We start from the raw sequence: 72,089 nt of genomic DNA on the forward strand, positions 1-72,089 counted from the left end.
ATTTTTGGGAAAACAAGTCGTGGAACACCTGTGGGGTATAAAGGTTCACATTACCCCTTGTTACGTTCCCCGAGGGGTCTAGTTTCCAAAATGGTGTGCCATGTTTTTTTTTTTTTTTTTTTGCTGTTCTGGCACCATAGGGGCTTCCTAAATGCTGCATGCCCCCGGACCAAAATTTGCTTTCAAAAAGCCAAATGTGACTCCTTCTCTTCTGAGACCTGTAGTGCGCCAGCAGAGCACTTATCACCCCCATATGGGGTGTTTTCTGAATCGGGAGAAATTGGGCTTTAAATTTTGGGGGTATTTTCTGCTATTACCCTTTTAAAAAATGTAAAAAATTTGGGAAACCAAGCATTTTAGGTGAAATTTATTTTTATTTTTTTACATATGCAAAAGTCGTGAATCACCTGTAGGGTATTAAGGTTCACATTACCCCTTGTTATGTTCCCCGAGGGGTCTAGTTTCCAAAATGGTATGCCATGTGTTTTTTTTTTTTTGCTGTTCTGGCACCATAGGGGCTTCCTAAATGCGGCAAGCCCCCAGAGCAAAATTTGCTTTCAAAAAGCCAAATGTGACTCCTTCTCTTCTGAGACCTGTAGTGCGCCAGCAGAGCACTTTTCACCCCCCATATGGGGTGTTTTCTGAATCGGAAGAAATTGGGCTTCAAATTTTGTGTGGTATTTTCTGCTATTACCCTTTTTAAAAATGTAAAAAATTTTGGAAACCAAGCATTTTAGGTGAAATTTATTTTAATTTTTTTTACATATGCAAAAGTCGTGAAACACCTGTAGTGTATTAAGGTTCACATTACCCCTTGTTATGTTCCCCGAGGGGTCTAGTTTCCAAAGTGGTATGTCATGTGTTTTTTTTTTTTTTTTGCTGTTCTAGCACCATAGGGGCTTCCTACATGCGGCATGCCCCCAGAGCAAAATTTGCTTTCAAAAAGCCAAATGTGACTCCTTCTCTTCTGAGACCTGTAGTGCGCCAGCAGAGCCCTTTTCACCCCCATATGAGGTGTGTTCTGAATCGGGAGAAATTGGGCTTCAAATTTTGGGGGGTATTTTCTGCTATTACCCTTTTTAAAAATGTAAAAATTTTGGGAAACCAAGAATTTTAGGTGAAAATAAAATTTTTTTTTTTACATATGCAAAAGTCGTGAATCACCTGTAGGGTATTAAGGTTCACATTACCCCTTGTTACGTTCCCCGAGGGGTCTAGTTTCCAAAATGGTATGCCATGTGTTTTTTTTTTTGCTGTTCTGGCACCATAGGGGCTTCCTAAATGCGGCATGCCCCCAGAGCAAAATTTGCTTTCAAAAAGCCAAATGTGACTCCTTCTATTCTGAGACCTGTAGTGCACCAGCAGAGCACTTTTCACTCCAATATGGGGTGTTTTCTGAATCGGGAGAAATTGGGCTTCAAATTTTGGGGGGTATTTTCTGCTATTACCCTTTTTAAAAATGTAAAATTTTTGGGAAACCAAGCATTTTTTTTACATATGCAAAAGTTGTGAATCACCTGTGGGGTATTAAGGTTCACTTTACCCCTTGTTACGTTCCCCGAGGGGTCTAGTTTCCAAAATGGTATGCCATGTGTTTTTTTTTGCTGTCCTGGCACCATAGGGGCTTCCTAAAGGTGACATGCCCCCCCAAAAACCATTTGTCGCTCCTTCCCTTCTGAGCCCTCTACTGCGCCCGCTGAACAATTTACATAGACATATGAGGTATGTGCATTCTCGAGAGAAATTGGGTTTCAAATACAAGTAAAAATGTTCTCCTTTTTACATCTTGCAAAAATTCAAAAATTGGGTCTACAAGAACATGCGAGTGTAAAAAATGAAGATTTTGAATTTTCTCCTTCACTTTGCTGCTATTCCTGTGAAACACCTAAAGGGTTAATACACTTACTGAATGTCATTTTGAATACTTTGGGGGGGGGGGGGGGGTATAGTTTTTATAATGGGGTCTTTTATGGGGTATTTCTAATATGAAGACCCTTCAAATCCACTTCAAAACTGAACTGGTCCCTGATAAATAGTGAGTTTGAAAATTTTGTGAAAAATTTCAAAATTGCTGCTGAACTTTGAAGCCCTCTGGTGTCTTCCAAAAGTAAAAACTCATCAATTTTATGATGCAAACATAAAGTAGACATATTGTATATGTGAACCCAAAAAAATTTATTTTGAATATCCATTTTGCTTACAAGCAGAGAGCTTCAAAGTTAGAAAAATGCTAAATTTTCATTTTTTTCATCAAATTTGGGGATTTTTCACCAAGAAAGGATGCAAGTTACCATAAAATTTTACCACTAAGTTAAAGTAGAATATGTTACGAAAAAACAATCTCGGAATCAGAATGATAAGTAAAAGCATTCCAGAGTTATTAATGTTTAAAGTGACAGTGGTCAGATTTGCAAAAAACGCTCTGGTCCTTAAAGGGTAGCTCCCACCATCCTATTTTTTTTTTTGCTAGCCCGTTCACCCCCCCCCCCCCCGCTACGGCACTTGCCCATTCTCTCATTACACTTGCAGTTACTGCAGAGTCCGGCAGCGGGCGTGCAGGGACAGCGGCGGCAACAAGGTGCGGGAGGAGTGGCCTTCCAGCCAGTGGCCGGGGAGCCAATGCACTCGCTCCCGCCTGTCTGATTGACAGGCAGGGAGCGAGTGCAGCCTAACTGAAAAAGGACTGATTGCCACTCCAAAATCAGTCCTTTTTCAGTGGCCGGTTTTTAAATGTAAGTACTACAACATATCAAAAAATAAAGTTGGTGACAGTGCTCATTTAAGGTGTAAAATGGCCTGGTCCTTAAGGGGTTAAAATAAAATAATTTTTCCAATGTGGTGTTTTTTTTTTGTTTTTTTACTGAATTTTCAGGCTTATTAGTGGAAGCCATCTTATTGATGGAATCTATTAGTAAGCCGGGGCTTAGTGTTAGCTCCAAAAACAGCTAGCATTAACCCTCAGTTTTTACCCCAGTACCCACCTTCACAGTGGTGATGGGAGGAGCCAGTACCAACAGGCCCGGAGCATCAAAAATGGCGCTCCTGGGCCTAGGCGGTAACAGGCTGGCATTATTTAGGCTGGGGAGGGCAAGTAACAATGGTCCTCGCCCACCCAGGTAACTTCAGGCTGTTGCTGCTTGGTTGGTATCTGGCTGAGAATAAAGATACAGGGAACCCTATGCATTTTTTATTTTTTTTTATAAATAATTAAAAAAAAAATGCATAGGGTTCCCTGTATTTTTATTCTCAGCCAGATACCACCCAAGCAGCAACAGCCTGACATTAACGGGGGGTGGGGGGGGGGTTTGGTGGGGCGAGGACCATTGTTATTGGCCCTCCCCAGCCTAAATAACGCCAGCCTGTTACCACCTAGGCCCAGAAGCACCATTTTACATGCTCCGGGCCTGTTAGTACCAGCTCTTCCCAGCACCCCTGTGGTGGTGGGTACTGGGGTAAAAATTGAGGGTTAATGCTAGCTGTTTTTGGAGCTAACACTAAGCCCCGGCTTAGTAATGGATTCCGTCTATTATACAGCTTCCACTACTAAGCCTGAAAATTAAATAAAAAAGAAAACACCACGCATTGGAAAAAAAATTATTTTAAAAAACACTCCCCCACAGCCCTCGTTAACCATTTTATTAAAAGGAAAAAAAATCCAGTTCATCCGCAGTAGTCCTCCGAATCCGCTGTAATCCTCTGCATACATGGATCTGAAACAAGAAGAAAAAATAAATATAAAAAATCAGTTAGGACATTTTTGGCACTCTCCGCTGGGGAGAGCACCCATAATGCAATGTCTTCCCAAACAGAGAGCGTTCAATTGTTGCAAAACTACACCTCCCAGCATGCCCCTTTGGCTGTCTGGGCATGCTGAAAGTTGTAGTTTAGCAACAGCTGGAGTCTCCCTGTCTGGGAGGTCACTGCCAGAAGGGTCTGTTCACATTATACAAAACGGACAATATGAACAGAGCCTCACACCCTTACCAGCCTGGCTCCCATCTGTAGCTCTGCCCCTATTTACGTCATCACTAGGGGGCAGAGCTACACAGCGGGGACAGGGAGGTAAGCAGACCTCATCTTCTGTATACCCTATATACAGCTGTCAATAGATAGCTGTATATTCTATTGTGGTATCCCGTTACCGTATTTTATACGTTACCTTTGTAGATGTCCCCATAGTCAGAGTCCCTAGGACGTCGGGGTCCCTCTTTTCTAGTCTTCCCCTTGTCACCTCTCACTTAGCCACTAAATGTATAGCAGTTCTATCTGATATTTATACAGTTATAAGTATAAAAAGTGTCCATAGTGAATTGTCTACCTGTTTGTAGCATAATAGGACCTGCGGGTCATGTGATCAGGTGGAAAATGCTATGGTTTTGCTTTAGGACCTTAGGAGGTTGGAGTGACGTGTTCACCCACCATGCCTTGTAACGGTGAGTGACAGCTGTCACGGACCAATCCAAAACGGCCCTGCCATATTAGGGAGCGGCGGCCATTAATCGCTCTCTTGTTCCTGGGCTACCAAGCAAGCAGCCTCTCTCTTTCCTCGTGGGCTGCTGATGGAGGAGGATCTGCGCAGCTGTCATCAGCAGTGACTAGGCCCAAGCCTTGCGGCAACGGCCATTCATACAAAACTGTGAGTTATCTCAATCCCTGTTAACTCCGCAAGATCACCGGACCTAAATAGACCCCTAAATCTGGACAGATCTCTGCACCAATCCTAATTCTATTAATCCTTGGATAAGTCAATGGTCCGCAGCATCTGTCAATCATTGCTGAGCTTTACAGAGACTGTATTACTAAGACTGTTGCTGTTAATTGGATGTACCGCAAGTACTTCAGTAAAGTTTATGCAAGTTATGCAAAAAACTGGCTGTTTCCACAAACCAGAAAAAACACCAGAAAAATTGCCAAAATGCAGGAAAAAGCTGAGGCAGTTATTCTGGCATTTTTGCCGGCATTTTTATGTGTAAAAAAAGAAACCTAGCCTAACTCAAAAAAAATTATTTTTTTTTCACTTAAATTAAGTTTTACCCCCAAATTTCACATTTTTACAAGATGTAATAGGAGAAAATGCTCCCCAAAATTTGAAACACCATTTCTTCTGAGTATGGAAATACCCCATGTGTGGGCGGAAAATGCTCTGCTGGCGCACTACAATGCTCAGAAGAGAAGGAGTCACATTTGGCTTTTGGAAAACATATTTTGCTGAAATGGTTTTTGGGGGGCATGTAGCATTTAGGAAGCCCCTATGGTCTTCCTAAAAAAACACACATGGCATACTATTTTGGAAACTACACCCCTCAAGGAACGTAGCAAGCAGTACAGTGAGCCTTAACACCCCACAGAAGTTTGACAAACATCTGCTAAAGTGGGATGTGAAAAGGTAAAAAATTTGATTTTTTTTACACTAAATTTCTGGGGTTACCCCACATTTTTCATTTTCCCAAGTGTTAATAGGAGAAAATGTCCCTATATATTTGTAAATAATTTTTTTGGAGTAAGAACATATCTCATATTTGGACATAAACTGCTTTGCGGGTGCACACCAGTTCTCAGAAGAGCAGGAGTGCCATTTGGCTTTTGGAGAATTTTGTCAGAGGCCTTGAGCGTTTACAGAGCTACCATGGAGCCAGAAAAGTGGGAAACCCCCTCAAGTGCCATCATTTTGGAAACTACACCCCTCATGGAACGTAACAAGGGGTACAGTGAGTATGTACACTTTACTGGTGTTTTGAACAGTGGGCCCTAATATGACAAAATAGGTTTTTTTTTTCCACAAAAATGCCAGTGTTACCCCAAAATTTTCATTTGCACAAGGGGTAATAGGAGAAATGCCCCCCAAATGTTGTAACCCCATTGCTTCCGAGTATGGAAATACCCCATATGTGCACTTAACATGCAGTGCGGGTAGATAACAGTGTTCTAACAGGGCTCTAGAGTCATAGAGCTATGTTTGTATTTGAGGCCTATGGCATATATGGGGAAATGAAAATTGCAAATTTATTACTGATATGCCAATTATGTTCCCAGAATGATCACCAAGAGCATAGCTAAAACAAAAAAAATGCCCACCCCAAACCCTATGCTCTGAATCATCATTCTGGGAATGTGATATGTGTTATGTGTGGCCGTTCCTATTCTGTTACCTCAAATGCGCAATGAGGCAACATAAAAAGTCCCGATGATAGTGACTCAGTGACCCATGACCCATTTTCGGAAAAAAATACCCCCATAGGTCTTATCAGGTTTTTTTTTTGATTAATTTTGATACATTGGGGTCAAATTATGGAAAATTAAAAGGAAAGGGGAAAAGGACTAAAAATGTAGTACTCCATGGAAGTGTGATACTCCAATCTCTTTTGCAGAGGCCCAGATGATCGGGGCAAGTGTCACATTGATAGGTGGTGTCCTTCCGTATTCTCCTCTTGTGACACTCTGCATTTTTTCTGGGATCGTTCCTTCTTTCCAGAGTGGGGGACCTTACATGGAAAGTGCTGGCCTGGTATGATCCTGGCACCTATATTTCCAGTTCCTTGGGAACTTTGAACAAAAAAATATTTTTTTAACTTTATTTATTTATTTTTTTACCTCCTACCTTTCCCTCACACACAAACTCACCCTGAACTAAAGGTGGCAGGAGGTCACTTTTTCTGCTCTGAGGGGCACATATGGTGGTGGTGCCTGGCTCCTTCTCTCAGCTCTGCCAGCTGACTGAGCTGGGTGAGCTGGCAGAGCCGAGAGAAGGGGACTTAAACCCTCCTCTGCCAGCAGCTATTGGTCGGACGACCAATAGCAGCTCATCTGGGGAGGTGACCTCATCGCCACCTCCCCCTAGCAACAGGAGGTGATTGGCAGTGTATAGTACACGCCGATCCCCTTCTAATTCTGGGTCATCGGATCACACGACCCATATGACCGGAATCGCCACAGATTGCCGGTGTGAATTCACTGGTGGTCTCCAACATGGGAGGGGGGGTTAGGCATTGTCACTTGATGCCTGCTGAATTTCAGCAGGCATTCTGGTCCGCTCCCTGCCTGGCGAGCGGCGGCATCCGGAATTCCCACGGGCGTTCAGGTACGCCGTGTCCTTAAGCAACAGGATGTCAGGGCGTACCTGTACGCCCTGTGTCCTGAAGGGGTTAAAACACTGTTAGGCTGGGTTCACACTTAGATTTGAACTACGGTTCCCGTATACGGCTGGGAGGAGGGTGGTCGACCACGTTTTTGCCTGCGGTCAGGAAACCGCATACGGCCTAAAACGCAGCCGACCGGAGGCTGCGGTTCACTCCGGTCGGCTCATAGACATACATTAAATGCTCATAGACATACATTAAATACGGTTCCCCTATACAGCTGAGTGCGGGCGCCGCGATTATGCCCCGCCCACCCCTCCTCCCAGCCGTATACGGGAACTGTAGTTCAAATCATAGTGTGAACCCAGCCTTATACAGGCTGTGCACTCACTACTTTACATAGTAGTAGGGTGTCATTTCTTCAGGGTTGTCACACAAAAAGATATAGGAGGAGATTTATCAAAACCTGTTCAGAGGAAAAGTTGCTGAGTTGCCCATAGCAACCAATCAGATCACTTCTTTCATTTTTCAGAGGCCTTTTCAAAAATGAAAGAAGCATTCTGATTGGTTGCTATGGGCAACTAAATCTCCCCATAGCATTTTTATAAAACATGTTAAGAGGAAGAGTGGTGCAGTTATAAATCTAGCCCGACTGTTAGTAAACCGCACTACTCTATGATGTCTCTAGTAAACCGCTTACTGCGCATGCGCTATGCCTGTCTTTAGCAAACCTGCCTAGTCACGTGGTCCCCCTGGTCCTGCCGACGAGCCCCGCCCCCTCCTCGGTCACCTGACAGGGAAGTGGTTCTGTGTTGACGTCACGGCGGAAGGTCAGGGGAAGCTTCGGAGAGGAAGTGAGAGTGCGAGGCCTCGTCCGCCATTGTGGAGAAGAGAGATAGAGGGAGCCCGGTCCAGAGCGAGAGTCAGAGCCCGGGGGGCGAGGAGCGCCAGAGAGAGGAGGCCGTCCCCACCGCTCCCCGCACACTGTGTGGGTGTCTGCTTCCTCTGCGGTATAGACTAGGCGGCGGGGGTCTGTGTAGCCGTATGTCCAGGGCGCAGCTGATGTGTACACGTCCGTGTGTGTCCCTGCTCAGCGCCGTCCTCGTGTAGCCGCCCGCCCCGGCCGTGTAGACGTCTAGAGAGGCATCACAGGGAGGGATCACCCGGCGGCCCCGACCATCTCCGCTCCACAGGAGAATGTCTGCGACCAGCGTGGATCAGGTAACACGAGGGGCCTGTGTCATCTGGGGCTCGTCCACACTGTGCGGCTGGCCTGGCTGTACCGCTTCTTCCCGCACAACATCAATAGTCCTGTACGGTTCTGTCTCTTACCTACTACTATCCCCATCATCAGAGTACATGTCACCCATATGATCATTGTGTGCTGGACACCTGTCCCTATAGGGCAATCGTTCCCTTTAACTCTACAGCAGTGGTCTCCAAACTGTGTCCCTCCAGATGTTGCAAAACTACAACACCCAGCATGCCCGGACAGCCAACGGCTGTCCGGGCATGCTGGGTGTTGTAGTTTTGCAATGTCTGGAAGGCCTGTTAGCAGTGATATCTGTTGTGAAACTACAACTCCCAGCATGCCTCTACAGCCTTCAGCTGACTGAACCATTTTGTCAGATTGCGAGTTCATGTTGTACAGCTCTGATCCCCAGCAAACTACAACTCCCAGCATGCCATTGTGCCTCTTTAGCTGCTGCAAAACTACAACTCCCAGGAGGCCTGAACAACCACATGACTGAACCATTTTGTCAGATTGCAAGCTCTTGTTGTAGAGTAGCAAACTTCGACTCCCGTTACGCCAATCTAGCTCTCCAGCTGTTGCAAAATTACAACATCCAGCGTGTTCAAACAGTATAAACCATCTGGACATGCTGGGAGTTGTAGTTTTGCAACAGCTGGAGAGCCTCAGCTTTGGCCGGACAGGGGCGGATCACTGCCCTACAACATGATCTCAAAGCTAAGTTTACATTGGGATTGTACCTGAGCTTCAATGGCTCAGACATAGTCAGCTGGTGAGTTTGGATAATATCTAATATAATATCTAAACTACCATAATTGAATTTGAGCGATCAAAACATTTTGGGGATCAGACTCGTGGGTTCATATGATCTGATGAAAAATAATTCTAACGATCTACGAGTATGAGCCAACCTAAGAGCTGCCCATAAGCAGGTGCCAAGGAATCAATACACCTAATAAATGACCCTGATGCCTTACCTTTTACCATTAATCTCTATGAATGTTAAGACATTTTAGGGAGGTTTAACCTTTAAAGGGAATCTTTCAGCAGCATCCCCCCCACTAACCTATTGGTACAGGTTTGTAGTGCTGATGATAATGGTACTTATTGTTTTCTGGTCGGTATTCTTCTTTTTCTAAGCCCCAGGTGCACGGTGACATCCAGCCAGCATCCTCATAGTTATACCTCCTCCCTGTGCTTGAGCCTCCTATGCTGCAGAATGGAGCTCCACTCTGGATCTAGACCCCTCTTCTCCACATGCTCAGCCACCACAGGCGACATGAAGTGAAATCTCTCTGCTGGAGAAAGAGGTTTTACAGCAGACGAGAGGGGTGTAGATGCAGAGTTAAAGGGTACTTTCATAAAAATAAAAATTTGATATATTATAGAGTAATATATGCAGAATTACTTTCCAATTGCATGTTATTAAAAAAAATGTTTCTTTCTATTTAATTTTCCACTTTGAAAAAATGACCACTGGGGGTCTCCCTACCAGTCCTGGCCACAAGCTTTTTTTATATAGATTTCAGACTTATGCTCAAGTCCTAAATCTCAGACTGCAGCCGGGACACAGACAAGCTCAGCACTGCTCCCTGCCTGTGAATCAGACAGGAGGAGCTAGCACTGTGCTCATAGCACAGCAGCGCATACTCCTGACTCTGCCTTACTGCATGCCCTCATTCATATTACTATCTGAGCTCCGATCTTTCTTCTCTCTGCACATGCAGTTGTAAATAGAGAGGAGCTGTCGGCTGCTGTGTTCACAGCCTCTATGCTGGGCCACGCCCCCTTCCTCCCTCACACTAGGACAGCTGAATGAGCAGCCAAGAAGACAATAAATCAGGTAGAAAGAGGGGGTTTTGAATTTAAAGAAAAAGGGATAGTGTCAGTGAGAGTCAGGTACAGATTGGGGGGGGGGGGGGGGGGGAGAGTTTAGGAAAGAGTTTAGATCATGATAGGTACTCTTTAAGATCCATTCTGCAGCATAGGAGGATCAGCACAGTGGAGGAGGGCATTACTATGTGGATGATTGATATTATTGTGCACCAAGCTCCTTCAGTTGCATATTAAGAATAACAGGCCTCAATCAAAGATTGGTAAGTACCAGTGTCATCAGTGTCACCGGCAATGCAAGCAAGTACCAATAGGGAAGTGCGAGTGATGCTGATGATAGATTCCCTTTAAAGGAAATCTGTCACAAGTGTCACCTACACTGACCTGTCGGTACCGACACTGAGGACAACGGTACTCGCCTTGTCCCGTTCCGCGGCGGGGATCTCTGGTAATCTTCTCCGTTAAGCTTCAGCTTCGGCCCGGCTTGGGGCACGGGCGGAGCTTAGTGACATCACCGCTGCTGTTCTCTAGCAGAGGGACCCAGCAGGGAGCAGCAGCGGTGATGTCACTAAGCTCTGCCCGTGCCCCAAGCCGGGCCGGAGCTGAAGCTTAACGGAGATTATTACCAGAGATCCCCCGCCACTGAACGGGACAAGGTGAGTACCGTTGTCATCAGTGTCACCTGCACAATCTGTCGGTACCGACAGGTCAGTGCAGGAGGCACTGGTGACAGATTTCCTTTAAATACTTTGATAGGACAGTCCGTCTCATCTGTGACTGTTTGTCTACTGTGTTCCTTTTAACTTCTACCTTTAAAAAAAAAAAAAATGTCCCTTCAATATGTTATAATTGCAGCCTCTTTATTTTTGCAATTGGTAGGGTAAGAAGGGCATTTCACTGTACTAACTTTTTTTTCCCCTATAATTTTCTGGAGGGTGTGGTAAAAATAAATGATACTTATTACCCTGGCCCCCTGCAGATTCGGTTCTACCGCCTTCCAGTCCCCCCTCATCACTTGCTAATTCCGAGGCAAGACATAGCAGCAGGACCGACTTGATTAGTCAGTCACTGACTTAGATGGGACACCATGGCGGCCACTGATTGGTTAAGCAAGCAGATCTTGCTGAGATGTAGCAACAAGGTTCAGGAATGGAAGCTGCATGGGATCGGGATAGGTGAGTATCATTTACTTTTACCACGCCCCCAGATAAATATTTTAAAAATAAATAAATAAAATATCAGAAAATCCCTTTGGGGCACAGACACCTATAGATGACATCATTAGATGTTTATTGGTGATGAATCAGAAGAGATTTGAACCTCTTACTGTAGAGATCTTAAAGTCTTTTTGGTCATTTTCGCCATAGAGCCGGCTTCTGGGAAATTCTTTTGCCGCTGGTGGCTCTACCCTATTTTTGGGGGGCAAGGGCCACTAGGGTCACGTCTTTATTTTACTAGTCAATTAGAGTGTTTTGTTTAGGCTCACTAGTCATTAGAAGGGATCATTGGTTGTTGTGTGTGAAAAATCCTTACAGCTATGGCCAGCTTCACACTCATCCTTTTTAGATAGTAATTAATGCTTCTGACTGATGCCCATAGACTAAAGGGTTTTCTGGAGGAGGAACATTTTTTTATAGTGGACTCTTTGCCCTGATCCCTGGCAGCAGCCTTCCTGATGTCCTCTGGTCCCTGCTTCTTCCTCTGATGCAACAGGGCACCTCCAGCTGTTGCAAAACTACAACTTCCAGCATGCCCCGACAGCCAAAGGCTGTCCGGGCATGCTGGGAGTTGTAGTTTTGCAACAGCTAGACAGTGACTGGTGGAGCGACAAAGGAAGCAGTGGGGAGTGAGGGATGTTTGACAGCAGGGGGGGGGGGTCAGGGCAGGTGTGTATACTTTGTTTTATTTAGTTTCACAATGTTTCTGTCTGTGGAATACTCCTTTAAAGGGGTACTCCACCCATAGACAGCTTATCCCTTATCCAAAGATGTCTGATCGCGGGGGTCCCGCCGATGGGGACCCCTGTATTCTACCATGCGGCACACACCTGTAACTGCTTCCGGAACCCGCTGGAGGCCCTCTGGCTAATACCATCCCGACCACGGGAACGTAAGATCGTGACATCACGACTCCGCCCCTGTGTGATGTCACACCCCACCCCCTCAATGCAAGTTATGGGAGGTGGCATGACAGCTTTCACGCCCCCTCCCATAGACTTGCATTAAGGGGGCGGGGTCATGATGTCACGATCTAATGTCCCCGTGGTCGGGATGGATAGGGGATAAGATGTCTAGGGGCGGAGTACCCCTTTAATTATGTGACTGTAGTAAAATAGTGATTTGGTTATTAGATGAATCTAGCCATACCTCCACTCATACAGGTTGGAACATTGCTTTGTCAGGCTGGGTTCACACCACGTTTTTCCAATACAGTTCCCGTATACGTTTTGAATTTGAAAACAGTACAGAACCGTATTGAAAACCGTATGCATTGACTCTGCATTGAAAACAGTTTGCCAAAAGATGCATCCGGATGTGTCCATTTTGCATCCTGTACAGTTTGTCAGTTTTTTTCCCGTACTCAAAACCATAGCCTACCACAGTTTTTTGTCCGGGTGAAAAACCATATTGAAATGTATACGTTTTTTATTTTTTATTTAGTTTTTTTTATTAAACATGGGAGTCAATGGGAACCGTATGTACGTATGGTTCCATCCGGTTTTACCATACGGGTTTTGACTTAGCACAGTTTTTTTTCTTGGAATTTAAATCAAACAAGTGAAACTTAAAGGGGTACTCCTGTGGAAAATCTTTTTTTTTTTTCTTTTTTAAATCAACTGGTGCCAGAAAGTTAAACATATTTGTAAATTACTTCTATTAAAAAATCTTAATCCTTCCAGTACTTATTAGCTGCTGAGTGCTACAGAGGAAATTCCTTTCTTTTTGGAACACTGATGACATCACGAGCACAGTGCTCTCTGCTGACATCTCTGTCCATTTTAGCAACCGTGCATAGCAGATGTATGCTAAGGGCAGCATGGTGGCTTAGTGGTTAGCACTGCTGCCTTGCAGTGCTGGGGCCTTGGGTTCAAATCCCACTAAGGACAATAAATAAAGACTTATTATTATAATAACGTCAGCAGAGAGCAGTGTGTTCGTGATGTCATCAGAGAACATTCCAAAAAGAAAATAATTTCCTCTGTAGTATTCAGCAGCTGATAAATACAGGAAGGATTAAGATTTTTTAATAGAAGTAATTTACAAATATGTTTAACTTTCTGGCACCAGTTGATTTAAAAAAGAAGAAAAAATTGTTTTTCCACCGGAGTACCCCTTTAATTCATAATGGAGTGAAAAGTAAAAAAAAAAAAAAAAAAAAAAGTTTTTTTCTTAAAACGGATGCAATCGGACATCATTTTTTAAAATCGTATACGGATTAAAATTTGTGCACACATTTTGATACAGTTTAGTCAGGTTTTGAGGAATCAATTTTTTAATCAAAAACCTGATACGGGAACTGTATTGCAAAAACGTGGTGTGAACCCAGCCTTATTCCAGTGCTTCCTAGCCTGTGGATCTTTAGCTATTGCAGAATTACAACTTCAATTATGCCCTGAGCATGATGGGAGATGAAGTCTTTCAACAGCTAAGGAGCCACGGGCTGCGGTCCCCTGAACATGCTGCGTTCCTTTACATGATGGAACGCTACAGAGGTCATGTTTGTAAGCCTAACGCTACTCCTATGGGCCAGCTCATCCCTTTCTCTAAAGGCAGTGTAAAAGGTCTGTTCCCATGGGACAAAGACTGTTCACATGATGTGGTCATATTACTATTTATTGTGTTAAGTTTCAAGTTCTTTCCACATGTAATGTAGTGTGACAATATTGATGCTTAACCCCTGGTTTGCTTGAGACTTCACTACAGGTTAGCACTGTCAGTCCAATTGTCAGTTCATACATCAGTAGTTATGAAGAGTATAACAATGCATAATTCTTAGAAAATATATTCCGAAGCTATTTTATGGAGTATACATGTGTTTATTAGCACAGAGAGTTCTGGAGGGATTTAGTATTTTTATGTGATCTTACTTCTGGTTTAGTAAAATCAACAAAGGTGCTATACTCCTCCTCCTCCCCACTCCCCTAAAGCTGCAAAATCTTCCAGTCTCCAAACTGCTCAGTTTAGTGCAGGGTTTAACAACCAGGGTGCCTCCAGCTGTTGCAAAACTTCAACTCCCAGCATGCCCGGACAGCCAACGGCTGTCCGGGCATGCTGGGAGTTGAAGTTTTGCAACATCTGGAGGGCAACTGTTCGAGACCACTGTGCCAAAACAATGCAACCTACCACCACACGGCCTGTTTGTCAGCTTATCGCTGGGCCTGTTACTAGAGATGAGCGAATTTAAAGTAAATTTGATTCGTCACGACCTTCTCGGCTCAGCAGTTGATACTTTTCCTGCGTAAATTAGTTCAGCTTTCCGGTGCTCCGGTGGGCTGGAAAAGGTGGATACAGTCCTAGGAGACTCTTTCCTAGGAATGTATCCACCTTTTCCAGCCCACCGGAGCACCTGAAGGCTGAACTAATTTACGCAGGAAAAGTCATCAACTGCCGAGCCGAGAAGTTCGTGACGAATCGAATTTACTGTAAGTTCGCTCATCTCTGCCTCTTACCCTAAGAAATATCAGCCTGTTTGACCAGATCCCGTGTAATAGGGCCGTTAACTATAATTTGCTGATATTGTTTAGGACCCGCTGTTATTTATTAATGTAGCTGTCTGCACTCATTTCACCACCCTCAGGGCCATGCTTGGCCTCAGACATGTAAGTGATGGGTGCCCTGACTGATGTATTCTAATAGAAGCATCAAATAAGACACAATTGTAATTCATCAGATGCTGGTCCTTTATTGATAATGTCCGCAGCAGCCGTCATCAGGGAGATTTATACCTTTTACTTATCTTCTAACATCTCAGAGACTTGTTGAGAGATATCAGATGTAATGTTCCATGAGCTGGAACTTCAATAAAGTGAAAAGACCATAAAGTGTGTCCTGCCTCATATGGATAAAGAACTATCCTGCACATTGCTTTAGGCCATGTCCTTTACTGGCATTTCTTTTCATGCGAAGTACCGTGACTACTGCAATCCCTTATTCTCGAATCTGTGGTGGTCCCAGCTCAGACTCCAGGAGGAGGAATCCTTCAATTTTCTTATCATAGGGGTAATCCACTGTAAAACTTTTATTTTTTATTTTACTTCTTTATTTTGTTAATCTAATAGTGCCAGAAAGTTAAATAGACTTGTAAATTGCTGCTATTAAAAAAAAATATTAACCCTTCCAGTACTTATCAGCTGCTGTATGCTCCACAGGAAGTTCTTTTCTTTTTGAATTTCCGCAGTGCTCTCTGCTGACACATCTGTCCATTTTAGGAGCTGTCCAGATTCGGAGCACATTCCCAATAGAAAACCTTTCCTGCTCTGGACAGTTCCTGACATGGACATAGGTGTCAGCAGAGAGCACTGTGGACAGACAGAAAGGAAATTAAAAAAGAAGAGAACTTCCTGTGGAGCATACAGCAGCTAAGTACTGGAAGGGTTCATATTTTTTCATAGAAGCAATTTCCAAATCTGTTTAACTTTCTGGCACAAGTTGATTAGATGAAGAAGAGAAAAAAAATGTTTTCCACCGGAGTACCCTCTTAAAGCACCACAGTCTCATGACTAAAGCAATTGTTATGTTGTTCCTTGAAATTGAGTACATTGTGTTACCATTCCCCGTCAGTGCAGAAGAGTAGATCCCATACTGTCACCGGAGCGTTCACCATCCCAAGTTTTTAAGGAAGAGTCCAGCCCCATTGACAATTGAGCAGCAGTGACCGTCCTCTTGACAATCCACAGACTGTAATAATGTCCATGGACTGTGGTGGAAACCACTTGTCAATATAGGGGAAAACAAATGCGGTCCATGCCGTGCCCTGAGTTGTGGAGACCACCCAGTTGACAGTTTACACATTGTCAGCATATCGGATGCTGAAACTAATGACACCGATGGCAAGGGAACAGGTAGATGGGAGTTAGTAGAAGAAATAAGTGCCCACATCTGTTCTGTCATGGCTCCACACAGATATGGGAGTTTTTTGAAGACCTCACAGTCCACAATTGATTCTAGCTTCGTCTTCCTCCTTTGCCGTGACATAATGATGCATACTAGTGCACTATTCTGTCAGGTAAAAAGAGCCAGAAACCTGACCTATTACATTACTGATCCTTTAGGCCAGTGTTTCCCAACCAGGGGGCCTCCAGCTGTTGCAAAACTACAACTCCGAGCATGCCCGGACAGCCAAAGGCTGTCCGGGTATGCTGGGAGTTGTAGTTTTGCAACAGCTGGAGGCACCCTGGTTGGGAAACACTGCTTTAGGCTCTCTTGCAAAACGTATCTATCAGGATCATGTGAAGGGGGTGTGAACAGAGCATATTTTAAGCATTGGGTTTAAAGTAAGGCCCCATTCACATCATGGTTTACTAGTTACATGTGACAATACCTTTTAGTTTGTATTACAAAATATATTGTGGTGGGCCCATTCAAATAGACTAAGTGTTGGAGGGGAGTACATTTATAACATAGTCGCGAATAGACTGTATTCTGTTAAAGCGAATGGGCTTGTCGTGGTATATGAAGTCAATGGGGTCTTGAATATAGTTATTAGGGCCCATGCACATTATTGAAATTCCGAGCGGAATCTATGGCAGTTAAATCCCACTGATCTCAATGGGATTCTGCTGCTCTGTACACCCTATGGAAGTTCCATAGCAGAACTTCTAACACGGATCCTGATTCTACCAAAAGAAAGAACATTCTTTCTGGGGAATTCTGCCCAGAAAAGCCAATTGTCAATAGGGCTTTGAATTGCAAAGGTTAATTTCTGCTGCAAATTCTACGCAATATGAACCCAGAATCTGAGCAGTGCCCATCCCCCGATGGAATTCAGTAAGGAGATCCCTGGCTGAATTTCTGTAGTGTGCAAGGGCCCTTCTTGTTAGTGTCATGTTATCTCTGCATCTCTATTCTCTCCTGTCGACCATTGTCTTATTACAAATTGATTTAGAAAATACACTGCTCAAGAAAATAAAAGGAACACTGAGATAACACATTCTAGATCTGAATGAACTCATCATATGAAATACTTTCATCTTTACATAGTTGAATGTGCTGACAACAAAATCACACAAAAATTATCAATGGAAATCAAATTTATCAACCCATGGAGGTCTGGATATGGAGTCACACTCAAAATCAAAGTGGAAAACCACCATTACTGATGCACCACCAAAGCAGTCATCCTGGAAGATGTTGAAGGCAACAGAATGTTCTCCACGGCGTCTCCAGACTTTGTCACATGTGCTCAGTGTGAATCTGCTTTCATCTGTGAAGAGCACAGGGTGCCAATGGCGATTTTGCCAATCTTGGTGTTCTCTGGCAAATGCCAAACATCCTGTACGGTGTTGGGCTGTAAGCCCAACCTCCACCTGTGGTCGTCGGGCCCTCATACCACCCTCATGGAGTTTGTTTCTGACTGTTTGAGTGGACACGTGCACATTTGTGACCTGCTGGAGGTCATTTTGCAGGGTTCTGGCAACACTCCTCCTTTCACAAAGGCAGAGGTAGCGGTCCTACTGCTAGGTTGTTGTCCTCCTATGGCCTCCTCCACATCTCCTGATGTACTGGCCTGTCTCCTGGTAGCGCCTCCATGCTCTGGACACTACGCTGATAGACACAGCAAACCTTCTTGCCACAGCTCACATTGATGTGCCATCCTGGATGAGCTGCACTACCTGAGCCACTTGTGTGGGTTGTAGACTCTGTCTCATTCTACCACTAGAGTGAAAGCACCATCAGTATTCAAGTGACCCAAACATCAGCCAGGAAGCATAGGAACTGAGAAGTGGTCTGTTGTCACCACCTGCTGAACCACTCCTTTATTGGGGGTGTGTCTTGCTAATTGCCTATAATTTCCACCTGTTGTCTGTTCCATTTGCACAACAGCATGTGAAATTGATTGTCAATCAGTGTTGCTTCCTGAGTGTACAGTGTGATTCCACAGAAGTGATTGATTGGAGTTACATTGTGTTGTTTAAGTGTTCCCTTTATTTTTTTGTGCAGTGTACTTTGTGTAGGCGTTTGCTGTTCTGACTTCTAAAGAATTTTCTGTGTATTTAATTCCAGTGACCTTTTTCTTTCTTTTTCCACGTTGTTGCAGAGACCTAAAGGACAGGGAAACAAAGGTAAGTGCTTTTATCGTAGAACATCCTGCTTTATTGCCTTTTATACCATAACTGTTAGCTTGTATGTTAATATTGCATTTCTTGTAGGTCAACACTCCTGATATGTCCCTCTTAGTAAATACCTGCAGTGCTCTGTGGTGTTATTCCTCCTGATAATGCATGACTACATTGTCAACTGGGTGTTACTTGTTAGGGGGTGTCCTTCCACTGTATGGCACTATCCAATCATAGCCAATAGAGGTAGACTGTATAGGGACATGCCCTCCAACTGGTAACACCCAGATGGCTATTTAGTCATATACAATTCTACTAATAGTAATAGAGAAAATGCACAACACAAGAAAATATATCCCAGGATTATTTTATGGGAAATGACATGTATGCACTAAAAGAGACAGATCAGGAGAGGTCACTTTGTAAGTCTCAATTGTAGATGGTGTATAACTTCATTTAGATTAGCAGTGACCAGAGAAGAGAAAAAAGAACATGTAGGAAATGTGGTTAGATATAGATAGATATATTAGTGTGTGTACACAAATTGGCTTAGAAAGATTACAAATTGTGCAATTATTCTTTTTCTTTATTTTTTTTTAAACTATATGGAAATTAAAAAATGAATAAAAAAAAAATACTTTCTCCTGTGGCCCAACAACTTTTTAATATCTGCCAAAAAGCGTGGAGCACCTAGACAATTAAATATGCACTAATTATTTTAACCGGTAGTTAAACCGGCTATTAAAAAAAAAAAACTTGTCACATCTTAGGATATGTTCACATATTGGTATGATGACAACTACTGTGTTATACCTGTGACATGTCCATTAATTTCAGTGGCTTGAATGTGATATACAGTGACTATGTTCAATCTTTTATGTAAGAAAAAAATAAATAATAATAAAAAAAAAAAAAAAAAATATATATATATATATATATATATATATATATATATTTATTTATATATATTTTATATTTTTTATTTTTATGAAGGACACCATAGTGCTGATGACCGCACTTTTGAGTCCTGTAGTAAAACTGTATGCACTCTGAAATCAACAGAATGTAGTCACTACTAGACCACGTTTTGTCTATGGAAATTAATGGGTCCGGTGGGGGGGTATGCTGTGGTAGGCTGGGTCCTCACTGCATTTTTGGTATATGTATATTTGTGTGTGTATGTGTTTTATACACTAAAAAAGGGGAAACAGTATTTATTTTTTATTTTTTCCCCCCCCATTGCTGTATATCGAGATACAATTTTTTATATTCTTTATATAAAAGGTAATGTTTATTATTATTATTATTATTATTATTATTTATTTTTTTGTCCTAACAAATAGTGTAGTTGTCTAATCTTTTTGTATGCAGCAAAATGAAATGTACTGTTAAGAAAACGGAAGCAAAAACGCAGTGTGTACCCACCTGTATGCCTTGACATACTCTATAGGTATAAACATAACCTTACTCCATGCTATCGCCACCCTACATTAGCCGGATATATGTCCTGTACGGTAGGATCAGATCACTGGTGGCTAGCCTTACACGTGCTTGGTGGTGTTACTACTGAGTAAGTCTTGTGTAGCATGGAAGTTGCCCGGTGAGTAATTCCTGGTTTGGGTTTTTCAGTTGGGTGTCTTTTCTTTGTAATGGTTTGCAGCAGAGACTTTGTTTTCTCAATTTCTTGTTGATTCATGTTCCTGAATGGTAAATAGGATTTACAAAAGGTTCAGTCTGAATGAAAGAAATGTAGGCGGTGTAGGTCAATATGAAATGGGGTTTTAGCCCAACTGCAAACAGATCATACAAGAGGGTAAAATAGACCGGAATGACTGAACACCTTTTATAGTAGTGTTTTCCAAGCAGTGTGCCTCCAGCTGTTGCAAAACTACAACTCCCAGCGTGCCCGGACAGCCTTTGGCTGTCCGGGCATGCTGGGAGTTGTAGTTTTGCAACAGCTGGAGGTACTCTGCTTGGAAAACACTGTGTTCTAGTGACAGGGATTAGAACATTTGAGCATTGTCCCTCCGATACAACCAATTTTCCTCTCTCCCCCAATGCAAGAGACTAAGGCTTTGTTCATACAGCGGCAATGTTCGAGCGATATTCCACCAGAAAATCCTGCTCGGAAAATTTACTGCACATTGGCCCTCATTTACTATTGCAAACCCGACAAGTTTTGTCGAGTTGTGCGCCAGATTCTGTCGCATTGCGCTAGAAATTCTGTCTGTGTCCGATTTTGCGCCAGAATTTGCTTTTTGAAAAAACCCAGACTAACTCTCCATTTTGTTGAGAAAACCCAAAAAAGTGCGTGAACGGCGGGAAAAGGGGGTGTGGTCTCCGAAAAGGGGCGTGTTCCCGAAATTTTCACAAAACAACATATTTACTAAGGTTTTCACATAAAATGTGGTGGGTTTGAGCTGAGGAGAACCCAACAGATCAGATTATGTGTAGAAAAAGCAAAATGTAGGGAAAGTGGAAAATGTAGGGAAACCTTATTAAATACAGTGGAAAATAAATTGTAGGAAATTAAAACCCACAAAGAAATCTACACAACACTCTTAGTAAATAAGGGCCGTTGTGTTGAATCGGGATTCCGCTGTCACGTTCGTACTGCGTTATTTCCGCTGTGGAAATTCCACATTCTAGATTCTGCTAAAATGTTGGGGGAGATTTTTCAAAACTTGTGTAGAGAGAGAGAGAGAGGTGCAGTTGCCCATAGCAACCAATCAGATTGCTTCTTAAATTTTTGACAGGCCTTTTAAAAAATGAAAGAAGCGATCTGGTTGCTATGGGCAACTCTGCAACTTTTTCCTCTGGACAGATTTTGATAAATCTCCCCCATAGACCCATTTTTTAATTTTGCGGAATCTCATTGAAGTCAATGGGACTCGCGTAATCCTGAAAACTGCAGAAAATCCTCAGCCAGCTTTGCAAAATCACAGAAATTCCGTTGTGTGAACATAGCCTAAACTAGAATGAAGGGGCCACAAGGTTTGCGATATCTTTCAATGTGTTTAACAGGTTTACAAATCCCATACAATGATAAAGGGCCCTGCAGTGATGGAAAGGATGTATGGGTTACTTGCCTTTAGAATCTTCCGGTATTATAACATTGGGGGAGATTTATCAAAACCTGTCAAGGGTAAAGTTGACAAGTTGCCCATAGCAACCAATCAGATGGCTTCTTTCATTTTTGAAAAGGCCTCTGAGTAATGAAAAAAGCGATCTGATTGGTTGCTATGGGCAACTCAGCAACTGGACAAGTTTTGATAAATCTCCAATGTTTTTATGCCATAAACAAAAGGTAAACTGTAAATCAAAAACATGAACCCCTGTACCCCAATATTTTGTAATGGTAGACATCTAGTACATAAGGATCAATGTCACCCAGCATTTCACACTCATTGGTGTGTTTGTGCAATATAGCAACATTTTGTTATAAAAAAAAAAAAGCAGTAAAGTGTCTTTGTAGCAAAAAGCCTTACCCAAGTCTGAGGGGCATGATATATCCTAAGGCTCGCACCACATTTTTGCAATACAGTTCCCGTATCAGGTTTTTGATTAAAAAGAAAAAACGGATTCCTCAAAAACCCGACTAAACTGTATGAAAACGTGTGTACAAATTTTAATCTGTATACGGTTTGAAAAATGTCCGGTTGCATCTGTTTTTTTTAAATGGGCACTGTCAGATACAAAAACTTTTGATATGTTGTTAAGCATGCAAAACCAATAGGTTTTGCAATTGCTATCATTAGAAAAGTTTCAGTATTTCATACTGAATAAGCCAGTCAAACAACTGCCCCCCTGCCTGCTTTGGACACATACTAGCCCTGCTGTGTCCATGCATCATCACCTATGTCATGGACACACTTCCTTGATTGACAGCTGTGATCGCAGGGCTCACAGCTAGAGGAAAAATCCTCCCACTGTCAGCTTGTGTCCCGCTACTGTCAGTGAGGACAAGCTGGGAGTTGTAGTTTTGCTAATGCTAGGGGAGATGTGAGCAGACGGCATATCGAGGGAGGGGGTGGAGACCTGCACAGTGAGGCCACGCCCCTCTGAGAGGAATTTAGACTAGTGAGCTAAATTAAGTGTAATAAAATAAAGGTAGACACATAAAAATTAGATGTGCATGGTCAGGATTAGGTACTGAGTGATATATTTAAAAAATATATATATTTTTGTTGGATCTGACAGGTACGCTTTAAGCAGTGTTTTATATTCGGTGATTATATTATACTATATTTTATAAACTTATACGTTTTTAACTTTTCATTCCATTATGAATAAAGTTTCACTTGTTTGTTTGAAATTCCAAGAAAAAAACGCAAAGTCAAAAACCGGGAGGAACCGTATGCACATACGGTTCCCATTGACTCCCATGTAAAAAAAAAATAAAAATAGTATACGTTTCAATGTGGTTTTTCACCCGGACCAAAAACCATGGTAGGGTACGGGAAAAAAACTGACAAACCATACAGGATGCAAAACGGACACAACCCGATGCATCATTTATCATACGGTTTTCAATGGAGAGTCAATGCATACGGTTCCGTACGTTTTTTAAATTGAAAACATATACGGGAACTGTATTGCAAAAAACGTGGTGTGAACCAAGCCTAAGATACAAGTACAAGATGTGCAGCATTTACATTACTACACGAGACTGAACTGACCACAAATCTCTGCTCTTCAGGTGCCACTAAACACTTGGGTCGGTTAGCACATTATCTGGAGATTAGACCTGACTGCTCATAGTCTTATTCCCTTAGAAGAAAAACCCTTAACAGGACTATCTGACCGCACACGTGTCCTCTTATTACTGCTAAAGGGGGTGGGGAGATACCAATGTGATCCAATGTTCATCTGACATCCACCTAAGAGTCAGGAAGGGTGCATAGTGGCTTAACAGCTTTTATCATGGAATCATTTTTTTTATTTTTTTTTTAAAGTGTCCTCTTTCACAAGTCAGACACCACATAGATCAGCTGATCATTATGTCATATTCCTGAGAAACCCGGCAACCTGTACTGCAGGAAAAATGTAGGTGCCGGCCATTCTGATCAGTGCACCAGAAATCTGTACCGGCTCACAGAATGGGATGCGGAGAAGGGGGACCCACTCTATGTCCATATGACAATATAGGACATGTGGAAAGGAGAGGACTATGTGAGGCAACCCATATAAACTATTGCTGCAGCTCAAAGCAATGGTGTATTACATGTATTATTGGCATTAAAAAGGGTTAACGGTTCTCCCAGGCTGCTGTAATTTAACCTCAAAGTTAAGATGTCTTATTAAAGGGGTATTCCAGGAAAAAAATTTTTTTTTTTTTTTTTTTTTTTTTTTCTTATATCAAATGGCTCCAGAAAGTTAAACAGATTTGTAAATTACTTCTATTAAAAAATCTTAATCCTTTCGGTACTTATGAGCGTCTGAAGTTTAGGTTGTTCTTTTCTGTATAAGTGCTCTCTGATGACACGTGTCTCGGGAACCGCCCAGTTTAGAAGAGGCTTGCTATGGGGATTTGCTTCTAAACTGGGCGGTTCCCGAGACACTTGTCATCAGAGAGCACTTAGATAGAAAAGAACAACCTTAACTTCAGAAGCTCATAAGTACTGAAAGGATTAAGATTTTTTAATAGAAGTAATTTACAAATCTGTTTAACTTTCTGGAGCCAGTTGATATATAAAAAAAAAAAAAAAAAAAAAAAATTTTTTTTACCTGGAATACCCCTTTAACGTGGTGTGCTTGTTTACTTTATGGCAGTGTTTCCCAACCAGGGTGCCTCCAGCCGTTGCAAAACTACAACTCCCAGTATGTTCTGACATAGGCATCGCAACAGCAAAAGACATGCTGCTAATGTCATCCATGCATGGGGATATAAAGGTTTCTATAGGCCAGTGTTTCTCGACCAGGGTGCCTCAAGCTGTTGCAAAACTGCAACTCCCAGCATGCCTGGACAGCCAACGGCTGTCCTGGCATGCTGGGAGTTGTAGTTTTGCAACAGCTGGAGGCACGCTGATCGGGAAACACTGACTTATGGGCTTGTGAGTACACAAGTGTGAGAATGCAGCACGTCTGTAAACCAGCCCTATGGAGGATGGTAATCCGACTGAAGGAAACAGATCGATTAGAAGGTTTCCGCTCTCTTGGGATTCCTTTGAGCTACTACGGAATTATGTCTGCATATACTTTATGTGGCTATTTGTCATAGACAAGCTGTGCAGTCATAAAAAATGGAGTATTGCACCCCCCTCTACTTATAACAAGATTCTGTTGTTACTGTTTGTTGTATGTAGGTTTTGCAGGTGTTGGCGCAGGAACAGGCACGAATAAATAGTTCCCTATGGGAAATGTTAGAATGGGGGAGGTTTAACCTACTGGTTCACAGGAATCCTGGAGGGTTGACCAGACGGTCAGTCCCCCCCCCCCCCCCCTTTAATTTTGCAGGCTTTTTAGAGAAATGTAACAGTGATGAGTAGTTTCCATCAGCATTCGACCCCATTTTTCATTTGCACTATTTCTAATACTGCATGGTTAACAATAAAATGACTCCAATTTTTATAAGGCTGGGTTCACATCACGTTTTCTCCCATACGGGAGCGCATACGGCAGGGGGGAGCTAAAACCTCGCGCTCCCGTATGTCCTTCATTTCAATGAGCCGGCCGGAGTGAAACATTCGGTCCGGTCGGCTCATTTTTGCGCTGTATGCGCTTTTTCCCCGGACCCAAAACTGTGGTCAACCACGGTTTTAGGACCGGTTGTAAAAGCGCATACAACGCAAAAATGAGCAGACCGGACCAAACGTTTCACTCCGGCCGGCTCATTGAAATGAATGACATATGGGAGCGTGAGGTTTTAGCTCCCCCCTGCCGTATGCGCTCCTGTATGGGAGAAAACGCAGTGTGAACCCAGCCTAATATGTCACAACTGATTGATAGTGTGAAGGTGAAGTCCACACACAGCGGGATTTGTCGTCGTCCCCCATGTTAAATGCAGCTTCTGCTGTGGATTTATCATGTGTTCACCTATACTGCATTAAAATTGGTGAAAATTCACAACAGAAATTGATGTTCTGGTCAAATTACATTAATTTAAACCAGTGTTTTCCAAACAGGTTGCTTCTGCCTGTTGCGTACAGCATGCTGGGGGTTGTAGTTTGCAACAGCTGTAGAAACACTGGGGGGAAAAAAAACTGCAGTGCGTATGTTTGCAGAAAAGAGTGGTCCTAAATTCCTTCTCAATGTTGCACAAGTCTTATTTGCAGTTACAGGTGTATCTACAGGTTATCAACTTAAAAGGGGTACTCTGCCCCTAAACAACCTATTCCCTATCCAAAGGATAGGGGGATAAATTGTCTGATCGGGGGGGGTCCAGCTGCTGGGACTGCCCACAATCTCCTGGGACAGAACAGATGAGATTTGGTTTTCTCCTAATAAAGTATCACTAGGTGTAGGCTGACCACTCAGAGCAACCTAAAGCATTAGTGTCTTTTAAAAAAAAATAAAACTTCTGGCGTGTCTTCCTGTTTTATCAACATTTTAGATCACACTAGGTCTAAGTTCTGAGACCTGCTATGATCTCAAGGTATAAGCCAGTGAAGTGTGCAGCAGCATGCACATCAATCTCCAGCTGTCAGTCAAGTCCAAATCTTTCACTCAATTAGTCTATGGAGTTAGAGTTGGACCGGGCGGCTGAATGTGGTGTAGAGTGCTACTCATACCAATTGTCATGTCTGAATGACATGTCAAATGTTTTTTTTCAAATGACACTAAAACTTTTAACTATCTGTAAGATTGGGCAGAAATCTGTGTGTTGACCCAGGTTTAGGTAACAATTGGACCATGTTCCGCTTATCTATGTTCAAATCCAGGTCAGTATAAGTTTACTTACTTTGTCTTGCAGCTTTACTTGTTAAATCACTGTAGAAAAGTAGAATATTCAAAAAAAATAAATAAAAATTAACTAAATAACAAATCCTCCACGTGCAGCCACTTTACCAGCTACTGCAAGCTTAACCTGTTCAGGACCCATGACGTATGCATACGTCTTCACACCCTGGGTCTTAAGGACCCATGACGTATGCATACGTCATGGCGTTTTCCAGTTTCTGCCGCTCGCCGGGCAGAGATCGGAACTGGATGCCTGCTGAAATCCTTCAGCAGGCATCCAGGGCAAACGCCGAGGGGGGCCATGTAGGCCCCCCATGTCGGCGATCGCCGCAAATCGCAAGGGAAATCGCCCTTGCGATCTGCGGCGATACCGGGCTGATCGGGTCTCTGGGACCCGACCGCCCGGTAATTTCGCATGATCCCGGCTGTCACAGACAGCCAGTACCATGCTGGAGTATAGAAGCGAGGTGGCAAGCCGGCCACCTCCTCCGATCCCCTGCGATCTGTCGGTTAGTTAACCGACCAATCGCAGGAGGGGGGGCGGTTACTTCCTCCCGTCCTGTCCGGCCCCTGAAAGTCCGGAGAGGACGGGAGGAAGACCGGAGGACGCGGCGGGGGACGGGGGAGTGCTGGGGACCGGCCCCGGTACTTACCTCGTCCCTGAAGACCCGGATCCAGACGATAAAGACGGCGGCGGCGGCGACAGGTGAGTGGATCTTCAGCCGCGGTCGGGCCCTTTACAGCAATGCACGTCGCCGTAAAGCGACATGCATTGCTGTAATAGGACCCTGTAAACTACAACTCCCAGCATGCCCAGACAGCCCTTGGCGTCTGGGCATGCTGGGAGTTGCAGTTTTGCAACATCTGGAGGTCCACAGTTTGGAGACCACTGTGCCCTTCCAGATGTTGCAAAACTACACATCCTCAGCATGCCCTTACTGTCCAGGCATGCTGGGAGTTGTAGTTCTGTAACATCTGGCCCTTCAGATGTTGCAGAACTACAACTCCCAGCATGCCTGGACAGTTTTGGCATACTGGGAGTTGTAGTTTTGCAACATCTGGAAGGGCACAGATTGGGAACCACTGTATTAGTGGTCTGCAAACTGTAGTCCTCCAGATGTTGCAAAACTACAACTCCAAGCATGCTGGGAGTTGTAGTTCGGCAACATCTGGCTCTAAAGATGTTGCCGAACTTCTACTCCCAGCATGCCTGAGAATGTTTGGGAGTTGTGGTTTTGCAACAGCTGGAGGCACACTGGTTGGGAAACATTGTTTCCTAACTCAGTGTTTCCCAACCCGTGTGCCTCCAGCTGTTGCAAAACCACAACTCCCAAACATTCTCAGGCATGCTGGGAGTTGTAGTTTTGCAACAGCTGGAGGTCCCCCCCTGTGAATGTACAGGATACACTCACATGGGCAGGGGGCTTACAGTGAGTATCGGGCTGCAAGTTTGCGATGCAGCAAATTTTGCGCGGCAGCTCAAACTCGCTGTAATCCCCCCGCCCGTGTGACTGTACCCTAAAAACACTACACTACACTAACACAAAATAAAATAAAAAGTAAAAAACACTACATATACACATACCCCTACACAGCCCCCCTCCCTCCCCAATAAAAATGAAAAACGTCTGGTACGCCACTCTTTCCAAAATGGAGCCTCCAGCTGTTGCAAAACAACAACTCCCAGTATTGCCAGACAGCCGTTGACTGTCCAAGCATGCTGGGAGTTTTACAACAGCTGGAGGCACCCTGTTTGGGAATCACTGGCGTAGAATACCCCTATGTCCACCCCTATGCAAATCCCTAATTCAGACCTCAAATGCACATGGCGCTCTCACTTTGGAGCCCTGTCGTATTTCAAGACAACAGTTTAGGGCCACATATGGGGTATCGCCGTACTCGGGAGAAATTGCCTTACAAATCTTGGGGGTCTTTTTCTCCTTTCACCCCTTATGAAAAGGTGAAGTTGGGGTCTACAACAGCATGTTAGTGTAAAAAAAATAAACTTTTTACACTGACATGCTGGTGTTGCCCTATACTTTTCATTTTGACAAGAGGTAAAGGGGAAAAAAGCCCCACAAAATTTGTAACACAATTTCTCCCGACTACGGAGATACCCCATATGTGGGCGCAAAGTGCTCTGGGGGCGCACAACAAGGCCCAGAAGGGAGAGTGCACCATGTACATTTGAGGTGATTTGCACAGGGGTGGCTGATTGTTACAGCGGTTTTGACAAACGCAAAAAAAACAAAACCCCACATGTGACCCCATTTCGGAAACTAGACCCCTCACGGAATGTAATGAGGGGTGCAGTGAGAATTTACCCCCCACAGGTGTCTGACGGATCTTTGGAAGAGTGGGCTGTGCAAATTAAAAATGTTGTACAGCCCACTGTTCCAAAGATTTGACAGACACCAGTGGGGGGTAAATGCTCATTTTATGCCTTGTTACGTTCCTCAAGGGGTCTAGTTTCCAAAATGGTATGCCATGTGGGGGTTATTTTGCTGTCCTGGCACCATAGGGGCTTCCTAAATGCGACATGCCCCCCGAGCAAAATTTGCTCTCAAAAAGCCAAATATGACTCCTTCTCTTCTGAGCATTGTAGTTCGCCCATAGTGCACTTCAGGTCAACTTATGGGGTACCTCCATACTCAGAAGAGATGTGGTTACAAATTTTGGGGGGTATTTTCTGCTATTAACCCTTGTAAAAATGTGAAATTTGGGGGGAAACACACATTTTAGTGATTTTTTTTATTTTATTTTTACGTATGCAAAAGTCGTGAAACCCCTGTGGGGTATTAAGGCTCACTTTATTTCTTGTTACGTTCCACAAGGGGTCTAGTTTCCAAAATGGTATGCCATGTGTTTTTTTTTGCTGTCCTGGCACCATAGGGGCTTCCTAAATGCGACATGCCCCCGAGCAAAATTTGCTCTCAAAAAGCCAAATATGACTCCTTCTCTTCTGAGCATTGTAGTTCACTCATAGTACACCTCAGGTCAACTTATGGGATACCTCCATACTCAGAAGAGATGGGGTTACAATGTTTGGGGGGTATTTTCTGCTATTAACCCTTGCAAAAATGTGAAATTTGGGGGGAAACACACATTTTAGTGAAATTTTATTTTTATTTTTTTACATATGCAAAAGTCGTGAAACCCCTGTGGGGTATTATGGCTCACTTTATTCCTTGTTACGTACCTCAAGGGGTCTAGTTTCCAAAATGGTATGGCATGTGGGGGATTTTTGCTGTTCTGGCACCATAGGGGCTTCCTAAATGCAACATGCCTCCCAAAAACCATTTCAAAAAAACGTACTCTCCAAAATCCCCTTGTCGCTCCTTCGCTTCTGAGCCCTCTACTGCGCCCGCCGAACACTTTACATAGACATATGAGGTATGTGCTTACTCGAGAGAAATTGGGCTACAAATATAAGTATACATTTTCTCCTTTTTCCCCTTGTAAAAATTCAAAAATTGGGTCTACAAGAACATGCGAGTGTAAAAAATGGAGATTGTGAATTTTCTCCTTCACTTTGCTGTTATTCCTGTGAAACACCTAAAGGGTTAAAACGCGGACTGAATGTCATTTTGAATACTCTGGGGGGTGCAGTTTTTATAATGGGGTCATTTGTGGGGTATTTCTAATATGAAGACCCTTCAAATCCACTTCAAACCTGAACTGGTCCATGAAAAATTGTGAGTTTGGAAATTTTGTGAAAAATTGGAAAATTGCTGCTGAACTTTGAAGCCTTCTGGTGTCTTCCAAAAGTAAAAACACGTCAATTTTATGATGCAAACATAAAGTAGACATATTGTATATGTGAATAAAAAAAAAAAATTATTTGGAATATCCATTTTCCTTACAAGCAGAGAGCTTCAAAGTTAAAAAAATGCAAAATTTTCAAATTTTTCATAAAATGTTGGGATTTTTCACCAAGAAAGGATGCAAGTTACCACAAAGTTTTACCACTATGTTAAAGTAGAATATGTCACGAAAAAACAATCTCGGAATCAGAATGATAACTAAAAGCATTCCAGAGTTATTAATGTTTAAAGTGACAGTGGTCAGAATTGCAAAAAATGGCCGGGTCCTGAGGTGTAAAATGGCTGGGTCCTTAAGGGGTTAAAGCTAGTTGGTTCACAAAGTCCCTGCCGAATGTCCTTGTCCTATATAGGAAGCTGAATGTCTAGTTTGTGCTGTGATGCTGTTTGGCTCATTGATAGGTGTTTTAAAATAGTTGGATACATATCAACAAACTTAAAGGGGTATTCCAGGCAAAAACTTATTTTTTTTATATATCAACTGGCTCCGGAAAGGTAAACAGATTTGTAAATTACTTCTATTAAAAAATCTTAATCCTTCCAATAGTTATTAGCTTCTGAAGTTTTCAGTCTAACTGCTCAATGATGATGTCACGTCCCGGGAGCTGTGCATGATGGGAAAATATCCCCATAGGAACTGCACAGCTCCCGGGACGTGAGTCATCAGAGAGCAGTTAGACAGAAAACAGCAACTTAACTTCAGAAGCTAATAACTATTGGAAGAATTAAGATTTTTTTTAATAGAAGTAATTTACAAATCGGTTTAACTTTCCGGAGCCAGTTGATATATAAAAAAAAAGTTTTTGCCTGGAATACCCCTTTAACTTCTTTGCCAAAGGCATTTACTTGTAGGGTATATGTTTTGCCTGTACTTTATATTATAGTTGTGTATAGACAATACTGTTATGTTGTAAGCTAACAACAGTTTTTCTGTTCAGTTGCAGTACAGAACGGTTCAATGCATCAGAAAGATGCAGTAAACGATGATGACTTTGAGCCATATCTAACCAGCCAGACGAATCAGGTGGGTTAAGGTTCCGATCTTGGTTGACAGTGATATGCTAGTAAACTTGAGAAAAAAATGAATGTCTGAATAATAAAATACAGATTAATACATCTGATCCAAATTGTCTTAATTGGGGGAGTGGAGGTTGACTGACTGTTTTTCATACACTTTTCTTTACACCTTTGTTGTCATGTTAGAAAACTGCTATATTAACAAAAAAAAGCGTAACCCCTCAAGGACGCAGGGTTTTTCCATTTTTGCACTTTAGTTTTTTCCTCATCACCTTCTAAAAATCATAACTTTCAATTTTGCTCCTACAGACTCACATGAAGGCTTATTTTTTTTGTGCCACCAATTGTACTTTGTAATGACATCAATCATTTCACCACAAAATTTACAGCGAACCCAGAAAAAAAGTATTTGTGGGGCAAAATTTGAGAAAACACCATTTTGTAACTTTTGGGAGATTCCAATTCTACACAATCACTTTTTGGTAAAAATGACACCATATATTTATTCTGTAGATCCATACGTTTACAATGATACCCAATTTATTTAGATTTTTCTTTATTTTACTACTTTAAAAAAATTATAACTACATGCACCAAAAATTGTATGTTTTAAAATGGTCATTGTCTGATCCCTATAACTTTTTTTTTTTTTTTTTTTTTTTAATAGTTCGGACGTTTACACGCGCGGCGATACCACATATGTTTTTTTTAATTTTTGTTTAGATTGGAAAAGGGGGTGATTCAAACTATTATTTAGAAAGGGGTTAAATCAAATGTAATCCTTTTTTTATTTATTTCTTTTTTTACACTTTTTACCCCCCATAGGGGACTATTACTTGCAATACTTTGATTGCATACACTGAACAATGGTATAGCATATCATAGCATTGATCAGTGTAATCTACACTTGAATGCTCGAGCCTGGATCTCAGGCTTATAGCAATCAAATGCCGATCGGACAGCGTGGAGCATGGTTAGGCACCTTCCTCTGTCCTATCGGCTGTTCGGGACGCCGCGATTTCACCTCAGCGGTCCCGGACAGCTCCGCTGAGCTTAACCGGCAGTGATTTTTCACGGATTTGACACCGCAATCAACTTTGATCCGAAGATACGGGAGCCGGCCGCGGACGTAAATCTACGTCCGGGGTCTTTAAGGGGTTAAATGGGGTACCAAAATTGCACCAAATGACACAAAGTGGTGACATAGTGTCCTAAAGGACATCTCCAGAACGTGGCCCTGAATCTTCCTGTTGCTTGGAGCATGCAGTCGACATGTCCTTCATGCACTGTCAATGGGAGAGGCTACAATTAGATACATATTTTATTTTAAATGCTGAAAATACCTCCTTAAGCTGTCCAGATGCCAACAATAATAAATCTGCCCTGGTCTGAACTACTGTCTCCACACTCCATAAACATGTATGCGCCATATGGCATGTTTGTTTTAATGTTAATGGGGTTTCTTGTTTCTTTTATATTGATTGCATGTCCCAGAAACCCCCCCTTCCCCCTGCCAATTGACTTATTGAAGGGTCTGTAGATGTCAGCTCCCGTTAAAGTGTACAACCACTACTAAATGTATGGAGCTGTGCCTAGTAGAAAATGAAGCTGTGACCCCCCCCCCCCCCCTTTAGTCAGGAGTCAGACAGGCCATCAATATAAAACACTTGATATGGAAAAAAAAAACTTTTCCCAGCGCTGGTCTATTCAATAGTAAAAGCTAGGACATCCAGTGGTTAGTCCTAAAAGTGGATTTATTGGCACTAAAACGCGTTTCTGGTCTAAACCGGACACTTCGTCAAGCAGGCAGCCCTATATGAAAGATGAATATAAAGCACACATGACTCATGCATGCTCCCATTTAGGGATGTCCCGATACTGGTATCGGTATCTGGGCCGATACTAGCCATTTGCATGGTATCGGGGACTCTTTTAATGTCCCCGATACTATTTCATTATTTTTTTTTCCCTTCAGTTTCCTTTAGAAAACTGCTCCTATAAAAGTGGCCACTAGAGGTCCTCATAAAATGTCCCACACCTGTTACTATGGTCCTTCCGACATTAGCGACATCAGTTAGTCGGTCAGAATACAGGAAGTGAGAGGGGGAGCGGGGGCTGTGTGTGCTCCCTGTGTGAAGATCTCAAAAAACACAGCGCAGAGGCAGTGTGTGAGTTGCTGTGATTGGCTGAGGAGGCCACACCCCCTCACATCTCCCCAGCAGCATCGAGTGAGAGAAGAATGATTCAGTGCACAGCTCCGTCCATAGCATAAAGGAGCACAAGTGTGACAGCATGTTCAGCCTTACACCGCATCATGTACCGCGGTAGTAAGGGGATGGGGAGAGGGTTTGTTACAGTGTGCCAGCCCAGTAGTAAGGAGATGGCAATGGGAGGGGATTTGTTACAATGTGCACCTCAGTAGTAAAAAGATGTCATGAGGAGGAGGTTTGTTAAAGTGTCTCATCCCAGTAGTAAGGAGATGGCATGAGGAAGGTGGTGTTATTGTGTTATCAGTGTGTGATCCCAGTAGTAATGAGATTACATGGGGAGGTGGTTTGTTACAGTGTGCCACCCCAGTATTAAGGAGATTACTTGAGGACGACAGCTCAGTGACACACAGTGAGGGAGGAAGTTTAGTCATGTGCAGTGAGGGCAAGAGAGGAACACGCCCCCTGCCTGAGAGAAGATGGAAATTCAGTGTGATCTGATATAAGCTGATTTTAAAAGAAATACAGCAGCTAGGAACATAAGTTATATGTATATGATCAGGATGAAGTACAGAGTAACATAACTTTTTTTTTTTTCCTGTGATATGATGGGTACGCTTTAAGGACGTAGATTCATTTTTTCCACCTCACCTTCTAAAAATCATATCGCTTTTAATTTTCAACCTACAGACCTATATGAGGGCTTGTTTTTTGTGCCACCAATTGTACTCTAATGACGACAATCATTTCACCACAAAATCTTTGGCGAAACAAAAAAGAAAATGTGGGGGCAAAATTTGAAAAAAAAAACACCACCATTTTGTAATTCTTGGGGTCTTCTGATACCACGCAGTGCACATTTCGGTAAAAATGACAATTTATATTTATTCTGTAGTTACAGACAATTAAAAAAAAAACAAATGAATATAGGTTTTATTTTCTGTTAAACAATTATGACTTTTTATCGGCAAATTGATATGTTTAAAATTATCTTCTGATCCCTAGAACTTTTATTTTTCTGCATACGGGGCTTTATGAGGGCAAACTTTTTGCAACATGGTCTGTAGTTTTTATTGGAACAATTTTTTGTTTTGATGGGACTTTTGATTTCTTTTTATACATTTCTTAAGGTATTCAAAGTGATCATAAATACGCAATTCTGGATATTAACACTTTTTTTTTTTTTTTTGTCCCCATAGGGACTATTAAATTCAATCATTAGATTGCATACACAGGTCAATGCTATGCCATAGCATAGCATTGATCAGTGTTATCGGTACTCCATTGCTCCAGCCTGCTGCGGCCGACTGGAGCCTTGGAGAATCGATCAGATGGCGAGGAAGCAAGTCGTTAAGGGGCTTAAAAGTGGATGTAGATGGTGATGGATGATTGGATTATAGCGTGCTAGGTCCTTTTGACCCCTAATCGCTAGTTTAGGGGGTGGGTGGTTTGTGAATCCTGTACTTTTTAAGCAGTTTTTAAGGTATAATTAATATAATCACTAATTTGTTTTTATATATTTATTTTTTGAACAGTTGTTTCCGAATAGTGAAATCTCGTCATGTCTTATAAGAGGGCAATGTACTAATAAAACAGGCTGCACCTTCTTGCCAGCTAAAAAAAACTAAAAAGTGTGTCAAGTTACTGACAAACAAGGAGTTCACTCACTGTTTACTTGTGTGAAAAACCATTGAACGTTCTGTTGACTTCTGAAATGTGATAAATAGTTAATGACTGAGCTGAAAGGAACCATCTGGTGGAAGAGTGGCCTACACGGAATCACTCTATTATACATCAGTGGGTGCACATGGTGTTTTACTCTCTGAAAGGAGAGGGTTATATTACACCTGTTTAATATATATATCTCTATACATACAGTATATATAATTTATATTCTTTCATATAGTTTATGCATTAAAGCTTAAAGAAGTGTAAGAAGCACATTGGCTAAAGTATATGGCAAGTGCAAACTTCTAGTTGTGTTTTCTAGTGTGTCCCCAGCTGTTGCAAAACTACAAATCCCAGCATGCCGGACAGGGTACTTTTAGTGTCACACAAATTGAACTTGATTTGTTATCTTTCCATACTTGCAATTCTTTCCTGACCCTTAAATGGGCACTGTCAGATACAAAAACCTTTGATATGTTGTAAAGCATGCAAAACCAAAAGGTTTTGCAATTGCTTTCATTAGAAAGCCAGTCAAGCAACTTGCACAGTTTTGTGTAAGGGCGCATTCACACCATGATTTGGGCATACAGCAGCCAGATCCACCAGGAAAATGTGAAAACTGGCTGCGTATCGCCGCCAAATACCATTCATTTCAATGAGCTAGATGGAGTCAGCTAGTGACTCCACCCGGCTCATTTTTGGACTATCAGCGTTTGTTGACGGACTGGAACCGCAGCAGACCATGATTTTCAATCTGGCAACAAAAAACACTACTACTGTCCAAAAATGAGCCAACCGGAGTTACTAGCTGACTCCCTCTGGATTATTGAAATGAATGGGATGCGGCACGGGTACAGCGGTTATTCAACAGCAGACGGTTTTTAAATTCGCCCACCAGATCCGGCTGCCTTTTGCCCATATTGTGGTGTGAATGCACCCTAAAACAAAACAGTGGCACAGACACGTCTATGTGGCACAGACACGTCTATGTCTAAAAAGATGTCTGATTTTTTTTCTTTTCTTGGGGCTGATAACAGCCAATCAAAATTTCTAAAACCAGTAATAAGCTTTCTTCTATGGATGGGAAGGCCTCCAAAAAAAAAAAATTGGGACTTTTTTTTCTTCTTTTTTCCACTATTTGGGAAGCCAGGAAAATGTAAAAATCGGCTGCTGCCTGTTCCCTGCCTGTTCCCATGATGCAACCTATTCATTTCAATCATTCAATTAGCCGGACGGAGTGAGCTAGCAACTCCAGCCGGCCCATTTTTGGACTGTATCAGTGGAAAAAAAATTGAAACATTGGGATTTTGTTTATAACACAATATTTAAACTATATAACATTTGGACCTTAATGAAGGATACCTGAGAATCTTTGAGTTCTTGAATATCTCTCATTAACACTTTTACATACATTGCATTTAATGTTCCCAGTGTAATAAGATTTTTAATTTTAAAACTCCACTCTGCATTTTAATATTTAAACTTTTTTTTTCTGGGGGAAATTTTATTTTTATTTTTCCCATAGCTTCAAAATTTCTATTTTGACATGTCTACTTCTGCCAAAGAGGTGGTATTGCAAACTAATGCAAAATGTATGTTGGGTCGCTGACTATCGCTTAAAGGTGCTTAGGAGTAGGACAGGAAAGAGGCTGGCATCATTGCATGTGGCACAGCTGACCCTGGGTTCCCTGCATATCTGCCTGTGATAGTGTCCATAAATGAACAGTGACCTCACACCAGCTTCCCAAGGTACCTGTTTAATGCCACCATTATGGAATACAATAATGTATTTTGTCAGCAGCCCCAAGAAAGATGGCCATTGGTAGCAGTTACCTTTGTCATGTGTTACCCAGTATGAAAACGGCTAAAAACAGTATTAGATAAAAAAAATTATTTTTATGCAATATGCAGCCTTTAATGTAGAAAATGTAGAAAATTGTCAGGTTTTTAGCATGTCTGCCAATCTTAACCCTATTTGTTTTTTATTACAGAGTAATAGCTATCCACCAATGTCAGACCCTTACATGCCTAGTTATTATGCTCCATCCATTGGATTTCCTTACTCCCTTGGTGAAGCAGCATGGTCAACCGCAGGAGACCCACCGATGCCGTACTTGTATGGACAGATGAGCAATGGGGAACACCACTACATACCAGATGGAGTGTTTAGTCAGCCTGGAGCTTTGGGGAACACTCCTCCTTTCCTTAGCCAGCATGGGTTTAATTTTTTTCCTGGGAATGCAGACTTCTCCACATGGGGGACAAGTGGATCTCAGGGACAATCAACTCAAAGTTCTGCATATAGCAGCAGCTACGGATACCCACCTAGTTCCCTCGGTAGAGCCATTGCTGACGGACAAGCTGGTTTTGGCAGTGATACTTTAAGCAAAGTGCCAGGGATAAACAGCATTGAGCAAGGAATGACAGGACTTAAAATCGGTGGGGACATGACTGCTGCAGTAACAAAAACTGTTGGTTCAGCCTTGACTAGTGTAGGAATGACTAGTATAGCGGCAAATAGTGTGCCTCCAGTTAGCAGTTCAGCCCCCAAACCAACCTCTTGGGCTGCCATTGCTCGAAAGCCAGCAAAACCTCAGCCTAAACTTAAACCTAAGGGCAATATGGGTATTGGTAGCACTGCAGTTCCTCCACCGCCTATAAAACACAACATCAATATTGGAACTTGGGACGACAAGGGGGCTGTGGTAAAGACCCCTCTTGCTCAGCCAATTCTGCCTCCTCAGCCTGTAATACAGCAGCCTCAGCCATTAACTCAACCTCTACCCATGGTGCAAAACCAACTGCCTCAACAGCAGCTTCAGCAACAGCCACAACAGCAACAAGGACCTCAGCAGCAGGCCCCCCCACACCAGGTGCAGCAGCAGCTCCAGAACCGCTGGGTGGCACCTAGGAACAGGGGAGTAGGCTTCAATCAGAACAATGTGACTGGCAATGAGAACTTTAGCTTAGGTGTTGTGCCTGTTAGCTCCTCCCCTGGTGTTGAGGTTCACCCTGTACTGGAGAAATTGAAGGCCATAAACAACTATAATCCCAAAGACTTTGATTGGAGTCTGAAAAATGGGCGTGTGTTCATAATCAAAAGCTACTCAGAGGACGATATCCACCGCTCTATCAAGTACTCGATCTGGTGCAGTACTGAACATGGCAATAAGCGTTTGGATGCTGCTTACCGATCCTTGAATGGTAAAGGCCCACTTTATTTACTCTTCAGCGTAAACGGGAGTGGACATTTTTGTGGAGTTGCGGAGATGAAGTCTGTTGTAGACTATAATGCCTATGCTGGAGTCTGGTCACAAGACAAGTGGAAGGGAAAGTTCGAGGTCAAATGGGTCTTTGTCAAGGACGTTCCTAACAACCAACTGCGACACATTCGTTTGGAAAACAACGATAATAAGCCTGTTACCAACTCAAGGGACACTCAAGAGGTACCCCTAGAAAAAGCCAAGCAAGTCCTTAAAATAATTGCGACTTTCAAGCATACAACCTCTATCTTTGATGACTTTGCACATTACGAGAAGCGTCAAGAAGAGGAGGAAGCCATGCGTAGGGTAAGTTGACTTGCATCAATTTCATTTGTTTTTTTTTGTGTTTTCGTATTCTTTTCTGCATCTGTTTTACAATACATTTCTGAGGCGCACACGAGTGTGTTGAATCAGTTTTTAACCCCTTGACAACCATTCTTTTTTTTTTTTTTTTTTTTTTATGACAAGACTTCGGTAATTAGCCAGAAGTAGGGGGTCTGCTGAACAGTAGCAGGGACTTCAAACGCGGGGTGGTGCGGGGGGCGGGGCATTATCGGCAAGGTAATTACCGATAATGCCCAAAATCGGGATTATCGGCCGATAATATCGGCCATACCGATAATCGGTCGATCCCTACTTCCAAAGTGCTTTGGTTGCCCGGAAAGGATGTATACATAATTAAGAGAACTCTGACTGCTTGGGCCCGTTCTCACTACTGAAATTCTGCATGGTTTCCAAGAGGAAAATCAGGGCAAATCCCACTTGTGGCAGCCTCCCAATGCTCTCAATGGGATTCCGCTGCAAAGTTCACACTGCAGAATTTCCAGGTTGGCATTCAGTCGCTGAATTCCACTGAATGAATGTGTTCATTCTTTCAGTGGAATTCCACGACTGAATCTGATTTGTTCAATTGGACTTTCTTTCCTGACTCTTTCTATGGTTAAATAAGCACTGATTCCGTGATGTGCAGATTCCTTGGGCTTGCAAGCGGAGTTCTTCTTGAAGTAACTCATAGGGGAAATTCATTAGTGTGAACAGCTCATATCATCAGTTTTTCTGGCAACCGTAGCACTTTGAAAGGAACTAATCTGGCCAGACTATACTAATCGATGGCTAATTTGGTTTAAACTGAGGTTATCGAAGTCCCCCTCTTTTGCAAAACTTGCATGCTGCATAAACATTGTTAAAGTGCAAGGAGGGACCAAAAACATGAAAACTAATTGTCCAGGTTTAGAGCCCAGGACAATTTGTTTTGCATGATCCTTAAGCGGTTTTCATACTATATATCTTTCTCAAATCACCAAACTTGAACCTCACCATTTTCTATCAGAGGGGACCAGAATGGAGGGAGGAGGGGGGGGTCTATGTGTATGTATGGTATGTATGTAAAAAAAAAGACATATATATAATATTTATATTATACAGTCATGGCTGTTAATGTTGGCACCGCTGAAATTTTTCAAGAAAATGAAGTATTTCTCACAGAAAAGGATTGCAGTAACACATGTTTTGCTATACACATGTTTATTCCCTTTTATTATATTTTATATCCCCTTGTATTGGAACTAAACCAAAAAAGGAGGGGAAAAAAAGCAAATTGGGCATAATGTCACGCCAGCCTCCAAAAATGGGCTGGACAAAATTATCACCCTTAACTTAATGACTGAAATCAGTGGCTTCCTATAACCATCAATAAGCTTCTTACACCTCTCAGCCGGAATGTTGGACCACTCTTCCTTTGCAAACTGCTCCAGGTCTCTTATTGCAAGGGCAACTTTTCCCAACAATAATTTTAAGATCTTTCCACATGTGTTCTATGGAATTTAGATCTGGACTCATTGCTGGCCACTTTAGAACTCTCCAGCACTTTGTTGCCATCCATTTCGTGGTGCTTTTTGACGTATGTTTGGGGTCATTGTCCTGTCGGAAGACCTAAGATCTTGGACGCAAACCCAGCTTTCCGACACTGGGCTGTACAGTACAACCCAAAATCCATTGGCAATCTTCCTATTTCATGATGCCTTGCGCACATTCAAGGCACCCAGTGCCAGAGGCAGCAAAACAACCCCAAAACATCATTAAACCTCCACCATATTTCACTGTAGGTACTGTGTTCTTTTCTTTGTAGGTAAACAAAAATTCTGTTTTCGGTAAACAGTAGAATTATGTGCTTTACCAAAAAGCTCTATCTTGGTATCATCAGTTCTCAAGACGTTTTCCCAGATGGATTTTGGCTTACTCAAGTTCATTTTGGCAAAATGTAGTCTCTTTTTTTTTTTTTTTTTTATGTCTGTGTCAGACCTCCTGGGTCTCCTGCCATAGCATTTCATTTAAATGTGGACTGATAGTTCGCACTTACACTGATGCTCCGTGAGCCTGCAGGACAGCTTGAATATCTTTGGAACTTGTTTGGGGCTGCTTATCCACCATCCCAGACTATCCTGCATTGACACCTTTCATCAATTTTTCTTTTACTTCCACGCCCAGGGAGATGAGCTACAGTGCCATGGGTTGCAAACTTCTTTATAATGTTGCGCACTGTGGACAAAGGCAAATCTAGATCTGTGGAGATGGCCTTGTAACCTTGAGGTTGTTGATATTTTTCCACAATTTTTATTCTCAAGTCCTCACAGTTCTCTTCTCCTCTTTCTGTTGTCCATGCTTAGTGTGGCACACACACAATGCAAAAGACTAAGTGAACTTCTCTCCTTTTTATCTGCTTTCAGGTGTAATTTTTATATTGCCCACAACTGTTACTTGCCCCAGGTGAGTTTAAAGATGCATCACATGCTTGAAACAATCTTATTTTTCCACAATTTTGAAAGGGTGCCAATAATTTTGTCCAGACCATTTTTGGGGTTTGGTGTGACATTATGTCCAATTTGCTTTTTTTTCCTCCCTTTTTTGGATTGGTTCCAATACACACAAAGGGAATAAACATGTGGATAGCAAAACATGTGTTACTGCAATCCTTTTCTGTGAGAAATACTTCAATTTCTTGAAAAATTTCAGAGTTGCTAACATTTACGGCCATGACTGTATAGACTAGATTAGGGATCGACCGATATCACTTTTTTTTAGGGCCGATACTGATAATCTGTGGACTTTAAGGCCGATAGCCGATATCTTATACCGGAATATCGGTATAAGTTATCGGCTAATTCCGCTGCCACCTTCTTCTCTCCCTGCCTGTCCTGGGGTCCTCCTGAGTCCAACCACCGCCTCTGGCAGAGACCGCCGCCGCCCGCTTCTTTCCCCCTGCCGGTCCTTAGTCCAACCACCGCCGCTGCCCCATTGCCTCCCCCATCCCCAGTTTTATAATTACCTGTTCCCGCGGTCACCGCTACTTTGTGCTCCGGCGTCCTGAGCTGTCACTGTGCGCACTGACGGTGAAGTCACGTTGAGGACATCACTCTTCTTTGCGCAGCGCACAGCGTAACGCAGGACGCCGCAGGAGCCAGAAGTAGCGCAGGACCCGGGAACAGGTAATTATAAAACCGGGGATGGGGGAGGCAATGGGGAGCGGTCTCTGGCCGGTGCGGCGGGGGGCGGGGCATTATCTGTTTATCGGCAAGGTAATTGCCAATACCGATAACGTCCAAAATCGTGAATATCTGCCGATAATATCGGCCAAACCGATAATCGGGCGATCCCTAGAATAGATTATAAAATATATCATATAGAATGTGTGTATGTGTATTGATATTACAGACACATGCACCACTAGACACTTGTAATGGTCATTAACCCCTTAAGGACCAGAGCGTTTTTTGCACATCTGACCACTGTCACTTTAAGCATTAATAACTCTGGGATGCTTTTACTTTTCATTCTGATTCAGAGAGCGTTTTTTCGTGACATATTCTACTTTATGTTGGGGTCAAATTTTTATCGATATTGCATCATTTCTTGGTGAAAAATTCCAAAATTTGATGAAAAAATTGAAAATTTAGCATTTTTCCAACTTTGAAGCTCTCTACTTGTAAGGAAAATAGACATTCCAAATAATGTTGTATTGCTTCACATATACAATATGTCTACTTTGTTTGCACCATAAAGTTGACATGTCAGAGGGCTTCAAAGTTCAGCAGCAATTTTCCAGTTTTTCACAAAATTTTCAAAATCAGAATTTTTCAGGGACCAGTTCAGTTTTGAAGTGGATTTGAAGGGCTTTATATTAGAATTACCCCATAAATGACCCCATTATAAAAACTGCATCCCTCAAAGTATCCAAAATGACATTCAGTAAGTGTGTTAACCCTTTAGGTATTTCACAGGAGTAGCAGCAAAGTGAAGGAGAAAGTTCAAAATCTTCATTTTTTACACTCGCCTGTTCTTGTAGACCCAGTTTTTGAATTTTTTACAAGGGGTAATAGAAATAGCCCCCCCAAATTTGTAACCCAATTTCTTTTGAGTAAGGAAATACTTCATGTGTATGTCAAGTGTTTGGCAGGCGCAGTAGAGGGCTCAGAAGGGAAAAAGCGACAATGGGATTTTAGAGTGAATTTTGCTGAAATGGTTTTTGGCGGGCATGTTGCATTTAGGAAGCCCCCATGGTGCCAGAACCGCAGAAAAACCCCACATGGCATACCATTTTGGAAACTACACCCCCCTTAAGGCACGTAACAAGGGGTCCAGTGAGCCTCAACACTTGATGACTTTTCGTTAAAGTCGGATGTGTAAATGAGAAAAATAAAATTCACTCAAGTGCAGTTTTTCCCCCAAAATTTACAATTTTTACAAAGGGTAATGGGAGAAAATGCCCCCCCCCCCCAAAAAAAAAAAAAAATTGTAACCCCATCTCTTCTGAGTATGGAAATACCCCATGTTAGGACATAAAATGCTCTGCGGGTGAACTACAATGCTCAGAGGAGGAGTCACATTTGGCTTTTGGAAAGCAAATTTTGCGGAAATGGTTTTTGGGGGGCATGTCGCTTTTAGGAAGCCCCTATGGTGCCAGAACAGCAAAAATAACAAAAAATCCACATGGCCTACTATTTTGGAAACTACACCCCTCAAGGAACGTAACAAGGGGTACAGGGAGCCATAACACCTCACATGTGTCTGATGACTTTTTGTTAAAGTTGGATGTGTAAATGAAGAAGACATTTTTTTTCACTAAAATGCAGTTTTCCCCAAATTTTACACTTTTACAAGGCGTAATAGGAGAAAATGACCCCCAAAATTTGTAACCCTATTACTCTTGAGTATGGAAATACCCCATCTGTGGACGTCAAGTGCTCTGCTGGCACACTAAAATGCTCAGAAGAGGAGGAGCGCCATTGAGCTTTTGGAGAGAGACTTTGTTTGGAATGGAAGTCAGGGGCCATGTGCGTTTACAAAGCTCCCCATGGTGCCAGAACAGTGGACCCCCACCCACATGTGACTCCATTTTGGAAACTACACCTTTCACAGAATTTAATAAGGGTGCAGTGAGAATTTACACCCCACTGGCGTTTGACAGATCTTTGGAACAGTGGGCTGTGCAAATGAAAAATAAAATTTTTCATTTTTTATGGACCACTGTTCCGAAAATCTGTCAGACACCTGTGGGGCGTAAATGCTCGCTGTACCCCTTATTACATTACATGAGGGGTTTAGTTTCCAAAATGGGGTCACATGTGGCACATTGTTCTGGCACTATGGGGACTTTGTAAACACACATGGCCTTCAATTCCGGACAAATTTTCTCTTCAAAAGCCCAATGGCGCTCCTTCTCTTCTGAGCATTGTAGTGCGCCCGCAGAGCACTTTACATCCACATATGGGTATGTTCTTACTCAGAAGAAATGGGGTTACAAATTTTGGGGGGGCTTTTTTTCGTCCTATTTTACCTTGTAAAATGAAAAATTTTGGGAAACACCAACATTTTTTGTTGTTTTTTTGTTTTCCCATCCAACTTTAATGAAAATTCTTCAAACACCTGTGGGGTGTTAAGGCTTACATTCCGTGAGGGGTGTAGTTTCCAAAATGGGGGTCACATGTGGGTATTTTTTTTTTTTTGTGATTGTCAGAACCTCTGTAAAATCAGCCACCCTTGTGCAAATCATGAATTTAGGCCTCAAATGTACATAGTGTGCTCTAACTCCTGAGCCTTGTTGTGCGCCCACATATGGGGTATTTCCGTACTCGGAAGAAATTGCGTTACAAATTTTGGGGGACTTTTTTCCTTTTACCGCTTGTGAAAATAAAATATGGGGCACACATGTTAATGTAAATTTTTTACACTAACAGGCTGGTGTAGCCCCCAACTTTTTCTTTTCATAAGGGGTAAAAGGAGAAAAAGCACCCCAATAATTGTAGTGCAATTTCTCCCGAGTACGGAAATACCCTATATGAGGCACTAAACTGTCTCCTTGAAATACAACAGGGCTCCGAAGTGAGAGAGCGCTATGCGCATTTGAGGACTATTAGGGATTGCATGGGGGGGGGGGACATAGGCGTATTCTACACCATTGATTCCCAAATAGGGTGCCTCCAGCTGTTGCAGTGTAACAGTGCAATGTGTTACCCTTTATTATGTATTAGTGTAGTGTTTTTAGGGTACAGTCGCACTGGCGGGGGGTTACGGTGAATTTCCCGATAGGAGTTTTCGCTGTGGCAAAACATTTGCTACAGCTCAAACTTGAAGCAAGAAACTCGCTGTAAACCCGCCTGTGTGAATGTACTCTGTACAGAGAGACAAACGCCCCTAGTGAAGTATGAAATAAGTGGTGCCATGAACAACAGTATAAGAACACTTACCCTGCAGAGATGCACTGAGAGCACAGCATCTGATTGCGCAAAATAAATGAATTCTCGGATCCTGCAGCTTTGTTCCTCCTGATTCCAGAAGATTGCTGGGGCGTTATGTCAGCAGAACAAGAAGCAAAAATGGAACTCGTGCAGGACTGGATCCCGATATAAAATTACACCAGGTTTATGGTATCATAAAAATTAAAACTATTTTATAGCACACATCTATGCGTTTCAGTCCCAAGCAGGGCCCTTCCTGGGGATCAGTGCATATTAAGACATATAAAACACTGGTGTATATATACACACAACAAAACCGGAAGATTTCCTGTCCTTGTAAAGGTTAAGCAGATTTTGGCATTCATGAAGGTCCGTTAGGTAAATTGCGTAAGTGGATAAGAACATGTTGCTATCCACAATTTGCAGATTCTTGTATAAAACATCTTACCTAGTTAGTATCAAACTTGATAAGAACAATGTGACTTCATATTCCTACTTACAACTCATACAACTTATAGCAATTCTTCTCGTGGATGTGGTACCACCTGTCGCGGACAGGTGCCTCCATTCCCGGCTGCTCATCTGTCGGGTACGGAGATGAGCAGCGGGAATGGACTGACATGTCCCTGCTGTGCGCTGTGATAGCGCTAGAAGACCAGGAAGCAGTGGAATCATTTATAATACAATATATACATGGGGGGGAATAAAAGGATTATACTAAAGTCAAGGGGGGGGGGGATATGATTAAATGGTCATTATGCACACTTTAGTTTAAAACCATGCCGGGAGCCCTGAATGGCCCCTCGGTGTCAGCCATTCAGGGCTCGTAGCTCCCACCACTTATTTGATCACTTACCAGCCAGACTTCCCCAGCAGACGCGACGTCACTGATGCCTGCTGGGGGGGCTGACTTCCGCCCTTAGCTCATCTATACAGGGTGCCTCCAGCTATTTCACCACTACAACTCCCAGCTTGCCCTGACATCTACTGGCTGTCAGAGCATGCTGGGAGTTGTGGTGGTGAAAGAACCGGATGCACCCTGTGCTGAGAACGATAACTTTATGGCCGCGGCGCTACCCCACTCCTTCCCACTTGCCAACCCCCCCCCCCCGGTTAAACAATAGCTTTGTTATGGCCATGGCGCTAAAAACAATAACTTTGCTATGGCAAGACTTACCCAAGTGCAGGCCAGTCTTGAGGCAGCGGCATGTATATGCCAGGAGGCGGGGCCAGCGTGAGGCCAAGGAGCCAATGTGCACTCAGCGCTCGCTCCTGCCTGTCTGGTTAACAGGCAGGGAGCGAGCCCAGGCTGAATGAATTAGGACAGATTGCCCGGCCGGCATCGGTCCTAATTCACTGGTGTCGTCATGTCAGGCTGCAGCCGTCCACTAGGAGGGAGACCCTTAGTGGCCGGTTTTCTAAGTAAAATACACTATTTTCATGATTTAAAAAAAAGAATGAATATATATTATAGATATGTACTACAACATAAGTACTACAACATATCAAAAACAAAGTTTGAAAATGAAAGTAAAAGTACATTGTACATCGCAGGGTTGCGGCGTATGCTGCCCGCTCCCCTGGTTAATAACTTCTGATCGCATAGGGTCTCAGGAGTGAGACCCGGTGCGATCAATCCCTCAGCCCCTATACTACCCCCAACATGGAACAGACACTGTTCCATGATGGGGGTAGTAGTTCAAACTAATGTGGCCTCCACAGCCGCCGGAAGACTCCCACAGCCGGGGAACTACTACTCCCATCATGGAAACAAGTCTGTTCAACGATGGGAGTAGTAGTAGTCCAGGCTGCGGGAGTCTGTAGGCAGCTGACTTTTCATACTAACGGATGAAAAACGGAGGCAAAAGCATGCCACTAAATGGCATCCTTTTGCATTAGTTTTCATTTGTTAGTAGTATAGTCCGTTTAGGAGGCAGGAAAGCGGGACGGAAGATAACGGCCGTGTGAATGTAGCCTAAGATATTTTAATCCTGTTTTTATATAAGAATCTGCAACTTGTGGATAGCAACATGTTCCTATGTACTTAAGCAATCTACCTAACGGACCTTCATGAATACCAAAATTTGCTTAACCTTTACAAGGACAGGAAATCCTCTTTTTTTTTTTGTTGTGTATATATACAACTGTGTTCTATATGTCTTTTTAATATGCACCGATCCTGAGGAAGGGCCCAGCTTGGGCCTGAAACGCTGCTGCTGGGCGGTATACCAGTTCATACCAAATACCGGTCTGTTTTACGATATCAATTTTTCTATATACCACAATACCAGTTGGGCCCCCCAGCGCTCTGTCCCCACATCGGGGGATTAATCATGAGTGCTGCACATCCTCCCCACATCGGGAAATTAATGATTTGTGAGCTGCGGGCGCAGGACTTCTGTTCTGTTTGAAGAACGGAAGCTGTCACCTCCCCCTGCAAGCGCTGAAAGCCAGTGAACCGCGGGTGCTGCAGAGCATCTGATCCCCATCCCTTCTGATCAGAACAGAAGCGTTGCTTCGGATCAGAAGGGACTTGGATCAGTAACTCTGCAGTGCCTGCGGCTCACTGGCTTTCAGCGCTTGCAGGGGGGGGGGGGGAAGGTGACAGCTTCCGTTCTCCAAATCATTTCCCGACGTGGGGAGGATGTGCAGCGCTCACAGGAGGAGAAGCAGCGCCTGCATGTAACATGATTAGTCCCCTGATGTGACCGTGCGCTGCGGCTGATGATTAATTTTTTTTTTGGGGGGGGGGTTGGGGAGAAGCAGAGCAGCGTCTGCGGGTCATATGACTAGTTCCCCAGCCCGGGGGGTTGGGAATGAGTGAAAAAAAAATACTGTGATTTCCATTTTTGGTCATACCGCCCAGCACTACTATCAAATCGTTTTTATGATCCCATAAACCTGGTATTATAATTTTATATCGGCATCTGGTGCTGTAAGAGTTCCATTTTTGCTGCTTCTTGTTCTGTTACAATGTTTACTAATCTTTAAGAAACATTTCTCCAGGATTCTTGTCTCTAGCTAATTTCACTTGTACAAGAAGGTTTATTTACTCTGCAGCAGGAGGTCATATAGTTCACTTACCAGTTGGTGTCATATAGTTATGCAGAATAATGAGTCATCCTCTAAGTGTGGCTTCTGTTCTGAATTGCCAGATTAGGGATATAAATTTCAGGGCTCTAAATATAGACTCTTGCTTTGTTCCCCTTGTATTAATGAAATGGAGAGATTTCTGTATTATATTTTTTACTTTCTAGTAAGGCTTGGCAATGGGAACGGAAAATCTCAAATTCAGACTTCATGTACCTGTCATTCTAGAAGAATTGTAAAGACCTGCCTGATTTTGTTGCGCTAACCCAGTGTTTCCCAACCAGGGTGCCTCCAGATGTTGCAAACGTACAACTCCTAGTATGCCTGGATAGCCTTCGGCCTACAAATTTTTGTGCAAAATGTACAATTCTGAAAAATTGTATATTTAATGAATGGCTGCACATGCAGCTCCCTTATTTAACCACTTAGGGAACCAGGGCGTACGCCCGTAGGAATTTCAGTCCCTGCCACTGGGCGGGCACCGGACCAGGATGCCTGCCACCCCTCCTATCCCTGCTATTGGTCGGTCAGAAGGGACCTACCAATAGCAGATCGGGGGGGTTAAAATTTGTTCCCCCTGTTCGGCCCACCCACGGCAGTCAGGGCAGAATGGGGGAACTGTGGTGTGACCGGCAGCGGCGATGGAGGTCACTTACCGGCGGCGGGCGGCGATCCTCTCCCTGGGCGGTGATCCTAGTGGTCTCTAAACTGTAGCCCTCCAGATGTTGCAAAGCTACAACTCCCAACATGCCCACACAGCAGTTTGCTGTCTAGGCATGCTGTGATTTGTAGTTTTTGCAACATCTGGAGGGCCACAGTTTGGAGATCACTGTGCAGTGGTTTCTAAACTGTGGCCCTCTAGATCTTGCAAAACTACAACTCGCAGCATGCACGAGCAGCAAACGGCTGTTGTAGTTGCGTACCTCCATCTGTTGCAAAAGTACAACTCCCAGCATGCACGGTCTGCCACATATGGGGTATTTCCGTACTCGGGAGCAATTGAGTTACAAGTTTTGGGGGGCTTTTTCTCCTTTAACCCCTTTTGAAAAGGGAAAGTTGGGGTCTACACCAGCATATTAATGTAAAAAAAAAATTTTACACTAATATGCTGGTGTTGCACCATACATTTAATTTTTACAAGAGGTAAAAGGACAAAAAGACCCCCAAAATTTGAAACGCAATTTCTCCTGAGTACGGAAATACCCCATATGTGGGAGTAAAATGCTCTGTGGGCGCACAAGGCTCAGGAGAGAGAGCGCACTATGTACATTTGAGGCCTGATTTTACGGCGGTTCTCACATGAATGCAAAAAATATATACCCACCCTTCACGGAGCGTAACAAGGGGTATAGTGAGTCTTAACACCCCACAGGTGTTTGACACATTTTCGTTAAAGTTGGATGGGAAAATGAGAGAGAATTTTTTTTTCACTAAGATGCTGGTGTTACCGCACATTTTTCATTTTCACAAGGAAAAATAGGGAAAAAAAGCCCCCCAAAATTCTTAACCCCATTTCTTCTGAGTAAGAACATACCCCATTTGCTCAGCCCACTGTTCAAAAGATCTGTCAAATGCCAGTGAGGTGTAAATGCTCACTGCACCCCTTATTAAATTCTGTGAGGGGTCTAGTTTCCAAAATGGGGTCACATGTGGGGGGTCGTTCTGGCACCGCGGGGGGCTTTGTAAACGCACATGGCCCCCTACTTCCATTCCAAACAAATTCTCTCTTCCATAAGCTCAATGGTGCTCCTCCTCTTCTGAGCATTTTAGTGAGCCAGCAGAGCACTTGACGTCCACACATGGGGTATTTGCATACTCAGAAATGGGATTACAAATTTTGGGGCAAATTTTCTCCTATTACCCCTTGTAAAAATGTAAAATTTGGGGGGGGGGGGAGAAACTGCATTTTAGTGGAATTTTTTTATTTACACATCCAACTTTAACAAAGTCGTGAAATACCTGTGGGGTGTTAAGGCTCACTTTACCCCTTGTTACGTTCCTTGAGGGGTGTAGATTCCAAAATAGTATGCCATGTTTGTTTTTTTGTTTTTTTTGTTTTTTTTTTTTAAATAGCTGTTCTGGCACCATAGGGACTTCCTAAATGAGAAATGCCCCCCAAAAACCATTTCAGCAAAATTTGCTTTCCAAAAGCCAAATGTGACTCCTTCTCTTCTGAGCATTGTAGTTCGCTCGCAGAGCATTTTCTGTCCTAACATGGGGTATTTCCGTACTCAAAAGAGATGGGGTTACAAATTTGGGGGGGGGGGCATTTTCTCCCATTACCCTTTATAAAAATAGTAAATTTGGGGGGAAAAACGGACTTTAGTGAAATTTTTTTATTTAAACATCCGACTTTTAACAAAAATGCGTCAAACACCTGTGGGGTGTTAAGGCTCACTGGACCCCTTGTTACGTGCCTTGAGAGGGTGTAGTTTCCAAAATAGTATGCCATATGGGGTTTTTCTGCTGTTCTGGTACCATAGAGGCATCCTAAATGTGACATGCCCCCCAAAAACCATTTCAGAAAAACTCGCTCTCCAAAATCCCATTGTCGCTTCTTCCCTTCTGAGCCCTCTACTGCGCCCTCCGAACACTTGACATACACATATGTGGTATTTCCTTACTCAAGAGAAATTGGGTTACTAATTTTGAGGGGATTTTTCTCAAAACATGCGAGTGTAAAAAATGAAGATTTTGAATTTTCTCCATTTTGCTGCTATTCCTGTGAAACACCTAAAGGGTTAACACACTTACTAAATGTCATTTTGAATACTTTGAGGGGTGCAGTTTTTATAATGGGGTCATTTGTGGGGTATTTCTAATAAGAAAGCCCTTCAAGTCCACTTCAAACCTGAACTGGTCGATGAAAAATTCCGATTGTGAAAAATTGGAAAATTGCTGCTGAACTTTGAAGCCCTCTGATGTCTTCCAAAAGTACAAACATGTCAACTTTATGATGCCAACATAAAGTAGACATATTCTATATGTGAATCAATATATAATTAATCTGGAATGTCTATTTTCCTTACAAGCAGAGAGCTTCAAAGTTAGAAAAATGCTGTCACGCCCCCTCCCATAGGCTTGCATTGCATTGACTCCCCCTCCCATAGGCTTGCATTGCATTGACTCCCCCTCCCATAGGCTTGCATTGCATTGACTCCCCCTCCCATAGGCTGGCATTGCATTGACTCCCCCTCCCATAGGCTGGCATTGCATTGACTCCCCCTCCCATAGGCTGGCATTGCATAGACTCCCCCTCCCATAGGCTGGCATTGCATTGACTCCCCCTCCTATAGGCTTGCATTGACGTCACACAGGGCGGAGCCTTGACGTCACAACGCTCCGGCCCCGTGATCGACCGTAATCAGACCCGGAGTGAACACGCTCCTAGGACTGATTTTAACAGGGTGCGGCGTGCAAGATCACGGGGGTCCCCGGCGGCAGGACCCCCGCGATCAGGCATCTTATCCCCTATCCTTTGGATGGGGGATAAGATGTCTAAGTGCCGGCGTACCCCTTTAAGGGGTTAAGTGTATTGTGGGTGATAGCTGGTGGCCAATACATAAAAGTGTAAGTGACAGCTACTGAAGTTGTATGGCCACAATAAGATCCCAATAGAACTTTTGTCCTTTTACCAATAAAATTAGCATGGTGAAGGCTCCCTTTGGCCCCAGACGTATTCACCCCTTCTTGACATGGAGTTGAACAGTTTTGTTCTGTAATGAGAAATTAAGAACTTGTCTCCTTGTAACTTTTTTGTTTTTGTTCTTTTATTTTGCAGGAGAGAAATCGAAACAAACAATAATGATAATGGAGTTAACCCCTTGTAAACACTAATGATGCAGACTTTGGAAATCGCCTACTTTGTGGAAGAAACATAATTAATGCGTTTTATTTCTGCTTATGGCAACATCCTTGAACACTTTAACATGAAATTGACTTTTTTTTTTTTCCTCCTTCCTCTTTATGCATATTGGTTTTCATCAGTGCATCTGTCCTTGTACTCGTCACCAAACACTTGAGAACTTTAACTTTGTCAAGCACTTTCTGTCCTGAAGCTTTTAACCAGTATCTACTGTCTTTTTGTAACCTAGTTATGGCGCAGGAGTCCCATTGAATGCAAGGGTCCCTGTATTTTTTTTGTTTTTTTTTCTCCTTCAGTACTATTAGGAAATTGGTTAGTTATGAGATTATAAATCATGGCTTCATTTATTTTATATTTTTAATTGTTTTTTGTTTTTGTTTTTTTGCTAGCTGTTAGAGTAAAAAAATCATGCCATCTATAATTGAGGTGTTCAATAATTTTTGTAGTGACCTTTCTATGGTAAACAAGGTCATATACTGTGTTGCCATATGTGCCCTTTTGTTTTAGTGTTATAGGGGCACTCCGGCCCTAATGCATCTTATCCCCTATCCAAAGGATAGGGGATAAAATGTATGATCGCAGGGGGTCTGCTGCTGGAGACTTCCGCAATCTGGCATTGCGCATCCACCTTTGTGAGCTCACCGCAGCGTTGGAGGCTCAGTGTGTGTAGTGTGACGACCAGGGGGGCCAGAGTATCCGGACGTCACGACTCTGCCCCGTGTGATGTCACGCTCCACCCCCTCAATGCAAGTCTATTGAAGGCTACACACTGAGCCTCCAGTGCAAAGGTGGGTGCTCAATCTCCAGCAGTGGGCCCCCTGCGATCATACATCTTATCCCCTATCTTTTGGATAAGGAAAAAGATGTATTAGGGCCGGAGTACCCCTTTAAGAATAGATACAGCTTTGTGGCAACCTCAAGTTTTAAAATGTACTTTTAGTTTTGGAAAACATAACATAGTGCCATGTCAGAGGCTTTGATCAGTTAGGGTCCGGGTACTAAGAACCCCACTAGTCTGAAGGGGCAGAAGCATGCTGAATACGATTGCCCTTTTAGACTCTTTGGTTCTGCTCAGCTCAACCCTGGAGAAGATGGCTTAGCAGAGTACAATACATCTCCAAGAAGATCCGACCACAGCTGAAAGGGCTTTAACCACTGCCCTTATCCACTGATATGCCACTGTGACTTGTCAGTTGTTTCCTGAAACTAGAGGCACTTTAATATTCACTTTAGAAGAATGATGAGCCTCTAGTTGGCTGGGTTCACACACCATATTTTATTTGTAACTTTCATTTCAACCACTAAAATCAGAACTTGTACAGCAGCAAAACTGCCACAGCCCCTGGTCCTGCCTCTAGAACAGTGTTCCCCAACCAGGGTGCATCCAGCTGTTGCAAAACTTCAACTCCCAGCAAAACTACAGCTCCCAGCGCTCCAGGCATGCTGGGAGTTGTAGTTTTGCAACAGCTGGAGTCACCCTGGTTGGGAAATACTGCTCTAGAACATGCTCGGTGAGATCTTCAGAACACATTCATTCTATATAGTTTTCATATTCTGTACCAAGATATGAAACCCGATATATTGGTTCCAGTTGGTGGCATACAGTTGGATGCCTTGTCCCGAATATGACAGTCAGTGCACTGGAGATTGTGTTTGAAGGGTCTACAGCTTCAGGAAGTTAGTACAACAGAATACTCAGCATACCACTGTGATATAATTTGTCAGACCTATAGACGACCTGACTGTTGTGAGCCCTGCTAAAACAAATCAGCTTTGTCAGTAAAGGGATGTCCATTTTAAAGGGGTTTTCCAGTAGAACCTTATTGATAGTCTATACCCACGGTAGCCCATCAGTGTCTGAGACTCCACCCCACCAATCATTTTGACAGAGCCATGGTACCCACAATGTACAGTGAATGGAGCCAGAAGCAGAGTGCTCCATATGTTTAATGGTCGTACTGGGTTACTGCAGTTCAACCCCCTCTGAAGTGAATGCTAACTGTTCTGCAGTAACCAAGTAAGGCTGGGACTTCACTGCGTGTGACCAGAAATCACTGATCAGATTGTGCTGCCAGGGTCTTGTGGCATCGCAATTCATTCAAGTGAGTGGGGTCCCTTTACGACCCACAAGTGGCTGAGACCCCACAATTGCTGGGAATCCATAATGGATGGGTTTCTTGAAACTGAGTTTGTGGCTGGAGCCACTTGGGGACATATATCCCAGATTTTGCCAAGTTTTTAGACGTATACTTTTAAATGTGGCAAAAAGGAACGACTGAGGATAAGGATAAAGGGGTACTCCGCCACAAGCATCTCATCCCCCTATCCAAAGGATAAGATGTTAGATTGCGGGGGTCCCGCAGATGGGGACCCCCACGATCTTCGTGCTGACAGCGGCGCCGTCAGGAATGCGGAAGCTGCACGCCACACCCCCTCTATTCATGTCAATGGGAGGAGGCGTGACTGCTATGATGTAGCTGTCATGCCTCCTCCCATAGAAGTGAATAGAGGGGTGTGTGGTGGCCGCATCACCAGTCATCGAACAAAGAGTGGAGTTTGCTCCATGCGCTGAATGACGGGTGCCATGCCTGAGATAGGGGATAAGAGGTTTGCAGCGAAGTACCCCTTTTAAAGGTTCCTAAACAGAGGTGCAGACCTATTCCCATGTTTAATATGTGGTGTGTTAACCCAGGCCTATTGCCAGAATCTTACAAATGAGCCCCAGTAAGTATGCTTTAGCTTGATACCAATCTCGATGTACCTCAGTCCAGGGTAGACGTTTTACAATCTATTTAATTCTTTTTAACTTCAGTTTGTATTCCTGGGCTTTCACAGACCTGACCAAGTGCTCTCATGAAATAGAAACCTTCTCCTTTTAACTAGCTAATAAAAAAAGGTAATCTTTAGCACGCATTCATGTGGCGATCGGCACTTTTCTGTTTTGTTACGGCTCTCTAACTCTTGGAATAACTTTATGGGCACTGTTTGTCGCATTTAAGTCCACTCGTAGATCCCTCAGCCCATATTGTGATTTTAAGTGCCTCGTTTTTATTTTATTTTTTTCATTTTGTCCTAGTATAGAGAAATAATCTGATAATGTATTACAGGCAAACGTATTAATGTAAAGTCTATGAGCCTGAAAATACGGCAGTAGTCGTGCATTCTCTCCAAAGCTGCTTTCTAGCTTCAACTTATGTAATCTTGGGGTCATTTTCCTAGTAGAAATGTATTTCTATGCTAATCCTGTTTGTCCATGATAAATCATGAAGATTGTGTTACTTGCCGTTACTTTTTGTTTTCATAGTAAAGAATGGTTGACATATCTACACTTCTGAAACAAATTCTAACAACTTAGTATATTTAATTTCATTTACATGTAGTCAATGCTTCTATATTGAATTGAGAGAGTCTATGTATTTCCATACTGAAATAAATTTAAGATGACGTACAGTATGCTATGACAGTTGTGAAACTGGCTGAACACTTGGATGTCAATGTTGTAATGATGGGTCATTGAATGGAAATGTTAAATGGCTTCCAATGGAAAACTGTTGGCACTGAAAAAAAGCAGTTTCTTAAAGGGTTACTATGATTTAAAAAAAAAATAAAAAAATATATATATAACTTTTGACGTAGCCCAGACATGTCAAGTTATGATCACGCTGTCTTATTTCTAAGCAGAGGTTGTTCACAGCAGTGTGTGGCACATTTTGTCTGTCAATCAAATCTGACCTTTTCCTCTATAGAGGTCTATGCAGCAAAAAGGTCAGATCTAGCAGCTGGCTGGGGAACCCAAATTAAAGTCACACCTGGATTAAAACTAGCAATCGCAGAGGGTCTCAGGTTTGAGACCTTGTGTGATCATGACCTGTCTGGGTCCCTGTAAAGTGTTTCTAAAACCCTGTAAAGTGTTTCTAAAATTTCACATAACTTTCTGAGGAAAGCCAGGAATAAAGGAAGAGTAGCAGTGCTTATGGGAATTTTTGTATCCCTTTGTTTTACTTATTTGCTGGAGTTTCAGCATCCAAATCTGATCACAACTTCTACCATGTCAGAAGCTATGTGAATATTTAGGTATACTTTAGAGGCTAGCTCCAGATGATGATATATATGCATTTGGGTATGAAAAAAAATCTGTCATCAGTGTCACCTGCCCTAACATGTCTGTACAGGTGACACTGATGACAACGGTACTTACCTTGTTCTATGCTTTGGTTCACCGGCAATCCTCTTTGGTATCTTCAACTCTAGGCCTGACTTTGAGCATGGGCAGAGAACAGCAGCGGTGACATCACTAAGCTCCGCCCATGCTCAGTCAGGCCCGGAGCTGAAGATACCAAAGAGAATTGCTGGAGAACCACAGAAGGGGACAAGGTAAGTACCATTGTCATCAGTGTCACCTGCACTTCCTGTCTGTACCGACAAGTTAGTGCAGGTGACACTGATGACGGATTTCCTTTAATCTCAATCCCTTCACCATTCTTGACTGTGGCCCAGGATGCTGACAAATGTTATGTCAGGTCATCACACTAGATAATTTGGGGTTGTTAATGGTTTTATTTCCCTGGCACAACATCCATTGCGGTTACTTCTGTTAAATGAGAGCTTTCATTGTGGGGTCTTTTTAACGGTTGACACCTGAATTTTTAGGTTTTAGTGTAAAATTAAGGTCGCTATGAACCACACATGGGCCATCGGCTATCTCTACTCATCTTTCTATGCACATGAACGTTTTGCACGACTAAACATTTATGTGTTGTGAATGGAGAGAGAGTAATCTGCTGCCAGATAATACTATGGGGCACTTGAAATCCAACATGCCTGACACGTCTCTCCTCTGACACCATCTGGGAGGCCCCCATACATGTTAAAGCCAGATGATTTTCACCAAAGTTGGTTGATACTTTTTGACAAAATGTTTTTTTTTTTCCATTAGGATACTGTGAGGTGATAAAGAAATTACTGACCTATAAGGTTGGGAAATCTATGTAGTGAGAATGTCTGAACTTACTTTGGTTAACTAAGGATCTATGTGCACAAATCTGGTCAGATTTAATTTTGCAGGAATCTTGGTAGAAGTGAAAATTATAGCACCCTGTGTGAATGTACTGTAAGGCTGGTACCATACACAGCATTTTCCACTGTAGTTTGATGTGCCAAAGCCATATGTGTATTCATATGGAATGAGAAATACAAATGAAGGACTAATACTACTTCCTGCTGGGTCCACTTCTGGCTTTGGAATAAAAAATACTGACGTATGGGGCCTGTAGTCATCAATGTCCATGGCAGCTGTGAATAACCAACTTGGCCTTTTACTTTTGGAAGGCAAAACTCAAGCTTATGTCCTTAATGTTTTAAAGGGGTTATCTAAGGTTAGAAGAATTTAATTATAATTTAATTTAATTCTGGATAAGATTGAGGCCAACTTTTTTTCACCCAATACACTGACAATTCATTGATATTAAAGGGGTACTCCAGCCCTAAGACATCTTATCCCCTATCCAGAGGTTAGGGGATAAGATGTCTGATTGCAGGGGACCCCCGCAATCTCTCATGCAGCACCCACCCGTCTCAGCTGCACGCAGAGTTGGAGGCTCCGTGTCTAAAGCCTCTCGACCACGGGGCTGGAGTATCGTGATGCCTCAACTCCGCCCCCTTGTGATGTCACGCCCCTCAAGTCTTTGGGAGGGGGCATGACTTATAAGATGTCTTAGGGCCGGAGTACCCCTTTAATGGGAACAATGTAATGCTACTTTTTTTCCACTGTGGTGGTGCTGCAGAGAAATTGAACGCTTACTGCAGGATACCCCAACATTTGACAGCTTGTCAGATATCCTGTGATCACCTGTCAGCTTGGATACCCTTCTAAAGTGTACTTGTCATTTAGAAAAACTTTTGAACTTGTGTAATGTTTTGACTATGGGGTCTTAGTCCTGGAGCTCTCATCACTTCCCAGCTTGCAGTGATCTACATCCAGCTTCTCTGGAAGATACCATAGACTTATAAAATGGCTGCTGGATGGAAATCACTGAAAGCCGTGGGCTGAAGTCTGTCTCCCTGCTCATTCTTCTGATCGGTGGGGGTCTCAGCACGGAGACTTTAACTGATCAAAACATTTGACGACATGTCTCTGTGACATTTTAAAGATTGCCCAAAGACAATTTCTTGCAGTTTGTAGTATTTTCTATAAAATACATGTTGCAGTAAAGCCATGATATTACTCTAGTACATTTTTTTTATATTTCTTCCCTTAATAAGAACTTCATAATGACCTTATAATTGTGTTTTAATTAAATATTGCCCTTTTTTAATACTTTTTATCATCAGAATTTGGTTGGTACTAAAAGCGGTATTCCAGGATTTTGGAACTTTTAGCCTGTGTACTACTGATGTCAAGTTATGTATGGTGTCAGTATGCTTGAATTACCTATATGGGGTGTATTGTGTGTTTTTGGTGGGATCCTTGTCCCTGGAGGTTTAGCATTCTTGTGCTGTATGGGTTACTGTAGTCTCCAGAATCTCATTTTCCTGTGCAGCTCGAGACAGTTGATTACAGGGTGCGGCTCATCTGTATATCCTGACATGCCAGCCTTCAGTGCGTTCACCGCTGTCACATCATCTCAGAGCAGATAGTGGGCGTCACAATTTACCAAAAAGGTGCACAGGACTTGATAAATTTTGCTCAACTATAGAAACCAGTGAGCTGCAGAGATTGGTTTAAGCTTTGTGAACTAGCATCTGACACTTTTGTATGTGTCCTATTAGGAGGTTTGCACTAAAAAGTAGGCTTTGCACAAAGAAGAAAAAAAAAACACTTCTAAATTTAATTTGCACAAATAATAAATACAGCTCCACTGCAAAAGGTGGTGTACAGTGCACCAAACAGTAGACAACTTTGAAAGATGGTCTACTAAAAATTTCACCCAAAAAATTGTGCAAAAAATGCAATTTTTGCAGGGACATTTAGAACATTGAAGTAGTGTAAAGCGAATGATAAATCTTACCCATTGACACCGTAATAACGTGGCATCAGGGGGACATAGATTAAATGTTCCAAAATCCTGGAACGTCCCTTTTAAGGTTTTTAGCATTACTAGTAGGTAGACTTGAAATAAAATGCCCCATATGTGACGGGGGCTATTAAAGGGTTACTCCGGCCCTGACATCTTATCACGGGGTCCCGCCACTGGGGACTCCCGCGATCTTGTATTCGCCACACACCTGTTTGTGAGCTGGCACTGCGGTGTGCAGCTCAAACAGGCGGAAGGCGACCACGGTGCCGAACTAACTTGATGTCACATCTCCGCCCCCGTGTGACGCCACCCCCCGCCCCGCTATGCAAGTCTATGGGAGGGGGCGTGACGGCCGTCACGCCCCCTCCCATAGACTTGCATAGGGGGGCAGAGGGTGACGTCACACAGGGGCAGAGTCGTGGTCGCCACACGGCTGTTTGTGAGCTGGCACCACGGTGTGCTGCTCAAACAGGTGGGTGGCGAATACAAGATTGCGGGTGTCCCCAGCGGCGGGACCCCCGTGGTGAGACATCTTATCCCCTATCCTTTGGATAGGGGATAAGATGTCTCAGGGCCGGAGTACCCCTTTAAAATGCCACTAATACCCTTCACTCTTATGTATATAAATGTATCTGGAGAATCTCAGAACTAAGGGTATATGAGGTAAAGCAGAGGACATGGAGACAATTTTCTTTTATATTAATTCCATTGAACTACAGTCAGTTTTTTTTCAATGTATAATGTTTCATCCGTAGGTAGACGTTGTAATTCACCTCCACTGGTCCTGTAGAGTCCACTAGTTTAGCTGTGATGAAGTCTGTCACTTTTCCAATGCTTTTAAAAGATTCTACTCCAAAGAAGGGATAAGTCATGTGGATTTTTATACATTATCAGGACATTAATATTAAAACTATCGCTTGCCCATTATTTGGCATTGGTCATCTGTAGATGCTGTTCATTATTGACGTGGAGACACGTTGAAAAGGTAATGTATTCTCCTAAAGTGTGACATGAAAGCACATACAGATGTGTTGTGCATTGTCACTGACTGACTGCAGATTGATTCCCCAGTCCTAATATATGTGGCAATGTTCTCTCTGTCCAGAATCAGTGTTTGTGGATTGCTAGAATGTGACTTCTCACTAGCTGCCGCAGTGTTGTTACTCATTGAAATGCACACAAGAGTTAGGTGGAAGTATAACATATCTTTAGTCTACTTCTAGAAATTGTCTGTGTAATGTACACCCGTCAGACAAATATTTTTAAAAATTCTGTATAGTTATTTTTAAATTGCACAGGGGGCGTTCAGTTTCTAGATATATTCTTGCTGTATTTAATCCATGTTGGTTATTTCTGTGTGTATGTGTGTGTGTGGAATATACTATCATCCCATTTAAACCCATATCTCTTCAGCTGTTGGGCAGTTCCCTAGTCATAAGGATGTCCTTAAATGCTGATTCTTTAAGTTCATTGGTTGGAAAGTAATTCTGCTACCTGGTTGGTTCTAGCCTAGCACACAAATAACAGTGCCGTGTGCAGGGCTATTAGCTTGTACCCACCCATTCATATTTTGCACTTAGAGGTTCTCCACCTATATATGTTGAGGCTTAATTCACACACAGCATTTTTGTCATCTTATCACTTTTATTTAAAGGGGTACTCCAGTGAAAACCTTTTTCTTTTAAATCAACTGGTGGCAGAAAGTTAAACATATTTGTAAATTACTACTTCTAAAAAATCTTAATCCTTCCAGTACTTATTAGCTGCTGAATGCTACAGAGGAAATTCCTTTCTTTTTGGAACACTGATGACATCACGACCACAGTGCTCTGCTGACATCTCTGTCCATTTTAGCAACCTTGCATAGCAGATGTGTGCTAAGGGCAGCATGGTGGCTCAGTGGTTAGCATTGCTGCCTTGCAGTGCTGGGGACTTCGGTTCAAATCCCACTAAGGGCAACAATAAATAAAGCGTTATTATTATAATAACGTCAGCAGAGAGAATTGTGCTCGTGATGTCATCAGAGAGCATTCCAAAAAGAAAAGAATTTCCTCTAATATTCAGCAGCTAATAAGTACAGGAAAGATTAAGATTTTTTAATAGAAGTGATTTACAAATATGTTTAACTTTCTGCCACCAGTTGATTTAAAAGAAAAAAGGTTTTCACCGGAGTACCCCTTTAACTCACAATTTTCCAAAATGGTAATCCTTTTACAGGTATTTAGCACTCAGGCGCTCATGTTGTCTAAAGCGCAATTAGTTTTTTTAATGCTTTTGTGGCATCTTTTGTGTGTTCTTTTTAAGGACTGTTAGAAAGAGATGTAGTTCTGCAGGTTAAATGGGAATAGCCCTGACATTATTGTAGCACCATTCTGTCTACCTTTTCCACATAGTACACTATTGTAATTAGCTTAAAGGGGTACTCCGGCCCTAAGACATCTAAGATGTCTGATTGCTGGGGACCCCTGCAATCTCTCATTCAGCACCCACCTGTCTCAGCTGCAGGAAGCGATAATCTCTCCGTGTCTGAAGACTCACAACCACAAGGCCGGAGTATCGTGATGTCACTACTCTGCCCCTTGTGACGTCATGCCCTGCCCCCTCAATGCAAGTCAATGGGAGGGGCGTGATGGGACCCCCGCGATCAGACTTCTTATCCCCTATCTTTTGGATAGGGGATAAGATGTCTTAGGGCCGGGATACCCCTTTAATGCAATCTGTATGGGAGGAAGTCTTAACATCAGTATGAACAGAGCCCTAGGTGTTAGAACTTTTGAGGTAGTCAGGCAACATGTTCCCTCTGTCTGCTCAGTGAATTCAGTCTAGACTTCAGGAGCCTGGTGACAGAAGTGCATGGTCATCTGGCAGAAAGTATTATAAATATGAGGCTGGATTCACACTCTGCATTTAGATCAGGGTTTTATGGAGGTGCTAAACACAGCACCCTGATGGTTGTGGATGATGAGGTCCTTTACACCACTGTCTTGGGAAATGGGCCTTACTACAAATTAATCAGTTATGCTGACAGTAAGATATAACAGGAGAGAACAGGGTTGTGAGACATGAGGTGTTAATGATTTGGAGTAACTTCTGATAGGACACTTGGGTACTTCACCCCTAGACACCTTTCCCCTATGATGTCTGATCGCGGGGGTCCCGCCGCTGGGGACCCCCCACAATATAGCATGCAGCACCCACCTGTTTCTGCATCGGAAGCCCTGGAGGGTCTGGGTCCCGACCACGGGAACGGAACTTCGTGACGTCACGACTCCGCCCCCGTGTGACGCCACACCCTGCCCCCTCAATGCAAGTCTAGACTTGCATTGAGGGGGCGGGGTGTGATGTCACAAACTTCCGTTCCCGTGGTCGGGACCGGATATTCCGGGGGTCCCCAGCGGCGGGACCCCTGCGATCAGATATATTCTATCCTTTTAGATAGGGGATAATATGTCTAGGGGTGGAGTACCCCTTTAAGAGACAGGAAAAGTCCTAGTTGCCCCACCCACACAGTGATTGACAGCCTTCTCTTTACACACTAATGGGGCATAGCTTTAAATCAGGTCCATGGGCGTGCTAAGCAGGACTCTTCCTGTCTCTCCTAGGAGTCCTGTCATATTCTGCCCTCAGTCTTTAGGTGGAGAGCCTCTTTAATTCATTCATGATGCACAACAAATTCATACTAGATCAGGAGGAGCTTTGTGGTTAAATGTGATATTCACAAACACTTTTTCTTGTTCATCAATTCCTCAGAGATCTTTTTCCAATCCCCAAGTGCTATACCAGTATTACGAGCGGTTTTACTCTACCTGTCCTTTCTCCTTAATCTAAAGATTATTTTTTTAGCTATATTTATCAATTTTTCCTGATAATGTCAGTAATATTTACTTACTGGTGAATACTTATCCATCCAAAGCTTAAAATAGAATTATGGTACAGGTTAACAGTTTTAACTAATCTTTCTAATCACACGTTCGGTCAGGTTGTATTAAAAAAAAAAAAAAAAAAAAACTTTATTGTATACCTATATTAAAATTATATACATATATTAACTGGCATTTGGGTTGAACTCAATCTGGATATGTCATCTATGTGTAGAAATGTGTAGTAGAATTACATAATTTTATGCAACAAAGAAACTTGTTTGGTTGCAGTTTTTTTCTTTTTGTTTTGTTTTAGTTTTTTTTAAGGAATATTAGATCTATTGCAAAGTTACATTTCACAGGGGGTACACTTTTGCACCTAGCATACAGATATAAAATTCTGGTTGCACTGCACGAAATATATATAAAAGGTAAACATTTCTTTCTTTGTAACTACCGTATGTATGTTTTCGGAGATCTGATTACAGGAAGAATCCAGTTGTATTACACAGTTGTGCCTCTGCATCACTCTGCCTCTTGTGAGAACTGTGGTGACCCAGTCTTGTACAACTGAATTTTATGTATGCGACTCAAAAGTTAGATATCCCATATACTGTATATGAATACGGCAGAGCAAAGCAGTCATTACCAAGCTGGAAAATAAAACTATGTTAAAATCTAGTCATTGCCGCCTATTTATTGAATGTTTTGGTTTTTGGGAGTTGGGGACTTTATAAAGTTCAGAACATTTTCGGTATCCGTCTTGTCTTAGCAATATGGTTTACGGCAGTGTTTCTCAACCTTGGTCCTCAAGTACCCACAACAGGTCATGTTTTGGGGACGTCCTTAGTCTTTTACAAGTTATAATGATGGTACATGACTATCCTGAAAACATGACCTGTGGGGGTACTTGAGGACTGTGCTTGGGAAACACTGTGATAGGGTAACTATGTGCAATTTATTTAGTTATCTTGCATTATATACAATGCATTTGGAAAGTTTCAGACGCTCACTTTATTTTTTTTTCCTCATATGTTGCGGCCTTGTTGGGAAAGAGAAAATCCTCCATCATTCTGCCCTCAATACCCCATAATGAAATTAACCCCTTAAGGACCTTGGGGCCCTGTGTTATAGCGGGTCCTAGCAATCGTTGGGACCCATGGCTAATAGCGCACGGCACTGATCGCGCGCTATTAACCCTTTAGACGCGGTGTTCAAAGTTGATCGCCGCACCTAAAGTGAGACTAAACTGCTGCCGGTTAGCTCAGGGGGCTGTTTGGGATAGCTGCGGCGAAATTGCAGCATCCCGAACAGCTGTAGGACACAAGGAGGATCCCCTTACCTGCCTCCTGGTGTCCGATCGCCGAATGACTACTCAGTACCTGAGATCCAGGCATGAGCAGTCAAGCGGCAGATTCATTGATCTAGGTTATCCTATGGGATAATGAAGATCAATGTAAAAGATCAGTGTGTGCAGGGTTATAGCCCCCTATGGGAGCTATAACACTGCAAAAAAAAGTTAATAAAGATCATTTAACCCCTTCCCTAATAAAAGTTTGAATCACCCCCCTTTTCCCATTTAAAAAAAAAGTCAATAAAAATAAACGTGATATTGCTGCGTGCAGAAATGTCCGAATTATAAAAATATATAATTAAACCGTACGGTCAATGGTGTACGCGCAAAAGAATTCCAAAGTCCAAGATAGCGTATTTTTGGTCACCTTTTAGATCATGAAAAAATGAATCAAAAAGTCTGATCAATACAAAAACGGTACTGCAAAAAAATTAGCCCTCATTCTGCCCCGTACGCGGAAAAATAAAGGTATGGGGGTCATAAGATGACTTTTCAACGTATAAATTTTCCTGCATGTAGTTATGATTATACCTAGAAGTACGACAAAATCAAACCTATATAAGTAGGGTATCATTTTAATTGTATGGCCCTCCAGAATAAATAGAAGGTGTCATTTTTACCGAAAAATGTACTGCGTTGAAATGGAAGACTCCAAAACGTACAAAATTGTATTTTTTCTTCAATTTTGTCGCACAATTATTTGTTCTTTTTTCAGTTTTGCTGTAGATTTTTGGGTAAAATGACTGATGTCACTGCAAAGTAGAATTGGTGGCGCAAAATAGCCATCATATGGGTTAAAGGGTTATGATTTTTAGAAGGTAGGGAGGAAAAAACGAAAGTGGAAAAAACACTCGGCCCTTAAGGGGTTAAAAAACCAGTTTTACTTTTTTTTTTTTTTTTTTTGGGTGAAAGCCTCATTCAGAGTACTCTGGGCTGAAGGTTAATCTTCCTCCACAATAATGTCTCTAAACACAGAGCCAAGACAACACAGGAGTTTGTAAGGGACATCTCTGTGAAGGTCCTTCAGTGGCCCAGCTAGAGCCCAGAAAATGGCTTCCATTGATGTTCCCCATCCAACCTGAACGAGCTAAAAGATTTGTTGAGAAGAATGAAAGGAAATTGTAGTTTTTTTTGTTTTCAATAAATTAGCAAAGATTTCTATCTTTCAGTTTTCACTTTGTCATTATGTGATATTGAGTCCAGAATGATGGTGGGGATACTTGTTCTATGTACAGTTTTCTTCATTGTTTAATGATTATATAATCAGAAAATGTTTAAAACTGTAAACATATTTTAGCACAATGTATATTTATAATACTTTTGAGGGGTGTTTTTTTGTCCATTGTTTTTGCTTTCTGGCAAGGGACTATTTTAGGGGTGACAAAATGGGCAAAACCCCATAGTTTTGTTTTAATTTAATTTTTTGCAGCATTAAAGGCTTGATGCTCAGTCTCCTCTGATGTGATTTTGAGATGTATCTTGTCCTCGATCTATGTGGCGTGTTTATAGACGTAGACAAAATTGCCAGTACCCTTCTGTTTAAATCAGAAAAACCAACAATGCTCCCTGAAAGCTTGAAACTGACCAAAGTCATAAGGAATAAAATTTACTGATAAAAATCTGACATTGCTTTTGCATTGTGGTTCAGAAGACTCATTTTGGGAAGAAAAAAAATGGCCTGGACAAAAATGGTGTTCCTAGAAAAGAGAGGAAATCATTTAAAAACAGGGACATGATATACTAAGGTAAGTCCTGCAATTAGCATCAATGTTGTCTCCATCAGTAAGTCTCTTATACCAGGTCCATAACGGCAGCACCATCCTTTAGAAGTGAATCCATGAAAAAAACGATTTCCCCAATTGTGCTGCAATTAGATGTAAGCCATTAATAATGTTTTGCCAAGAGTGTCTACGCCCTTCACAGAATCCTTCTTTGTGTGCTTTTGCCTATTTTGCACTGAGCTGCAATTACATTGGCAACGCTCGGAGAATTCAAAATCTGCTCCTTTTTACACGTTAATTTATGGAGCGATCCTCCGAGACAAGCTAATTGAAGAAGCCTGCTTTCTTTAGAATTTCTTCTCTACGCTTTCATTTTGTAGGCATGCATACAGGTCCGCTACCCCTATAAATAAGTATAATCACCAATGCTTTATGTAAATTGCTAGTTGTTGGTGCTGCACAATGACATCATAAGAGCCCAATAAAAAGTGCATGATTTTAACAATGACCGTTATTTGAATTTTCTACCTCTGCTGTCTTCTCTTTCCCTCCTGTTCTTGCTTCATGTTGTTAAATTTAGATATTTTTTTTTTTGGGGGGGGGGGGATTTAAAACAGGTTATTTCAGCTGCTTCTTGTGACTTGCAGTACAATTTTGATTCAAAGTTTTGTAGGGTATAGTGTTGCTGATACACATTTTAATGCAAATTTAACAAAACAATTTGTAAGATTTCAATGGACATGTTATCCATTGAACTTCCTCTGCTATGGGGTAGATTTATCAAAACATATCCCGAGGAAAAGTTGTTGAGTTGTCCATAGCAACCAGATTGCTTCTTTCATTTTTCAGAGGCCTTTTTCAAAAATAAAAGAAGCGATCTGATTGGTTGCTATGGACAACTCAACAACTTTTCCTCTGGACAGGTTTTGATAAATCTCTCCCTATGTGTCTTACTCTGTGTGTGTGTGTGTGTGTGTGTGTGTGTGTGTGTGTGTGTGTGTGTGTGTACCTACAGGTTGATAATAGGCAGCACAGCTAGTGCAAATAAAGGTGTTCTTTATTCCATATGAGACAACATTTCAGTGCTCTCACACCGCCATTTTCAAGTTCCATATATATGTTTGTGTTATCTGTGTATGTAATGTAGTGGTCCTATGAAAGGACAATGAACTAGGCAGTAATCTTGACTGATTGTGACATCATATCTCTTCCTTTTTACTGCATAGCTATAGGCTACCTACCTCAAGGGTTGAGCAGGGTAGAGGCAATCAAGCCAGGCTCCTATGTCGTAACCAGGGCCAGACTAAAAGTAAAAATCAGCAAACCTCTTGCCTTCAGTGGGTTCAACTGACTGTCTAAGGTGTATGGTCAGATGTGCTGAATTTTTACCAGCCGACCATTTTGTCCTGGGTAGGGATGAGTGAATCGAATCTGACAAATCCGAAGTAGTTATGAATTTCAGGAAAAATTTAATCATAACGAATGTGAATATCAGCGTGATTCGATCGTGTGTATTGCTTTATTAAACTCCATCTAGTGCGTTTCAAGCTCCAGGTCATCTAAAAGGGCGGATCCACCTGTGAGGACATGGGGCAAGGAATCCTGGGAAGGTGGGAACAAGGGTAGGCGGGATGACCCTGAATCACATGCAGCCTATCAGCAGCCAGTCACCCCTGTGATTTTCACAGTCACTTCAGCCTTTCATTGCAAAGAGATAGATAGGGACAGACAGTGCTGTGTGTTGGCCAGAAAAGCTTTTTTCCAGCAGCTATTCACCTCCTAGTCACATCAGCGTTCTGTTGCACAGAGGGACAGAGAACAGTGTGTGTTGCACAGAAAAGCATTCTTACTGCAGCGATTCACCTCCCAGTCACTACAGCTTTCTATTACAGAGAGGGACAGAGAGAAGTGTGTTGCAAAGAACAGCAGCGATTCAGCTCAAGCACAAATTATGCCTAGAAGCACTGATCTGGAAGGGAGTGAGATTGAGAGAGAGAGTACAATTTTTGGGTGTAGTATACAGCGACTGTGTACTGCTGGTTTTTTACACAAATATTTTTTAAAGCGTACTGGAGCGCATTGTCCTCCCCTCACAAGTGCATACCTACATCTAAGTGGTGTACTATTTTGTTCTTGTTAAAGTCTCAAGGGCCTAGATACTGTGAAAGGCCAGGCTCACCTGCTGGTGTTGTACACAAATACTTTTTTTTTTTTTTTTAAGTGTACTGGAGGGCTTTGTCCTCCCCTCATAAGTGCATACCACATATGTACATCTAAGTTGTATACTATTTTGTTCCCATTAAGATCTCAAGGGCCTAGATACTGGGAAAGGCTAGTCAAAAGTACGCACCGGCTGGATTTGTACACAAATGCTTTTTTAAGCATACTGTAGCACATTGTCCTCTCATCATAAGTGCATACTACATCTGTACATCTAAGTGGTGTACTATGTTGTTCCTGTTAAAGTCTCAAGGACCTAGATACTGTGAAGGGCCAGGCAAAAATGCACACCTGCTAGTGTTATAAACAAATACTGTTTTATGCGTAGTGGAGAGTATTGTACTCCCCTCATATAAGCACTAATTATGCCAAGCAGAGAAGTGCCAGGATTTGCACAGAGGAGTGGCAGAGGCCTAAATTCATCAGGTGCCAGACTAGGGGATAGTGGCAGCAGGAGTCTTAGCAAGAGGCCTGAGCTCCTGGTAACAGCTAGCGATCGTGTCTCGACCAGTAACCCATCTGCCTACATTGATTAGTTAACACGGTCATCCACTTCATCACCAGTGACATCTGACACCCCCAGTCAACAGTTGGCATGGCTCGGGAGCAGTCCCTGCCCTTCCATTGCCTCTGTCCTATGCTGTTCCCTCCCCCACAGAAGTATCTTATGCTGTGGGTTCAGCTCCACTATAGTGAGGACTATCTAGAGGACAGTCAGCAGCTACTGCCCACCCACGAAGTGGAGGAGACATCCACCGCTTCCTCTGCTAGGCGGGCAAGTAGTCATGAGGGGAGTGGCGTTGGAAGTTGTGTTGCGAGTGTTCAGGCTCCTGAAACAGACACTGTTGAGGAACTAGAGGAGGACATCAGTGACATGCAGACACAACTTGATGATGAAGCCGATCGCACTTGGGAGCCGATTGCAGAAGGGGCTTCATCAGGAGAAGAGGGTTGCAGGTTGCCCGTGAGGGAGCATCTGAGCCAGCAAGGTGGTAGCATGTCGGCAGTCAGCATGGTGTCAGAAGTGGAAAGTCTGGAGCCAAACGTGCCCGAGGTAAACCACCTGCCTACTTTCCCGGGAGGGAGTGGAACAGGGGTTCCTGGAGTTGGCGGCAGTAGCAGTCAATCAGTGTGGACTGTTGGTGGGAAAATCAGCTACTTGGCGGTGTGGAAGTTTTTCATCAAACATCCAGAGGAGGTTAACATGGCCACATGCAACATGTGTCGGCAGAAGGTGAAGCGTGGCCAGGGTCCCAATGTTGATGCCTGATGAAGATCCCGGTTCGGGATTGAAATGCGTAGCAAATAAGTAATTCTCTACCTTTGGTTACCAGTGCCTTCTTTAGAGGAACTTATTCACACATCTCTTGCTATACTACTCCACCGGTCCGACTGACGTCACACCGGGAAGTTCCTCATGGCAGCGGTTCCATCTGACTATTTACATCCAGACGCTACTGTAGGTGTTGTGCTCTGAGCGCAACACCTAGGGGTAAGAACCCATCTTTGTCTCATTTCTTCACTCATGATAAATGGTCCTCACTAGGGGCGCACCTCTTGTTGCCTTTTTTGTTTATATATTAGGGTCCCAATGTTGGCACCACGGCCCTGCCTCAACATATGCAGCCTCACCATAAAGCGATCTGGAAGAACCGTGACTCTGATGTGGTGGTCCAGCCTGCTACATCACCCAGTGGCACACCGATCCCCATTTCAGCCATCCAAGGCTCCACCACCTCAGCTGAATGGAGCTGTGTGTCATACCCATCTTCTGTCGCTCCAGATGCTCCTGCCCCTCCTACTTTGAGTCAGTCATTAGGCCAGCCATCCATCAGCGAAGCCATGTCCAAGAGACAACAGTATGCACCCACTCATCCAACGGCACAGAAGCTGAATGTGCTCCTGTCCAAGTTGCTGGTGCTGCAGTCCCTCCCTTTTCAAGTGGTGGACTCTGCACCTTTCAGAGAACTGATGGCTTGTGCTGAGCCGAGGTAGAGAATCCCAAGCCGTCATTTCTTTGTGAAGAAGGCAGTACCAGCCCTGAACAATTTTGTGGAACAGAAGGTGGGCCAGTCCTTGAGCCTTTCAATGTGTACCAAAGTGCATGGCAGCACCGACGTGTGGAGCTATAACTATGGTCAGGGACAATACATGTCCTCAACGGCCCACTGGGTGAATGTTGTTCCTGCACAGCCACAACAGCAACTTGGACAGGTCACGCTGCTTCCTCCTCCACGCTCCCAGGCTGTTGGTCCTGTGACAGTGTGCAAATCCGCCTCCTCATCCTCCACAGTCTCCTCAGCCTCCACTGCATGGACAAGTCTCAGTGCCCCTCCAGCATACCATGTGTGCAGGGCTCAGCGGTGTCACGCTGTTCTTCACATGATTTGCCTTGGCGAACCAAGTCACACAGTGGAGGAACTGCTAAAAGTCATTCATAAAGCAATTGTCATGGCTTACTCCGCGAAAAATGGGAACCATGGTGACCGACAACGGGAAGAACATCTTGTCTGCGCTGCGACAAGGAAGCCTGAGACATGCACCCTACATGGCACACGTGTTCAATCTGGTTGTGAGGCGGTTCCTGAAGTGTTGCTCCCATCTGCAAGACAGCCTAACAATGGGGAGGAAATGCATGCACTTCAGCCACTCGTACACCGCAAAGTACACCTTCCTTGAGCTGCAGCATCAGAATGACATCCCCCAACATAGTCGGGTTTGCAACATTTCCACACATTGGAATTCCACCCTCCATATGTTGGACTGACTATACGAACAGAGAAAAGCCATCACCAATTTTTTGATGATCCAAGCGGATAGGGGGAATCCTCTGTGTAACTTCAATGTCAACCAGTGGCAGCTCATACATGACTGATCATTGCTCAGGCCCTTTGAGGAAGCCACATTATTATTCAGTCGCCAGGATTACGGGATGAACGATGTCATTCCACTGCTTCATCTACTACAACACATGTTGGAAATGATGGCTGGTCAGGGCACTGGAGACTTGGTGCCTACATCTCACGGCCACATGAGCCCTGTGGGGGCTGAACAGGAGGGGGAGGGGCACAGTGGAGCACAGTTTAGGTTTCGTGAAATGGTCATCTGACAGGAGAGGAGGAGCTGGAGCAGCCAGAGGAGCTAGAGGGTTATGAGGAAGGTGAGACAGAGGACCCAGACACACCATGGCAGTATGCAGTAGAGATGGAGGCAGGGAGTCCCTCCAAGTCCCTTGCACAAATGGCACGATGCATGCTCACTTGCATGCGTAGAAACTGCCGTATTGTCACCATTTGGCAGTGGGATGACTTCTGGCTCTCCACTTTATTGGACCCTCACTACTGGCACAAAATGGGGGGCCTTTTTCACACCCACTGAGAGGGAGGACAAACTGACCTACTACAGAGTAGTGTTGCTCGCGAATATTCGCAATTCGAATATTATTCGCGAATATCGCATATTCGCGAATTCGCGAATTTCGCGAATATAGCGCTATATATTCGTAATTACGAATATTCGTGTTTTTTTTTTTTTTTTTTTCACAGTACACATCACAGTGATCACTCCTCTCTGCTTCCAGCTTGTGTGGTGTAAAGAAGGCTGTAATACTACTGTGTGAGACTGTCGCGCGAAAATTCGCATATGCGAAAATTAGCATATGCGAATTTTCGTATATGCAAATTTTAACTTATGCTAATTTTGTATATGCTAATTTTCACATCTGTAAATTTTCGCATATGCGAAAATAAAATGAGGGTATAACAAATATGCGAATATTCGCGAATATATGACGAATATTCATCCATATATTCGCGAATATTCGCGAATTCGAATATGGCCTATGCCGCTCAACACTACTACAGAGACCTACATAGTCAGTTGGCGGATGCCTATCTGTGCCATCGTCTGTCCTCTCAC

General features: G+C 42.9%; 1 protein-coding gene and 1 long non-coding RNA gene across 6 annotated transcripts; one reads left to right on the forward strand and one right to left on the reverse strand.

Annotated features, from left to right (window-relative positions):
* Positions 1 to 7,862: 7,862 nt before the first annotated feature.
* YTHDF3 (YTH N6-methyladenosine RNA binding protein F3) lies at positions 7,863 to 59,311 on the forward strand. Of its 4 annotated transcripts, none has more exons than XM_056522035.1 (5): positions 7,863 to 8,064; positions 18,418 to 18,442; positions 31,095 to 31,180; positions 37,040 to 38,617; positions 51,917 to 59,311. In XM_056522035.1, the coding sequence occupies exons 3-5, from the start codon at positions 31,115 to 31,117 to the stop codon at positions 51,938 to 51,940; spliced, it is 1,668 nt and encodes a 555-aa protein (XP_056378010.1). In that variant the 5' UTR covers positions 7,863 to 8,064; positions 18,418 to 18,442; positions 31,095 to 31,114; the 3' UTR covers positions 51,941 to 59,311. The 4 variants fall into 4 exon arrangements, with proteins under 4 accessions (XP_056378010.1, XP_056378008.1, XP_056378007.1 ...); XM_056522033.1 differs by having other exon boundaries at positions 7,927 to 8,297; positions 18,384 to 18,442; XM_056522032.1 differs by having other exon boundaries at positions 7,927 to 8,297.
* Positions 18,283 to 37,508, reverse strand: LOC130274117 (uncharacterized). 2 transcript variants are annotated; one of them, XR_008844248.1, is made up of 4 exons: positions 37,374 to 37,507; positions 26,337 to 26,365; positions 19,862 to 20,136; positions 18,283 to 18,421 (listed from the first exon to the last, which is right to left on the reverse strand). It is a non-coding gene; the product is annotated as an uncharacterized LOC130274117 (long non-coding RNA). The 2 variants fall into 2 exon arrangements; XR_008844247.1 differs by lacking the exon at positions 26,337 to 26,365 and having other exon boundaries at positions 37,374 to 37,508.
* Positions 59,312 to 72,089: the final 12,778 nt, after the last annotated feature.

Source organism: Hyla sarda, chromosome 5 (assembly GCF_029499605.1).
Source record: "Hyla sarda isolate aHylSar1 chromosome 5, aHylSar1.hap1, whole genome shotgun sequence".
NCBI classification, from domain to species: domain Eukaryota; kingdom Metazoa; phylum Chordata; class Amphibia; order Anura; family Hylidae; genus Hyla; species Hyla sarda.

Bases quoted from the DNA above. Each gene is read 5' to 3' on its own strand.
- YTHDF3 (XM_056522032.1), top strand. From the start codon at position 8,274: ATGTCTGCGACCAGCGTGGATCAG. The intron at 31,181-37,039 runs GTGGGTTAAGGT...TTTTTATTACAG, and splicing joins TAACCAGCCAGACGAATCAG to AGTAATAGCTATCCACCAAT. The intron at 38,618-51,916 runs GTAAGTTGACTT...TTTATTTTGCAG, and splicing joins AGGAGGAAGCCATGCGTAGG to GAGAGAAATCGAAACAAACA.